Below are 69,939 nucleotides of genomic sequence, written 5' to 3' on the forward strand. Positions count from 1 at the left end.
TGAGGACAGGTCACGCTCCAACCCAAGCTGCCTCTGCTCGGCAGGGGCATGCAGGGGTCCATGAGAAGGGTCAAGGAGAGCTTTGGGCTTGCACAAGACCCCCAGGAAAACTGCCCAGGGCTCCAGATGCAGTTTGGGAACATCCTCACCCCGGCACAGACACCCTGCTGCCCTGGGGACGCTCCCAAGCACGTTCCCGAGCTGGGGAAAGGCTGAGCCCCGCTGGTGACATCCCCATTCTGAGCTGCTGTCACGGGCAGCTGCCCACCCAGAACGCCTAGCTCTGCTCTGCTTTGATGTCCCTCCCCCTTGGCAGGTCCCTGCAGCCTCACTGGGGGAGGATTGCCCTCCAGAAGGGCTGCCTGGACCTCACCCTGTGCCATCCCTGTGGCTGGGAGCAGCTGGCACCGGATGCTGGCACCGGCTCACCCCTGGGACACGGGTGGGACGGGGCAGCACCGGGCTGGGGAGAGGCTCCAGCACCCAGGAACACGAGCAGGGAGTTGGAAATGGTCCCCTCCAGCACTCAAAAGTGTGGCTGGGCTGTGGTGCACGGGTGTGGGTGGCATCGCAGGGTGTGCAGGCGTGCTCTGGGTGCCCAGCTCACCTCTGGCACGCCCTGGCAGGGTCACACATGGGGATCACCTTGTGGTGAATTCGATGTGCCCAGGGGAGCTGCTGCAAACTGAGGCCAAACACAACTCCCCCTGATTTCCAGGGAATTCCCTGAGCCTCCAAAGACAAATGCTGAGTCCAACGTGCCACCTGGGAACGGTCCTCAGTGGGCCGTGGCTCAGTGCCCACGCTGCGTCTCCTCGGTGTCCCAGAGCTGGCCGGCTCGGGATGAAGCTGTGCCAATGCCTGAGTGCACCACAGGATCACAGGCTGCTTTCCCAGCACAAACCACCTCTCCTGCTCACCCTGGAGCCTGGCACGCAGTGGGAGTTCCATTCTCCTGCTGGGGAAGCACCTCAGCGAGGCGCAGAGCTGCCCAAACCCACAGCGCGGCGGCTGAGGGAGCCTGTGTGATGTGTCACAGCTGGGAAACCGGGTGGCTGCGAGGGAATCGGCTCTCAGGCCCGAGAAACGTGCTTTTCCTTGGATTTGAGAGTGAGGCTCTCGAAGCACTGACGTGCTGTCACGTTGGCCTTGCTGAGCCCTGGTTCTCATTTAGCTGAAGCCACAAGTCCCTGCTGCTGCTGGGAGCTCAGGCACGTGCGCTCTGCAGAAAGGGAAAGGAGCCCCGAGGGCTTGGCACCCTCGCTCTCAGCTTGGCCCAGGAGACCCTGGAGGAGGTGGGATGGCAGGAAAAGCTCCGTGGCTGAGGGAAGGAGCCTCTGTAATGCCATCATCGAGCCCAGCATGGCCCGGGTCACAGGAGGGGGCTGTCCCACTCTGCTCGGTGCTGCTGAGGCCTCACCTCAAGGGCTGGGGGCAGTTTTGGACACCACAATGAAAGAAGGATTCAAAGATACTATGGAACATCCAAAGGAGGGACACGAGGATGCTGAAGGGTCAGGAGGGGCCACAGGAGGAGCAGCTGAGGGCACTTGGAGTGTCCAGCTGGAGCAGAGCACAGCGAGGGCAGAGCTCAGGGATCTGCAGCTCCCATCTCTGCTCTGGGACAGGGACAGCACCCAGGGAACGGCTGGAGCTGGGCCAGGCCAGGCTCAGGCTGGATTTAGGGCAAGGTTCTTCCCCCAGAGGTGCTGGCACTGCCCAGGCTCCCCAGGGAATGGGCACGGCCCCGAGGCTGCCAGAGCTGCAGGAGCCTTTGGCCAGCGCTCCAGGGGTGCCCAGGCTGGGGGTGCTGGGGGTCTGGGCAGGGCTGGGGTTGGGTTGGATGGTCCTGGTGGGTCCCTTGAGCTCAGGGCTGAAGCTCCAAAACGTCCAGGACCTGTGCTTGCTGTGGGCTTCTCCAAATAGAATTTCACCCACCTCCACAAGGCCCCAGCCAGGAGCTAATGCTGAACAGGATCAGCCCACAAGGAGGGAAAGGCTGAAGCTGTCTTGAGGGACCAAAACATCCCTCCCTGGCACAGGGTGGTGGCAGAGCCCCATCACTTTGTGTGTGTGTTGTTGGGGTACCGCTGGCCAGTCCCACTTGGTCGTGCCCCCAGAATCAGTTTTGACCCTGAGCAAGCGGTGCAGCCCTCATGGCCTGCAGGGATGGTGAGACAGCAGTGCCAAAGAGGTGCTGTGCCCTCCCCGTGGCTGTCAGCCTGGGCTGGAGCCCTTTCCCCCAGGACCTTGCCCCAGGCCTCAGGTGGGTGGTGGGAGCACCTCCTGTGTGCGAGAGCCGTGACTGCTCCAAACGCCAGCTCCACGCAGTCATTACAGGAGATTTATGGTCCTCATTAAACAGCAAGGGGAAGAAAGGAGCCCTGATCCGTGCAGGGAGCAGCTGATTTTGCTCGGCTGTGCGGACAGGGCCATCCCAACACAGACCCCGAGGCCCCGAGCGCTGTGTCTTTAACGGGAGTGGGAATGTTCCTGGCAGGGCTGCACAGCCCAGCAGCGGCGGGGATAAAGCACGGGCTTGTTCAGCTGACGGAGAAAATGCCTCTTTCCGTGGCTACTGACCGCCTCCGGTGTCAGGGTCCCCAGCAGGGGACAGCACGTGTCCCCCCTCGCATGGCGCCTCATGTCCGGGCACTGCCCGCCGCGCTCCGGCCTCAGCCAGGACAGCGGGGCCCAGCGGTGCCGCGGGTGGCCGAGGGCACTGGGGAAGCGCCAGGAGCAGCCCTTGGTCCCGCGGCTCACAGAAAATCCCCTCGCTTGTCTCGGCAGCCTCACGCCAGCAGCGCGCTCTGCCCTGGCCCACCGGCAGCAAGGCCTGAGGAGCCCTGAGGGTCCCTGAGGGTCCCTGAGGAGCCCCGAGGGTCCCTGAGGATCCCTGAGGAGCCCCGAGGGTCCCTGAGGGTCCCTGAGGAGTCCTGAGTGTCCCTGAGGAGCCCTGAGGAGCCCCAAGGGGTTCTGAGGGGCTCTGAGGGGCTCTGAGGAGCCCCAAGGAGATCTGAGGATCCCTGAGGAGTTCTGAGGGTCGCTGAGGAACCCCGAGGAGCCCCAAGGAGCCCTGAGGGTCCCTGAGGAGCCCCGAGGAGCCCCAAGGGGTTCTGAGGATCCCTGAGGAGTTCTGAGGGTCGCTGAGGAACCCCGAGGAGCTCTGAGATGCCCTGAGGAGCCCTGTGGATCCCCAAGGAGCCCTGAGGAGTTCTGAGGATCCCCAAAGAGCCCTGAGGAGCCCCAAGGAGCCCCGAGGATCCTCATGGAGCCCCGAGGAGCCCTGAGGAGCTCTGAGGAACCCCAAGGAGCCCTGAGGAACCCCAAGGAGCCCTGAGGGTCCCTGAGGAGCCCCAAGGAGCCCCGAGGATCCTCATGGAGCCCCGAGGAGCCCTGAGAAGCTCCGAAGAGCTCTGAGGAGCTCTGAGGATCCCTGAGGAGCCCTGAGGAGCCCTAGATGCGGCTCAGCCTCCCCCCAGGCCCTGCCGCTGGGTACCCAGTGCTGGCTGCAGCCCCCCAGCTCCACATCCTGCTCCCCCAGGGACATGGTGGCACCAGGTGCCAGGGAGTGCAGGGGACCTCCCTGTGCGGCCGTGGCGTTGGAGCTGGGGATTTGTAGCCTGGCTGCTTCCTAGCTCAGCATGGAAGACACTCTACAATTTTTAATTTGCCAAAAAAGCCCTCTTTTTAGTTTACAGGGACAGAAGGGGGACTTTTATGTGCAATCTGTACAGCTCTCCAGAAAGCACTTACATTTATGATGTTCATGAAATTTATAGCCAGTTGGCAGTGCTGCTCTCTCCTCTCCTCTCCACCAGCCACCCTGGCAGGATGGCAGACTATAATAAGCAAGCCACACATTCAAGTGGCATAAAAGGCATTTCTACAAGTTAGCCTCCTGCCCAGCCTTATAAACTCTAACAAGTCTCTAACAAGTAGGCAGGATCTCTTTATACCCAGGGAGAAAAACCCCTTTCAGCAATGGCCTTTTCACAAAGCCCACACCTTTCTTCTAATTAAGGTTAAATAGCTCCATGTTTTCTGGCCAATTTCATTCTTTCCCCTTATTCCCCTCTTAACAAGGCAGCCTTTAAAAAGACATCACTAATTGGTGTCTGCTTCTCACATACCATGCGTGCTTTGATAGTCAGTTAGAAAGCCTTCCCCATCGATCAAACTTCCACTGAAAGGCTGCTAATGTGCTCCATGTGTCTGCCACCAGACAAAGCCAAGTGGCGGGTCCCCAGCTCCCTTCTCCTGCTGTTCCCATACTCCCTCCCGGGAGCGGGGGTCCGCAGCCAGGTCTGCCCCCCGGCCCCGGCCTCCCTGGGAATAGCCCGGCATTGAGAAATGACTCCGCGATGTGTGTGGCAATTTGGAAATTAATGGGGAGTGGTTAAATGTTAAGGGTAGGATCTGAAACAGAGCAGGCGAGAGAGCAATTGTCATGCTTATGAGACTGGAGGAGGGCCAGTGAGCTTTCCTGTGAATTCCAGTCTCCCCCGGTGCTATTCCTGGGGAGGCGATCCCCTCCGGCCCCCCCGGCCCTGCGAGGGAGGGATCCTGCTGTTCCCTTTCCCGGGAATGGATGGGCACAGGCTGCCCCATCTGCAGCTCATCAGCCCTTCCCCAGCAGGTCCTGACCGCCGCGGGGCCCTGGGGGAGAAGCCACAAGAGATGGTTGTTGTTAGGAGAGCGCTGCGAGCCAGACCCCCCCATGGCCCTGCTCTCCACAGCCCGACTCGGAGACTCACAGAGCACTTTGGGTTGAAAAGGACCTTTAAATGTCAACCAGGCCAATCCCCCAGCCCTGCTCCGCCCTCCTGCTCCATCCCAAGGACGATGCTCTGGATGTCACAGCCGTGCTGTGGCTGTCACCAGGCCAGCTCCATGCCACATTCCCGGCTTAGAGCAGATCAAATCTCCAGTTCTGGGCTGCTCTGGGGAGGTCTCAAAGCACCAGAGGCTTACCTGTGGCTGCAGGAGTCACCTAACTGGGCTGCTGAGCTTGGGGACACACTGGGGTTTGTGTCTGGAACAGAACCACAGAGCAGTTTGGGGTGATGGCAGCACCGTGGGCTGGAAAGAGCCTTCACTACCTGAGCCAGTGCCCTGGTTTAGGGAGCGAGGCATTTGGGATCCCTGACACAGGATCCGGTTAGCCACCAAGGAATGATGAGAAGACCCTCACAGTCTCTGGGAACGGGTCCTTGGAAGCGTGACACCAAGATATCTGTGTGCAGACAATCTCTATATACAACAAACCCATTGGAAGACCAGAGAACGAGAGATTCAATGCTGGAGAGAAATGGCAGTGGCAGAGATTGGCTTTTTGGATAAGCTAAACACTAGGAACCCAGGCTTGGTACCGTGTACATCCGTGCAGGTTGTGCAGAGGGAGAGCTGCCAGCAAACGGCATCCCCAGAGCTCACAGGCAGGCTGGCAGGTGCTGTCCCAGACAGAGCCAGGGGGGACACGCAGAGAGCCCTGACACGGTTTTTATGGAAAGCCTCCTGCTTGCTGTGACCCTGCCCCAGAGAGCTGGGCAGGTTGGAGGATTACCCGGGGTTTTACACTTTCACCCACAGTGCAAAACAGCACAGGAGCGGGATCTTCTCCGTCCATCACTGAGCTGGCTCCTCCAGCAGGCAGCAGCTCAGCAGCCCTTCCCCAGGCTGGTATGCCAGGGCTGAGGGCATCTCCCAGCTGCCCTCCACACCCAGCTGAGCCCCGACACAGCCGCTCCCGTGGGAAGCCTGTCAGGGCAGAGACACCAGGCGTGTGTTTTGGTGCCTCCAGACAAGGGGTGAATGCCACACCTGCTCGTGCGCAGCTCCTTCAGCTTCCTCTCTCGGCAGCTCACAGGTGTGACTCGGGTGGCTGCGAGCCCACACTTTCCACTGCGCAGCGCTTCGTGCAGCTCCCGCTGCTCCCCCGGCTCCGCTCTGGCTCTACGCCCACAGATCTTCCCACAGGAGAAAGTCAAAGGCTTTCCCGCACACAGAGAGCACAGTCCCACAATCCACATGAGCCCTTCTGTGTCAGCTGGGATCTCCAGTGTGAATCTGAGTGAATCACAGAACAGCCTGGGCTGGGAGGGACCCACAAGGATCATCCAGCCCTGCACAGACAGCCCAGCAATCCCTCCCTGTGCCTCAGAGCCTTGTCCAAACACTCCCGGAGGAGCTCTGGCAGCCTCATGCCCAGGGGAGAGGGACTGGCACCTTGCTCTGTCCCCTAGAGCTGCCTCAGCAGCACCCGTGGCTCTGCCTTCACCTCCCAGCACCAGCGGGGACAGGAGCAGCCAGGTCCCACAGATGGCCCTGGATCCCTGGCAGTGCCCAAGGCCAGGCTGAGGGGGCTGGGAGCAGCCTGGGACAGTGGCAGGTGTCCCTGCCCATGGATGATCCATAAGATTCCTTCCCACCCAAACCATTCCACACCTCTCTGATGATTTTATGGTGACTTTCACCCCACCAACCCCATTTCACAGCAGTGTCTGACCCACAGGGACCCTGCAGGGCTCAGAGCCCCGGACACCGACAGTGGCCAGGGCTACCTGAGTCCTTAAGCACCTCATTACACAAGTGAACTAATCCTCCTGGATCAGATGTCCTGCCTGAACATCTGTGCCGCGAGGGGAGGTGGCCACCAGCTCTCCAGAGGCAGGAGGGAGCCTGCCAGGGGCTTGGGATCAGAGCAGCTCTCGTGTTGGGCTGTTGTAATGAAGCGCCTGGGGAGAGCTACATGAAACAGGGCCTCTCTCATCCCAGTGTCTGTGAGGGATAATTACCGTGCCTAAAGCGGGCCTGGCAGGGGAGGGGTGCAGCCCAGGCCCTGGGCAGAGGTGCCTGGTGCAATTCAAGAAGCTCTGGGGGACCTGGGACATCCCCACCGGGCTGGCAGCTGCGACACAGGATCTGCGGGAAGCCCTTCTGGCGTGGCAGATGGTGGCCAGGTGGGCTGCCCCGGGGAGCCTCAGCAGGGGACACACCTGAACACAGACACCTGATCTGCGTGTGCGAACACCCGGCCCTCCCAACCCCTGCTTTCCCACATCTGCCCCTCCGTGCCTCAGTTTCCCCATGCAGCGCCGCACCTGTGCCGGGTGTGTCCTGCCGGGAGCCCATCTGCACCCCCTGCCCCGGAGTCATCCCTCCCCTCTCTCTGCCTCCATTATCACCGTGCCTCATTTCTGAATCCGTCTCCTGCGGATCTGCCTCCAGCTGCCGGTCCTTGCTCTGTCTTTCACAGCCAGATTAAAGGGCCCTTTAGTACCTGGGATTTTATCCCCATGAAGGCACTTACACGCTGCAATCAAAACACTTCTCATCCTTCCCTCTGACGAGCCCAGCAGCCCAGGCACTGCAGCTCTCTGCAAGGCTTTGTCCTGCCCTCCCCTGCGCATCTCCTCTCCACCCCAGGATGGCTCTGCCCCAGGGGTTTGCCCTGGAGCTGTGCCTCTGCTGCCCTGCACAGCTCTGCCTCCCCGTCTCACCGCTGCTTCTTCAGCCAGGCCACGCAAAAATGCATCTTTCATCTCTGCCTGGAGCAAAAACCTCACGGGTAAAGGTGAAACGCTCCCCCCTCCCTTCCCTTGGGGCAGCCCATTGCCCACATCATGTGGATGGGGAAACTGAGGCAAAGGGCAGCCACGTTTTTGAGGTTTCTGGTGCCAGGAAGAGCCCCTGGTGCCCCAGCTCCTCTGCAGAGGCAGGGCAAGCTGCTCTCAGCACACCTTCGGAGCCTGCCAAGGTGGGAGGGGGCTCCCCCCGCGCAGGGGGAGCCCCAGGAGCTGCTGGCAGGGCGCTGTGAGCACAGCGCTGCTCCTGGCAGGGACACAGGACAGGCCGAGTGGCCAGATGGCAAACAAGAGCCCATCAAGGACAGCAAATGAAGAGGCAGAAGGATCCCCTGAAGGGCAGCACTCACACACACGCTGGGTTTGTCTTCTGGCCCCATGGGTGGCCCTCTCAGGGAAGGAGATCAGAGCACACTGTGGATGCCCCAGATGTGGTCCCCGGCTGCCCCTCCTGTGCTCTGGGGATGCAGGGGAGCTCTGGCCATGCCCCACTCGCCACTGCCTCCCCCCCACGGGCAGAGGGGACAGAGTGCTGAACCCCAGGTGCCCCCAGCCCTGCTGCTGAGCCCCCCAGAGCCCTCCCCACCCCTGCTTGGGGACACCGACGCCTTTTTGGGGCTACCTAAAACAGACAAAATCAGGGGAACAGAAAGTGGTTATATTTATTGAGAGGCCTTCAGGGACATCCCAGCTGAAGCTCCCCAGGGGCTGCACCCAAAATGGGTCACGGGTTTCACACCTTTTTCTCTCCCAGGGACAGAGGCTGGCTCTGGCTGAAGAGGGGATGCTGGCCAGGCCTGGAGTAGAGCAGCAAGTGCTGGACAGGGCTGGGAAGTGGCCACATCCCCACAGCCCAGACCTTCCCCCGGCTCCTCCTTCCCTCCCCTGGGGTGGCAGCCGTCACCCACCCTGTCACCCACCCTGTCACCCACCCTGTCACCCACCCTGTCAGATCCATCTCAGTGCCTCTGTCCCTCGGTTCCGGCACAGGGTGCCTCGCTCGGGGCCGCCTGAGTGACTCCGAACAGAAAGAGGCAAAACAACCAAAGGCCACCCATGGAAAGCCAGCTCTTGACAGCTCCCACCTCCTGCCCCCAGCTCATCTGATGTGACACTCCTCTGTCTCTGCCAGCTGGCAGGAGCCACCCCGGCGGGTCCCCAGGGAGGGGGGCAGGATGTGCCACCTCAGGAGGAGCTCACCGGGGTCCCAACCGGTCCCAACCCCGGCCAGGGACCCCTCAGGAGTGGCTGGGGATGAGCCTCCTCTGACAGACACAGGAGAGCAGGGCTGGGAGGACAGGGACTGGGGTTACCTCATCAGGAGGAAGCACAAGGTGCTGGTGGGGATCTTGTAGGGATTTTTGGGGTTCTGTGAGGCAAAGCAGTGACAGGGAAAGGGGGAAGTGGCTTCAAGATGAAAGAGTGGATTTAGATTAAAGAAAGAAATTGTTCCCTGGGAGGGTGGGGAGGGGCTGGGCTGGAATTGCCAGAGCAGCTGTGGCTGCCCCTGGATCCCTGGCAGTGCCCAAGGCCAGGCTGGGTGGGGCAGTGAGAGGTGTCCCTGCCCATGGCAGGGGGTTGGATCACCTTTAGTGTCCCCCCCAACCCAACCCACTCGGTGTGTCTCTGGTTCAGTGATGCTGGAGATGGAGGCACAGGGACAGGGAAGCAGTGGGGAGCCAGGATGTGTTCACAGAGTGGAATCTCCTGCTCCTGGGAAGAGAAATCATTTCCTTCCGATCCCTGGCTGACCTTAGCTCTGCCCCTGGGCTGTGGTGGCACAGGTGTCTGCAGGCCAGGTCACGCTCTCGGTGACAGGAGAGGTCCCTCAGGTGTCCCTGTGGTGTGACACTGCCTGCAGGGCTGTCCCCACAGCACCACAGTGTCCCCCTCCTGCTGCCATCCCTGCCTGGCTGTCACCAGGGGATGCCCCAGAGACCTCCCCAAACACCCCTTTCTCCCCCAAAGCTCCCTGGAGCAACTGGGGCTTGTGGGGTGGCTTTGGAGCAGCTGATCCTGGTCAGCCCAGGCCAGGATGAGCCCCCAGGGTCAGAGCAGGACCTGGGCAGTGTTTCAGGTGAGGAGGAGCTTCTGCAGGGACAGGGAAGACAGCCTGACCTCGTGAGTGACAGCCCTGCCCGTGGGGTTGGAATTAGATGATCTTTAATTTCGCTTCCAGCCCAAAGCGCTCGGTGATTCCATGACCTGCACCTGCCCTCTGCAGGGAGGAGGCCTTGCTTTGGCTGCAGGCTCTTCTGGGGATCATCCCTGGCCAGCCTGGGGCTCCTTGGGCTCCTCTGTGCCACAGGCAGAGGTTTGTTCTTGTCTGGAGCCCTTCGAGAGTAAACTGTAGAAATAATGGCAGAGAATTGCTGTGAGGAGGCACCTGCAGGACCTGCCAGGACCTGCCAGGACCTGAGTGCTCTGTTTGCAGCCTCAAAGAAAAACTGGGGCCAAGGCAAGCACAGCTGCACTCCGTGGTTTCAAAGAAGTCTGGATGTGCTGGAGCAGGGTCAACAGCTCCTGTCAGCGATCTTTAAGGTCCCTTCCAACCCAAACTTCTTTTGTGCATTGTGAGAGACACTTGGGACCATCTTTAGCTCATTCTGGAAAAGCAGCACAAGAATGAACCTGCAGGGAACCCACCAGGCAAGAGGGGACAGACTTTTTTGGGGTGCCCATTTGATTTTTGTCTGGAAAATTCTTGACAGATCAGCTGGAGTCTCCAGGGGATTGGAGAGGCCACAGGTTTTAGTGCCAGGAGCGCAAACCAGAGCCAGGCACCACTAGAGCTCCTCAGGATGGGATGGAAAAGGCCCATGGAAGCAGCCCCTGCCTCCTGGATCCCACCTGGGTCCTGGTCCAGCTCCTCTCTCAGTGAATGCCTGAGTTTGGAGCGAGGTCAAGAGCCAGAGGGTCAGGGCAGGGAGGAGGAATGGCCAGGACTGTGGGAGGAGGAATTTCTGAGCTGCTCTAACACAGGTGATGGTGGGAACACCCTGAGGGGCTGGTTGGCTTCAGCTGGGGGGGGTTCAGTGCTCCGTGTGCGTGCATGAAGCAAATGTCAATGCAAGCAGGCATTTAAAGCTAAAATTGGTGTTAATAATAATGATTATGATAATGCTGCCACCAAGAATAACTGTGCAAACACTGACAGAGCGAGGGCAGGGACGGCCTGGAGTCTGACAAATGTCTGTGCTTGGGGAGCTGCAACCAGTTGGGGTTTGGGAGCTGGGAAGGGGCTGGAGAATTGCTGAGGGAGCTGGGAAGGGGCTGGAGAATCCCTGAGGGAGCTGGGAAGGGGCTGGAGAATTGCTGAGGGAGCTGGGAAGGGGCTGGAGAATCCCTGAGGGAGCTGGGAAGGGGCTCAGGCTGGAGCAAAGGAGGCTCAGGGGGAATTTCTGGCTCTGCACAAGTCCCTGGCAGGAGGGGACAGCCGGGGGGGTCGGGCTCTGCTCCCAGGAACAAGGACAGGAGGAGAGGGAACGGCCTCAGGGTTGGGTATTAGGCAGAATTTCTCCATGGAAAGGGTGGTGAGGCTTTGGAAGGGCTGCCCAGGGCAGTGGTGGGGTCACCAGCACAGGAGAGGAAATGCCTGGACGTGGCACTCGGTGCTCTGGGTGGTGACAAGGTGGGGATTGCTCACAGCTTGGTCTTGGAGGGCTTTTCCAGCCTCAGTGATTCTGTGCTTTTGGGCTGGGCAGGTCTGGCCTGGGGGTTCCTGCACACACATCCCAGCCAGGCACTTTTCACAGCACTTATGCCACTCTGGAAACAGCCAGAAAAATGCACTGGTGCCTCTGGAAACCTCTGGGATTGATTTCAGGTCCTGAACAGGAAATTGTCACGAAGGCAGGTGTTGCCCTGAAAACTCAGCTTCTGAGCTTGCTAACATAGTTTTCTAAGGACTTTCCCAGGACAGTAACTGTAAACATAGATATGTGTACATTCTTTCTGTTCCACGTCTTGTGATGGGCATCTCTCATGGCCAGTGCAGTGAGAAAGTGTTATCCTGACCATCCAATCCCTGGCTGTGGTCACAAGCCTATAAATCCTGGGAGGAAAAATAAACTCTGCTCTTTCTTCACCACACCTCAACCTGTGTCGCCATGATCCATTCATCTTCAGCGGTAACAGGCAGGAGCTGTGCTCAGTCACATAAGGGACTTATTTTGGGGTCTGAGTGTGTGATGGAAAAGGGGCTCTTGGCCTGTTTCTTCTCCCAGACCCACTCTGCCCCAATCCCCACCACAGGTGATCACCCCGTGTTGCAGCTCAGAGAATCACGGACTCCCAGAACGGTTTGGGTTGGAAAGGACCTTAAAGCTCATCTCATCCCACCCCCCTTCCACGGGCAGGGACACCTTCCACCACCCCAAGCTGCTTTCATCCAGCCTGGCCTTGAACACTTCCAGGGCTGGGGGTCTGCAGTTCCCTCTCATTACTTCCCAGCGCAGGAGAAGGAGGATTTTTGCCATTGCCTCGGAGCAACTGTGCTCTTAAGTTTCTTCCAAGACTCACACCAGGGCCGCTTCTCTGCATGTGTGGTCTCTTGGACTGCGTAGAGCTCATAAATAAATAAGGAGAAAAGTTCTTAATCTTCATTCGAAAGCTCCTGGTATCACAATGCTGCTGCACAAAAGCCATCTTATTAGCCCCAAGTGCAAAATGCTGCCTTTTCTTGCAGAAGCTCATTAATTGCAGGTCACCATTCAACAAGAAAGATGAGGCACTTGAGTTCTTCAGGCTCTCATTAGCCACCGAGCTGAACAGTATGTGTGAAATTAACAGTCACCTGAGTACCTCTATAATTTCATAATTATTAGGCCTAATGGGTTAGTCTCTGCCAAATGGTTTTAACTCCTTCCTAGACAGAGCAGGGAATCACACGAGATGCCAAGGTTGGCACATTTCGCCAGTTTTATAACCATTTAACAGCTTTCTTGTGGAAATAATAATAAGGAGAGGAAGTTTCCAGGATCATGTACTGTTTGCATTTTTTAACATATGTTTAGCTTTTAATTATTCATATCCAGCGCGCCAAGGAAGCGGATAGCCTGTATCCCGGAGAGTGGGTGAAAGAGCTTTCTCTGCAAAGGGATTTTAATTGGTTTTAAAATGTGTTCTGCGTGTGTGTGTTTATATTTGCGTGTGTGTGTGTGAGAGCCGAGCCTTTGGTTTCTCTTCTCCTTGATGATTACATTACATTATTTCCCGTCTCTTACATTTTTATTTATCTTAGGCTTAAAAAGCAAAATCAGAGCTGAGATTTCTGTCTCTGCTTTTGAACTCGAGAAGCTTGGAAATGGCACTGCCTTTTAATGGGGATTTTCTCCTACTTGAATCCAGCCCAGGCGAGCAGCCCGGAGGGGAAGGCTGCCTCTCACCTCCAATCATTAATTGTTTTCCTTGTGGTTCATCTCACAGTCCGGAGCGTGGGCTTCTCATTCCAGCTGGGAACAAACACAGCATAACCCCCTCCAAAATTGGGGTGACCTGGTGGGGGGCTCTTGAACATGGGGAACAGGCTGGACAGCCCCCCTGACCCCCACCTCATGGAAAACCAGCTCCTTCCCTCCTTCCATGCATTCAGAGCCGGACACAGGCACAGGGCAGCAATTCCAGCCTGTCCCAAACACTCAGAGTCCATAGCTGTGGTTAAATTTGCTTTTAAAATCGTGTCCTCACCCCTTCCTGAATGGGGAATGCTGTGCTCTCCTCTGGGATATAAATCCCTTTCCCACTGCTTTCAGCCTCGATGAGACCCTTAGCAGCGATGAGAGGACACGGGAGCGACAGCAGCAGGCCCAGGAAGGAGGTTAATGGTTGGGCTGGGTGATCTTGGAGGGCTTTTCCACCCTGAATGATTCTGTGAGATGTCTGAAGTCCCCCTCCGAGCCCCGTTCTCAGGGGGTGACTGGTGCAGTCACTTCCTACCTGGGGATGGGGGGCAGGGATGGGGAGCAGGAATGGGGGCAGGGAGCACTTTGGCTGCTGTGGAGCTCAGGTGTGGCCTGCTCTCACCTGGACAAGCACAGCCTAGCCCCAGAGTGACAAACACATCCTCTCTTGGTGACAAAAGGTGGCCTTGGCACTGTGATGGTGGCAGCAGAGCTGTGGAGCTGTTCCAGCTCTGCCAGCCTCAGCCCACAGCCTTCAACTCCATCCCATTCACAGGTTTGGGGCTGGTTTTTTTGGCTGATGCTGTCCTGAGGTTTGTCCTCATTGTGCTCAGGAAGGGGCTGGTGGCAGCAGGCAGTGTCTGCAGGGAGAGCAGGGATGGGCTCCTCGGGACAGGAGCCAGCTGGGAGATCTGCAGGCCACTGGAAAAGATCGAGGCCAGGATGGAGGATGGATCAGGCCTGGATGGAGCCCAGAGTCAGGTCCCTGAGCCAATCCTCCGTGCTGGGGCTGCACTCCCGGCTCTGCCTGTGCTGGGAGATCAAGGCTGGGAGGAGGGAGGGTCCTCCTTCACTTTGGGTGCTGGAGAAACGTCTCCTTCGATGATATTTCACCTTAGCTCTCCTTGCCACATCTGTCAACTTCTGCTAATTACCGAGTTTGCTATCACCCTCTGCACTGATGTGAAGGGTAGGGAAAACAGAAAAAGGAGGTTAAGGGATTCTACAATTATAAATGATGTCTGGCAGGCTAAGGTACCATATAATGCATTATAAGCACTTAAAAAGCTAACCCATTCTGTCTTCTTTCTTTGGCATAAATAATGGCTTTTTTATGAATAAATCATGCAGCCAAGGTCTCTGAAAATAGCAGGAACCTGGAGCAGAATGTCTCCATCCTCATTTTTGCTAGGACAGCAGAGAAGTCAGCAATCCACTCCATCACCGCTGATAAACCGGGGTGAGTGCAACTCCCAGTAATGAAGTAGGGAGATAAAGTTTCGGGCGGGTGAGCGGGGCAGCGGGATATTTCTGCCAAAGCACCGACTGCACCCGGGCTCCAAATGAAACATAATGGACTCCGAGGAGATAAGCGTTTTTTTTTTTCCCTGCCCCATGAATAAAGCAAGACCTCATAACTCATAGACAGGCAAAGCTGCCAGCAACTTAAAAGTGCTTCCTTCTGCTTCTGGTTTGTGTTTCCTTTTAATGAAGCTGCTCCAAAGCCGAGGGGGAGCTCAGAAGTGGGGCTGGAAGCAAACCCTGCCTTTGCTCGTGTGGAGTCCGGCTGGCTGCGGGCGCTGGGGAGGGCTGGGTGGGCTGGGAGGGAGCTGGGGTGGGCTGGGGTAGGCTGGGAGGGAGCTGGGGTGGGCTGGGGTGGGCTGGGAGGGAGCTGGGGTGGGCTGGGGTGGGCTGGGAGGGAGCTGGGGTGGGCTGGGAGGGAGCTGGGGTGGGCTGGGGTGGGCTGGGAGGGAGCTGGGGTGGGCTGGGTGGGTTGGGAGGGAGGGCTGGGAGGGAGCTGGGGTGGGCTGGGTGGGTTGGGAGGGAGGGCTGGGATGGGCTGGCTGGGCTGGGGAGGGCTGGGTGGGCTGGGAGGGAGCTGGGGTGGGCTGGGAGGGAGCTGGGGTGGGCTGGGAGGGAGCTGGGGAGGGCTGGGTGGGTTGGGAGGGAGGGCTGGGAGGGAGCTGGGGAGGGCTGGGAGGGAGCTGGGGTGGGCTGGGAGGGAGCTGGGGTGGGCTGGGTGGGCTGGGGAGGGCTGGGAGGGAGCTGGGGTGGGCTGGGTGGGTTGGGAGGGAGCTGGGGTGGGCTGGGTGGGTTGGGGGGGGTTGGGAGGGAGCTGGGGAGGGCTGGGAGGGAGCTGGGGTGGGCTGGCTGGGCTGGCTGGGCGGTGGAGAAGGCTGGGAGGGCACTGGGATGCTCTGGCCCTCGCACAAAGAGCTGACTCGCAGCTGCCCGGGCAGGGAGGGAGGTCCTGGAGGTCCTGCCAGGGTGGGCTGGGGAATTGCTGGGGGCACGGGGGTTCTGCTCAGCCCTGGCAGTGTCCGCACCCGGCTTCTTCCACCAGGTGGGCACCCACCCATTCCCCTTGCCAAGGTCCTTCCCACCTCCCTGGTGCGGCACACACACACACACCAGAGAGACCCTCTGCCCAGTTATCTTGGGGGACAAGCTGGGGGAGAGCTCAGCAGAGTGGGCACAGCCCCAGAGCCCCCCTGTGCCCAGCACTGCAGCTGTGGCACACTCAGCCCCCAGCACCTGGTGCCAGAGGCTCCAGCTGGAGCTGCACTCCCTGCGAGCTCCTCCTGAGCTGGCGGCTCACCAAGGCCCTCGGGTGATGTGAAAATGATGTGAGTGCACACTCACACACAGCCACCTCCCCGGGGACCCCGGGCCGTGCACACCCCTCACACCCCCTCGCACTCGGTGCTGCACTCACAGCCTGCGGATGGAGGATCTTTCACACTTCCCCAAGTGATCTTCCCCCAGCAGATCCTTCCCTCTCTGTCTCTTTTTGCTGCAGGGAGCTGAAGGTTTCCTGGGGACAGCTCCTCCTCCTCTTCCTCCTCCTCCTCCTCCTGCTCCGGGTGTCCCCAGGGTGTGCCAGCCACTGCCGAGGGGGTGCCGGGGAGGATGAGGAGCACCCAGCTTGTCCCCCAAGATAACTGGGCAGAGGGTCTCTCTGGTGTGTGTGTGTGCACAGGGAGATGTCATTTCCCGCTCAGGGAGGTTGGCAGGATGTCCCCAGAGAACGGGGCTTGATGGGCACAGTCCCAGGTGTCCCCCAGGGGTGCAGGGCACAAGGGCTGCTCCCCCAAGGGCAGAGCCCTGGCACTGGGGGCAGCTGGGCAAAGGTGGCCCTGCACTTGGCCCTGCTCAGGACAGCCCTAACCATGGAATCAGGGAATGGGCTGGGTTGGGAGGGACCGCAAAGATGATCTTTTTCCACTCCCTGCCATGGGCAGGGCACCTCCCGCTGTCCCGGGATGCTCCAAGCCCCCTCCAACCTGGCTGCGTTGCTTCCCTGGGCTTCGTTCAGCACAAGCAGCTTGTGCTGTTTCTCCTCCTCCCTGGGGTGGGCTGCTCATTTTTGCCCCATAAGACAATGCCCTTTTTCAAAAACAAAGAAATTATAAAGTACATATGAACATATGGTAACATATATTCTGGGCTGCCTATGTGGCCAATTTTCTGTATGTTACCATATGGTGCCGCGTATTTAGCAAAAATATAACTTGACTGTTTCTCTTTCCATATGGGGATTCTTTTGCCTTAATTAATAACATTGAGCAAAAACTCTTTCTAAGGTTTCCAAGATTTCTGCAAGGGAGTATCTCGTGACAGACACATGCTCCTGAAGGCTTTCCTCCTCATTTGCCTGCACCCTTCTGTCCCTGTCTCCCTCCGCGTGCTCCAGGGGCAGCTGTGGGCACATCTGGCGCTGCTGGCAGGGGGATGCTGCACCCTTGGCTCCCGGCCCAGGGGGCTCCTGTCCCCCCCAGGGCCCGGCTGCAGCTCTGGGGATGACACGGTGCCCGTGGGCTGGATCCCTGCGGCTCATCCCGGAGAGGAATCCCTGGAACCAAGTGGGAGAGGAGAGGGAGCTGGTGCAGCACAGAGAGCCGTGGTGGCCGCGCAGGGACAGAGCTGCACACTCTGCAGCTCTGGAGCCTCTCGGGGCTATCTCCGATGGAAGGTGTGGGGGATCCTCTCGGGATGAGCCCACAGGCAGTGCCCGAGAGCTGTGTCCCCATGTCCCGGGTCACTGGGAAGGGTCAGTGGCACAGCCCCAGCCGCTCCTGCTCGCCCAGCCGGAGCCCGGCACTGAGCACAAAGCTCTCCAGAAGCGTCCCTGGGCCCTCAGGGATGCTCCTGCAGAGTGGAGCTGGCACAGGGCAGGACAGCAGGAGCAGCAGGGAGATGCTGGATCTCCGCCTCTCCCGGTTCCCTGCGTCCTGCTGAGGCTGCTGAGCCCCCCGGGCTCCTCCAGGGCTGGGACAGGGGGCACAGGCAGTGCCTGGGGGCTCAGCTTTGCTGTGGGGTGAGCCTGTTCCTCCTGCTCAGCAGCAGCAGCAGGGACTGTCCCCGAGGCACCATCATAATATATAATATATAATATATAATATATAATATATAATATATAATATATAATATATAATATATAATATATAATATATAATATATAATATATAATATATAATATAAATAATATAATATAATATATAATATATAATATATAATATAAATAATATAATATAATATATATAATATAATATATAAATCATATATATAATATACTATATATCATATTATATATATCATATATAATATATAGAATATCATATATAATAGATTATAGATCATAATATATCATATTATATATTATATATTATAGTATACAGTACATATATAGTATATAGTATTGATATATAATATAATATTCATATATTATATTATATAAATATATAATAAATAATAAATGTAATAATAGAAATAATAGAAATAATAATAGCTCTCATATATAATATTATATATATAATATATTATATATTATAAGTTATATATTATATATAACATATAATATATATTTTAAATATATAAGATATAAGATATAAGATATGATATATATAAGATAGGATATATAATATATAATATATAATATATAATATATAATATATAATATATAATATATAATATATAATATATAATATATTATATATTATATATTATATATAATATATAATATATTATATATTACATATTATATATAACATATAACATATAACATATAACATATATCGAATATATATTCAAAATATTTCAAATATTTCAAAATATATTTCAAAATATTTCATATATTTCAAATATATGTTCAAAATATTTCAAATATTTCAGGATATATTTCAAAATATTTCAGATATTTCAAATATATATTCAAAATATTTCAAAATATATTTAAAAATATTTCAGCAAATATTTCAAATATATATATAAATATTTCAAATATTTCTAATATATATTCGAAATATTTCAAGATATATTTCAACATATATTTCAATATATATTTCAAATATATATTCAAAAATATATTTCAGATTTTCAAAATACATTTCAAATATTTCAAAACTGGGTGATGGGGATCATTTCAAGTGTGTTGATCCCAGAGAAAATAGTGGAATGGCTGATCCTGAACGCAAGGAATAAAGAATCCAAAAGGGTGATATAATTACTGCCAATCAACAGGGATTTATGGAAAATAGATTTTTATCATTTTTTGTTTGTTTTGGGGGTTTTTTGGTGGGGATTTTTTTGGTTGGTTTGCCAGTTTTGGGGATTTTTTTTTTGGTTGTTTGTGGTTTTATTGGTTTGGGTATTTTTTTTTTGTTTAAAAACAGGATTACAAGAGCTCCTCTGGAGCTGGGAGAGCTGGGGGTGCTCAGCTGGAGAGGAGAAGCTCCAGGGAGAGTTCAGAGCCCCCTCCAGGGCCTGCAGGGGCTCCAGGAGAGCTGGAGAGGGACAGGAGGAGAGGGAACGGCCTCAGGTTGGGCCAGGAGAGGCCTAAAATCAAAATCAGGGTGGATTTTAGGGAAAATTTCCTGATGGAAAGGACTGTAAGTCCCAGGCTGTTCAGGGCAGCGGTGGAATCACTGGAGGGGTTTCAAAGGTGGATGTGGCACGTGGGGACATGGCTTGGTGCTGAGTTTGGAAGTGCTGGGCTGGACTCCCCGGTCTTAGAGGATTTTTCTTAATGATTCCGTGATTTTGTGACCTCCAACTATGCAAGCTCAGCTTCAGCAAACATCACATCTCCCCCCTGGTAACTCTCCCCAGCTTCCCTGGGGGGCACCATCCCCTCTCAGCCCAACCACACAAGCACTGACGGCAGCAGCAGCCCCACCTGGTAATATTTAAAACAATTTTATTCATGAAAATATGCTGTACAATGCACTATACACAGTTCTTTACATTGCCACATACACAAACTCTAATAGCACAACCAAGAAAGTTACCATTGCCTACGATAGATGCTGTGAGAGATGACGCCTCCGACCCTCCCCCCCAGTCTGTACAGCTATAAATACGAGGGAAAGGACCCAAAACCGCCGGGGGAAGCAGCCCGGGGGGGCCCTCGGGTGTCCCCCACACCGGCTCCAGGCAGGGCAGGGCGGGAGCAGAGGCAGCTCCTGGTCCCAGAGGGAAGGGGGTGATGGAGAAGGGAGGATGAAGCTGAGTGTGGTGGGACATGAGGTGGCCTTGCTGATTCCAGAGAGGGAACCTGGAGCCTCAGCCGGCGACACAAAGCCCTGGTGTCGCCCACAACCACAGTGGCAGTGGTGGCACAGCCCCAGGACCTGCCTGCCCCACACCCTCAGTCTGTCTGCACCTGACCACCGCAGCCCCACATGCCCAGGTCCTTTGGTCACCTGTCCCCACATGCCTGGGTCCTTTGGTCACCTGTCCCCATGTGCCCAGGTCCTTCGGTCACCTTGTCCCTATGGCCCTGGGTCCTTTGGTCACCTGTCCCCATAGCCCTGGGTCCTTCGGTCACCTTGTCCCCACGTGCCCAGGTCCTTCGGTCACCTGTCCCCATGGCCCTGGGTCCTTCAGTCACCTTGTCCCTATGGCCCTGGGTCCTTTGGTCACCTGTTCCCATGGCCCTGGGTCCTTCGGTCACCTGTCCCCACGTGCCCGGGTCCTTTGGTCACCTGTCCCCATGGCTCTGGGTCCTTTGGTCACCTGTCCCCACGTGCCCGGGTCCTTTGGTCACCTTGTCCCTATGGCCCTGGGTCCTTTGGTCACCTGTTCCCATGGCCCTGGGTCCTTCGGTCACCTGTCCCCACGTGCCCGGGTCCTTTGGTCACCTGTCCCCGCAGCCCCCGGGGTGCCAGCGCTCGGGGGTGCCCGTGCCTGCCCCCGCCGCCCCTCGCCCCGCACGACCACTGAACACACGACGTTACCGACACGACTGCACCGCACACACGACAACCCCACGGTCACGAACCACACGACAGCTTGGCGAGGGGCCGTGCCCACGCAGGGGCAGGGGCGCGGGGGCGGCTGCGGGACGAGGGGACGTTTTCCTCCCGCCACGGTGATAGCCGGCCCGTGGCCGTGACACCGAAGGGGGCTCGGGGAGCTCCCTGCGTGGGAGAATCCCATCTCCAAATGCCTGCCCAGCATTGGTGTGCTGCTGGATCTGTGCCTGGAAAAGCCAGGACCCCTTCCCTTTCTCCCATTCCTGGGGGGCAGAGCCCCCCATCTCCTCCAGGGCAGCCAGAGCTGCCCTCCTGCCTCTGGGTCCCTCACACCCACGTGCTGAACTGGGGGGTCAGGGATAAAATAACCACTTGCAATCGGTTTCCAAGGATTTGAAAGATGCCTGAAACGAGAGGTGATGTATAAAAGGAATGCGGTAATGATCCTGACCAAAGAATAATCCTTTTTAAAAAAGCATTCAAGAAAGATTATATATAATAGAATATATTAAATTCTGTACATGATCAAATAATGTAAACATAATTAATTAACTCGTAAGAATGTCTTTAGAGACCGTGCCTGCCGTGTGCCCCGGGTGAAGGGGAGCGGTGGCACATGGGGCTCCTCTGTCACGCTCTGCCACAGCCGCGTGGGTCAGGACAGGAGCAGGAGGTGCCACCCGTGGGTCACCCTGCCCCTGGGGCTGGCTGGGACCCAGCAGCTGCTCCGTGGCAGAGGAGCTGGTGCTGGGGCAAGGAGGGAAGAGCTGGGCTGGGGAAATGTGCTGGTTCAGTGCACTGACCCTGCTGCAAGCCAGGGCCTGGGGGTCACAGAGAGCTGCCCAGGAGAAAGGATGGCGCAGCAGAGACCCCACGGGACACAGCAGCAGCTCCCACCACCTCCTGCCAGCCCCTCCATCATCTCCAGACCAGCTGCTCCTGCTGGTCACCAGCCTGAACCCCCCCAAAACCTTGCTGCTCCTGGCAGCTGTATGGGATGGACATCCCTGGCCTGTTCCTGCCCCATGGGGCAGCGGGGTCAGTCTGGGGTCCTGACACACAGCAGGACCACATGGTCCCCATCCTCATGGAGCCCCAGCCCCTGGCAGGTGGGTGCACCCCTCTTGCTGACAGCTCCTGGATCGGCTCTCCTGGCACCCCTGGGGTGGGCAGTGAGACACTGGGACAGGCATGGTGGCACTGACCCCACAGGAGCCCCACAGCCCTGGCTGGGGACCCTGTGGCACCTCCCTGAGCAATGTGGGTCACCCGAGCTTGGAGCAGGATGGACCCCACGCTGCATCCAGAGGCCTGGCACCCACATCCCCCCCTCCCCACACACACACAGCCCCTCCTCGAGGATGACCCACATCACAGCCCCCCAGCTTTCACCCCACCATCCAAGATGAGCCACGTGATGGGGCACAGCCACCAGCACTGCCCGTGGCCTCTCTCTCTCCTCTCCCTAAGCTCGCCCCTTTCTTCCTTTCAACGCAAAAACTCAATGGCAAAAGAGTGCATGAAATCAAATAAATACGCCCCCCTCCCCGCCCCTGCGAGCTGCCCCTGAGCCTCCAGCTCAGGGGACCCTCACTCCCAGCAGGACCCCCCTGGAGCACGCCCAGCCTGCTCCGGGCAGGGGCTGCAGCCTTCCCTGGCACCCTCAGGCCCCGGGGGCTGCCGAGATGCTGCTCCCAGGGCTGCTGGCTGCTCACCATCACCACCCCCTTCTCGCTGCTGAGTAAGAAAAGCTGCCTGGAGCCACACGAGGACACCTGCAGTGGAGGTGGCCTGGGGGTGTGGGCTCAGCAGAGCTCCTGTCTCCACCAGGACTGAGGGGTCACGAGCCCCCCCTTGCCTTGGGGCAGGGTCCCCACTCCTGACACTTCTACCCAGAGGACTCAATCCCAAGGTGGCTCAGAGGAGAGTCCCCTCCCAGGGGGGATGCCCACGCGGGGAGGGTCCCACGCCACCAGCCGTCACCACTCTGTCACCCAGCCCAAGGGCAAATCAAACTGGCACCACTGCCATGGGGCACTGGGACCGTCTGGAAAGGCTTTCCCTGCCTGCTACCCCCCTGGATCTGCCTGGCTCCGGCTGCCTCTCCCACCCACCTGCCCTGTGTCCTCCAGAGGATGCTGGCAGGACCTGCAGACCGGGCACACGTGGGGCTGGGGGGGTCCTCCCCCGTCTCAATATTTGACCCTCCGGTTTGTGTTTCGTGTTCGACCTCAAGCTCAGACCGACGGCTCTCGCCCATCTTAACAAACAAAGGCAGAAGAGAAAGGAAAAAAAAAAGTTAGTCTCAATGTTCCCCTCGTGGCTTCCCGGTGGTGAGCCCGTGCCGGGGCAGGCGTCACCCGGGCACCCAGCTCTGGTTCGTGGGCTGCGGCCCCCCGGGCAGCGCGGGCACGTTCAGCCCGTTCTGCGGCGGGAGGGCCGAGTCGAAGTTGAAGTCCATCTCATCGCTGTCCATAAAGTCATTCAGGATGATGGACTCCACGTCGCACTCCAGGCTCCCGTTGAACATGTCCAGGTCCAGGTCTGCTGGGAACCTGTCTTGGCCCAACACGGGGGGGTGGACGGCCCCCGGGTAGGGGCCCTGCAGCGAATCCAGCAAGCTCATGTGTGCCCCTTGGTTATTAGCGTAGGAATGCAGGTGCCCGTGGTGCGGCACAGCCGTCATGCTGCACGAGTCACTGGGCAGGCTCATAAGGCTGACAGGATTGGCTAAGGCACTGGTGTTGACCGCAGGGTGGTGACCGGCTGGTGACGGGTGGTACAACGCGTTGCTCTTCACGAGAGAGCCCGGGTGGGGCGGGTAGGAGGACAAGCCCTGCTCCCCGCCCCCGCACAGCAGCGGGTTGTGTCTGTGGCCACGGGCCGGCACCATGGGGCTGGCCTGCGGCAGGGGCAGCTCCCCCGGGACCATGCTCTCCTTGTGCGCGTAGGAGATGGAGGAGAGCAGGTCCTGCAGCGAGGCGTTCCTGTAGGAGCTGGCGGGCGAGAAGGTGGCCTGCTTGTTCTCCTGGATGGTCTGCATGGGCAGGCGGCGCATGAGGCTCATGGCCGGCTGGCTGTAGATGGTCCCGCAGTAGGTGTTGGAGGCGGCCCCCATGCTGGAGCACTTGGAGTTGAAGGTGAAACTGGAGCTCCGCTGCCGCAGGGCGGCCGGTGGGAGCTGCTGGGAGGGGCTCATGCTGTAGCCATCCTGCAGGTCCTCCAGCATGCTCTCCCCCAGGCTCTCGTTCAGGCTGATGGTGCCGGTCAGGTCGGTCAGCCGGGGCAGCTCCACGGAGCAGCGGGCGCTGAGGGACGGAGACATGGTGCTGGAGGGGCTGGGGTACATCAGCGGGGACGAGGGGGTACCATCGTCCTCCTCCAGCTCGTCCGGCTCGTGGTTGGCCATGATGGGCGAGAGGCGCCCGCTCAGCGTGCTGGCCGTGGAGTTGGCCCGCGTCCGGAAGTCCGCCCAGGCGTCGTACTCATCGCTGGCGTGGGACGCGGGGCTCTCCGACCACTTGGCTTGCTGGGAGGACGGGCTGTCCTCCCCGCGCTCCTGCGTCACCTGCAGCTGCTTCTTCTTGCTGGCCTTGCCCTTGATGCGCAGGAACTTGCTGTTGTTGTCCATGGACACCGCCCGCCGCCGCGGCGTCTTGCCCGTCTTGCCGCCCTCGGGGTTCAGCATCCACCAGGAGCTCTTCCCGGTGCCCTCGTTCTGCACGCGGATGAAGCGGGTGTGCAGCGACAGGTTGTGCCGGATGGAGTTCTGCGGGGACAGCAAGGACAGGGACGGGGTCAGCAGCGGGGACGGCACCCCCCAAGGAAAGGGAGTCCCACGGGGATGGGGAGCACACCGTGAGACACCTGGGCTCCATCCCCTGGGGTGGCTGAGCCAGAGGGTTTGGGGCTGGGAGAGCTCAGCTGGCAGGTCTCCCCACACCCCGTGGGTCACAGCCCTTTGCTGCACCCCCAGCTCTGTCTCTGGCACAATCCCTGTCATGGCAGGGACAGGGAGTCCCCAAGGGACCTGCAGCAGCCAGGGCCAGCTCTCAGGGGACATTCCTTCCCTGGTAGGAGGGACAAGGTGAAGAGGCAACAAATGCAGTGACGGAGTCAGGACCACCCAGGCCAAGCCCACCACGTACCCAGCACAACGCACAGGATGCTCGCAGGGCCGTGGAGATCCCAGCTCGCTCTCCACAGCTCCACAGGCAGAGGGAATCCCCTTGGAGTGGACTCCAAGCCCCTTCCCCTGCCTGGCATCATTGGGGATGTGCTCCCCTCCACCCTCAGCAGCGACACACGCCTCATGCAGGGCACATCAGCACCACCACAGCCCAAAACAACCTGTTGGCACCACGTGAGACCTCGTCCCCAAATGCCTGTCACCCCCTGTCAGCAGGACTGGGGGCCCACAGGAGAGCAAGTGGCTCCCTGCATGTGTGGCTCTGGTGACAGGGACACACCTGGGAGGCTCAGGTGGGTCTGTAAACCCACTAGAACCCCCTGTGCCCACAGCAGGACTGCCTGGGGGCTGCTTCCACCCTGCACACTCGTGGCTCCCTCATCCACATCCAGCACCTCAGGGTCCTGCTCAGAGCAGCACTCGGAGCCCTGGGCTTGTGCCGGCTCTGAGGAGCTCCCTGGCTGGAGCAGGGGGCACACCCCAACATCCCCAGCTGTCCCTGCCCCACGGGGTGACAGCCTGGGGGGACCCTGGGGTGATGCACCCTCGCAGCTTTGGCCTGGGGAAGAGAGGGGGTGAGGATGTGAGCACAGAGTGGGAGAGAACCCACCGAGAGCAGCCCTGCAGAGAAGGTTCTGGTGGGCGAGAGGCTGGACAGGAACCAGCCCCTTCCTGGGCTGCAATAAAGAGAAGAGGCCAGCAGGGCAAGGGAGGGGATTCTTCCCCTTGGCTCTTGTGAGACCCCACCTGCGGAGCTGCCCCCAGCACTGCAATCCCCAGCACAGGGACCTGTTAGAGCTGGTCCAGAGGAGCCCCTGGAGCTGCTCCCAAAGCTGGAGCCCCTCTGGAGCCAGGCTGGGAGAGCTGGGGGTGCTCAGCTGGAGAGGAGAAGCTCCAGGGAGAGCTCAGAGCCCCCTCCAGGGCCTGCAGGGGCTCCAGGAGAGCTGGAGAGGGACTGGGGACAAGGCCTGCAGGGACAGGACCCAGGGAATGGCTTGAGATTGGAAAAGGGGAGATTGGGGTGGGATCTTGGGCAGGAATTGTTCCCTGGGAGGGTGGGGAGGGGCTGGGCTGGAATTGCCAGAGCAGCTGTGGCTGTCCCTGGATCCCTGGCAGTGCCCAAGGCCAGGCTGGACATTGGGGCTGGAGCAGCCTGGGACAGTGGGGGTGACCCTGGGGACAGTGGGAGGTGACCCTGGGGACAGTGGGGGTGACCCTGGGGACAGTGGGAGGTGACCCTGGGACAGTGGGGGTGACCCTGGGGACAGTGGGGGTGACCCTGGGACAGTGGGAGGTGCCATGGCTGGGATGGGATGGGGTGGGATGGGATTTGAGGTCACTCCCACCTCAAACCAGTGTGGGATTCTCTGACCTGCCTCTCCCTGCTGACATACAGCTCATGGGATGCCACCCCAGCTCCCTGTGCCTCAGTTTCCCTGGAGGCAAAAGGCAAGATGCAGAGCCCAGGGAAGAGGCTCGGTCTGCAGAGACCCTTCCCCCAGTTCTGCCCAAAGGCTCGGGGCTGGCCAGGGGCTGCTGGAGAGGGGAGGCACATCCCCAGCCCCTCCCCAGCTGCAGGAGGGGCAGAAGGACGAGGAGGAGGGGAACCCACGGTACAGGGGAGAAAGTTTGGTGCCGTTGTGGTGTACAGTGGAATACTAATGAAGAGGCAAGTGAGCTCCAGCCTCATCTATCATATTATGTAATGGCTTACTTCTCTGCACTTCATTTATTTGGAGATTGCTCCCAGGCTGGCTCCTCGCCAGCAGCCACCAAATCCAAGTCTACAGAAATCAATCTCGCACTGACTGATTAAGCCGTGTTTAGAACTAATTGCTCCTTCGTGTGTGGGGAGAATAAATTACGGGCTTTAATTTCACATCTTTAAAATGCAACTGCAGGTATGGGCCAGCCATTAACCCCTTCCTGCACAGCTGGGGAGGGGGCCCAGGGGGTGTTTGGGACACCACCAGCCCAACCAATGCTCGCCACCTTCGAGCAGAGCAAGTCAAGCCCTCCTGACAGGGAGAGTCCCCTTGACCCTTCCAGCACCTCTCCTTAAGCCACAGAATGATCCAAACTCCCACTGGCATTCAAGCAGCAGGGACAGGAGCACAGCACGTGGTTGTCACTGCCTGGCAGGCCCAGGGCCACCAGCCAGCTCAGCCCCTGGTGCCCTGCACCCACAGACTGTGGGGAGCTGGGGATGCCAAAGCTGGGCTTGCTGGAGTGATGCCCAGTCACTGCCGGGCCCCTGGCACTCGTGGGGACCCCCCCATGGCCACAGTCCCTCCCTGCCAGCTCTGCTCAGCACAGGAGGCAGGAGATGCTGCAGGGATGGAGCTGCCATGCAGAGCACGGGGAGAGGGGATGGGCCTTGGGGATGTCACAGCTGGATGGGGGTGACATTCAGCATCCTCAGAGGGAGCACAGAGCACCCTGCATCCCCAGAGGCAGGGGACGGGGCTGGCAGGGTCAGGCTGCCCGAGGGAGAAAAGGGCAGGCTGCGGCTTCTCCTGCAGCCGAGCTTCATTAAGAGCCAGAAGACAGCGGCAATTAAGCGCAAGGTGCAGCACACCCGGCTCTCTCCTCATTAGCACCCCGACACGCTCGGCTGGCCGCGGCTCGGGGCACACGGAGCAGGGCGGGGGCTGCGCTGGGGCGAGCCAGGAGCTGATTACCAGCAGGCAGGGACCTGTCCCAGCCACGGTCACCTCGGCAGCTTCGGGTACCCAGCATCCCGCAGCCCCGAGCATCCAACATCCCGCAGCCCCAAGCATCCAACATCCCGCAGCCCCGAGCATCCAACATCCCGCAGCCCCGAGCATCCAACATCCCGCAGCCCCAAGCATCCAACATCCCGCAGCCCCGGGTACCCAGCATCCCGCAGCCCCGAGCATCCAACATCCTGCAGCCCCGGGCATCAAACATCCCGCAGCCCCGGGTACCCAGCATCCCGCAGCCCCGGGTACCCAGCATCCCGCAGCTCCGGGTACCCAGCATCCCGCAGCCCCGGGCATCAAACATCCCGCAGCCCCCCTGACAGTGACGCGCAGCTGGGGACACGGGGGACAGCAGCTGCCTTGGCAGGGGGTGCCCTGGGCTCAGGCACACCTGTGACACCAGTGCAGAGCTGGCCATGCCCTGCGGCCGCGCTGTGCCTCCCTCCCGTCCCCTTTGTCCCCGTGCCACCCCTGCCTGTCCAGCCCTCTCCTGTGGCTCAGCCCCTCACTGGGAACCCGGCCCCGCAACCCCCAAACTGCACAGAGGGCATCGGTCCCCAGCTCACAGCCAGCCCGTGCCAGGGTGACACCCAGCCCATGGCAGCGGTGACACCCAGCCCGTGCCAGGGTGACACCCAGCCCATGGCAGCAGTGACACCCAGCCCATGGCAGCGGTGACACCCAGCCCATGGCAGCAGTGACACCCGCACTGCGGGCCCAGCACTCCCCCCAGCTCTGCGAGGGGACAGAGACGCTCCGGGGAGCACAGGGGTGGGCTGGAGGTGGCACCAGGGCTGCAGGTGCACCGGACCCCCTGCTCAGCCCCGGCTGGCAGCAGGGCAGGGCGAGGCTGAGCCCGTGCCAGCCGCCAGCTGCCGGAGCCTTTGCCAAGCTGGAGGACCCCAGTGCCACGCCGGTGCCCGTCTGCCGGGGGCTGAGGGGGGGCTGTGGGCACCCACAGAGCCCCTCACCCCCCCAGGAGCCCTCCTCCGGCGAGCCTCATTGTCAGGGGAACAGGCAGTGTGAAATCGGTCTGATTAGCAATTAGTCCCATTGTAAAAGGATTAGCCGGACCCATTGTTTGGGAGAGTGACTTGACTGTCAATGGGCATCTGGCAGAGATGATGATGATGATGATGATGCGGTGGGAGCCGGAAGCCATTCCCCGAGGCCGGACTCCCAAAATGAGCATCGACCCCCGAGATGAAGCTCGGACCCCGAGATGAGCCCCCCAGCCAGGTACCGACCCCCAGGACGGGCAGCGCTGCCCATGCCCACCCCAGCAGCCTCGGGGTGCCCACGAGTGTCGGGGTGCAGCAGGCTGAACTCCCTCTGCGTGCCCTGAGGAGAGTGGGCTGGGGGCAAACGGGTCCCAATCCGAGCCCTGGCCAGAGCTGGGGGGATAAACAAGGCGCTCCGTGGATCTCCCCACCCCTGTCACATCCCCTGCGCCCCCCGTGCTGTCCCCACCACTGCCCGGCACCCCTCCCTGCCCGGCACCCAGCGTTTTCCAAGCAAACCCACCGATCCCAGCTGCTCCCCACACACCCCAAGCTGACAGCCCTGCTCTCAGAGACCCCCTCGGGGCTGCCTGTCTGTCTGTCTGTCTGTCCAGGCTGCCAGGCCATCCAGCAAAGGAGCCCCTTGGTTGTTACCCCGTGGGGACTCTCACAGCGGTGACAGGAGGAAGCAGGGACAGGGACGCTAACAAGAGCTCTGCAAGCAGCACAAGGACGGCTCCAGGGGTTAATTGATGCTTATTCACTTCTTGCACATAAAAATTGCCACTGCTGGAGGAAATATTCCAGAGGGCAGAAGCTGCTGACAGCCTCAGTGGGGCTTCATCCCTGGGGATGATGCACAGAGAGGGTGCTGGCATGGGATACTCAATGGTGACACGGCCGAAGACATCATATTTCATCATATTCACCCAAAAAATGGCTCTGCCTGCGGGCACCAGCCACCTCCTGGCACCATCCCCTGGGCATGGGCAGCCCTACTCCCTGCTCTGGTGTCACCATCCTGCCCAGAACAGCCGCTGGCCGAGCACAGCCCACCAGTCCTGGCACGGCCACCCCGCGTGGGGCCCAGGCGTGTCTGGCGAGCAGGTGGCAGCTGGCACACGTGGCAGTGCTGCCCACACGCTGGGGCTGGCAGGCACCCCGGCTGCTCGTGACAGGGACAGGATGGCCCACGATGACAGGAGCAGGTCCCCATGCTGTGCCACAGCTGCACGAGACCCCACCGTGCCTGTGGGGGCATCAGCCCACCCCACATCAGCCTGACCCATATCAGCTCAATCCACACCATTCCCATCCACACCAGCCCCACGCTATCCTGACCCACACCAGCCCCACACCATCCTGACCCACACCAGCCCCACGCTATCCTGACCCACACCAGCCCCACACCATCCCCATACCATCCCCACACCATTCCCATCCACACCATCCCCACGCCATCCTGACCCACACCATCCCCACACCATTCCCATCCACACCAGCCCCACACCATTCCCATCCACACCATCCCCACGCTATCCTGACCCACACCAGCCCCACACCATCCTGACCCACACCAGCCCCACACCATTCCCATCCACACCAGCCCCACACCATTCCCATCCACACCATCCTCACACCATCCTGACCCACACCAGCCCCACACCATTCCCATCCACACCAGCCCCACACCATTCCCATCCACACCATCCTCACACCATCCTGACCCACACCAGCCCCACACCATTCCCATCCACACCATCCCCACACCATTCCCATCCACACCAGCCCCACGCCATCCTGACCCACACCATCCCCACGCCATCCTGACCCACACCAGCTCTCCCTGCACGGCTGGGTGAAGCCAGCAAGGGGAAGCCCATGGGGGCAGGCAGGGGGTGGGTGTAAATCCAGCATCTCACAGCAACACCCCTGCTTCATCAGCTCCTCGGTGCCCTGTGGCAGCCCACAGACCCACTCAATGCCCCACAAGCCCCCCAGAACCCTCAATAACCCAAAACCCTGCAGAACTTCACAATAACCCATAACCCTGCAGACCCCCACAATGCCCCATAACCCTGCAGACCCCCACAACGCCCCATAACCCTGCAGACCCCCACAATGCCCCATAACCCTGCAGACCCCCACAACGCTCAATGCCCCATAACCCTGCAGACCCCCGCAATGCCCCATAACCCTGCAGACCCCCAGAACCCTCAATAACCCATAACCCTGCAGACCCCCGCAATGCCCCATAACCCTGCAGACCCCCACAATGCCCCATAACCCTGCAGACCCCCACAATGCCCCATAACCCTGCAGACCCCCGCAACGCCCCATAACCCTGCAGACCCCCGCAATGCCCCATAACCCTGCAGACCCCCAGAACCCTCAATAACCCATAACCCTGCAGACCCCCGCAATGCCCCATACACCCCCCCAGCCTCTGGCTCTGTCTCAGACCCCACCCGCAGCTGGTGCCCAGGTCCCGTCTGCCACGTCCCCTCGGGATCCGGGGCTGTCCCCCCTCCCCGGGCCGTCCTTGCCGGGGGCTGGAGCCGGGCAGGGCGCCCCCGGTGCCTGCGGACAGGGCAGGGCAGGGGCAGGGGGAGGCACCCGGCCCCGCCGCGGGGGTCTCGGCGGCGGCGAGCGGAGGCAGCGCATTCGGGTCAGCGCTCCGGCTGAGCAGAGCGGGGCTGACGTGCTGCTAATTGAACCAAATGCCCATTAGAGGCGAGAGGGCCCGGCCGGCCCCGGCGCAGGTGGCTGACACGCGAGGAGCCCCGGGGCGGCATGGCCGGAGCATCCCCGCCTCCCCCCCGCGCTCCGAGCGCCGCCGACAGCTCATTAGGGCCCGCTAATCACCCCCGAGGTGTGAGCAGAGCCGAGGGACGGCTGGGGCTGAAGCTGCAGCCTGAATCCTCCCTGAGCATCCCCCCGAACATCCCCCCGGCCCCTCTCTGGGTCCAGCCCTGCCCCTGGGGCGCACGGCTCCACGATGCCGTGTGGCTCCACACAAGCTCCAGACTCTGGAATCCCACAGCATCGTCCCCCTGTCCATCCCGGGGCTGGGGGATGGCGTGGCCCAGACCTGCCTCTCCTGGAAGAGAAGGTCCAGGTAGGAAACCACCACCCTGACCCTCTGCGGGACTCGCCAGCCCCATCCCCACCCCCAGATCCAGACAGAGCCCGGCTGTGGCTGCCTGGGCTCCAGGCTGGTTTCAGAACCAGCACAGGTGCTGTGGAACTGGATGGGTCCCTGGGGGGATGCCCATTCCCTTCCTGACCCCCCTGACCCCCCTGGCCCATCTCCACCACACATCTTGGTGGTTCTGAGCGGGTCCGACCTCACTGAAGCCCCCAATGCACACCCTGCACCCCCTGGCACGGAGCTGCCCCTCACCCCCACTGGGGGCTTGGCAGATGCTCCAGGGCTGCCCCAGTGCCTCCCTTCCCCTGCTGACCACAAGCAGTTCCCAAACTCACCAGCGACCTGACTGACACCCATCAAACCAGCCACGGCTCCCCAGGGCCCCCAGCAGCCCCCCGTGCCCAGCCCTCGCTCCAGGGCACCCCCACACCCCCGGCCCCAGGGGAACACCCCACGGGGGTGCTCGGGTCAGCACTCGGGGGTGAGACCCCCTGCACCCCCCAGCCAGGAGGACACATGGGGACACTCCTCATGCCCAGGCTGGAACCAGAGTGCCCGTGGGTGTGGCAGAGGTGGCACACAGGGCCCAGAATCCCTCTCCCAAGCCTTGGGACTGTTGCTGTTGCCATGGCAGCCGCTTTATTTTAGCCAGCTGCCATCACTCCATGTCCCCCTCCAGAACCAGGGGAAAAGCCAGCTCGGCCACCAAGTCCCAGTGAGGTGGCTCAGGGGATGAGAACCACAGAATCTCCCAAGCTGGGAGGGACCCACCAAGATCAGCAAATCCATCTCCTGGCCTTGCACAGACACCCCAACAATCCCAACCTGTGCCTGAGAGCGCTGTCCAAACAGCTCAGGGGAAAGAGGATGGATGGATGGATGGATGGATGGATGGATGGATGGATGGATGGATGGATGGATGGATGGAGACAGAATTAGGACTGGTATTGAGTGATTTCAGTGCTGGGGGAACACCTGCATGGTCAATCCAGCTACCAGAGCCTGCACAAAGACATCCCTTGCCTTGGGCTTCTCCTGATGGGGCCAGAACAGCCCCAAACCCTGGGAACAACCCTATTCCTGGACAGGAGCCCCAGGAACAAGCCTGTTCCTGGCTGTGCTGGGGCTCTGTGTGACACCCTCTCCCCCAGCCCCAGCAGTTCCCAAGGGCAGGAGGGGGCCAGAAGAGCTGGTCCCAGCACCCCACAGTGTCTGCCCCACCACCCCAGGGTCTGTGCTGCCCACCCTTGAAGGGGTGACCTGAAGGGGTGGAGGACGAGCCCGGGGTGATGAGGAAGGCATCCTGTGCAGCTCTGCATGCAGAACCACACCTCTGCAAATCCCCCAGCACCACTCGTGCCCCAGGAGCTCCCCGAAGGGCTCATTAGATCAGAGCAGGGCTGTGCCTAACGAGCAGACACACGCTCCTGTGTGCCCCCCTCTGGGGACCCCCTGTGGGACTGGGGGATGTTTTGGGAGAGCCCAGCCTTTCCCCACTCCCTGCAAGGGGGCAGGAGCTGTAGGCACACAGGACCCAGCTGCAGCTCCCTCTGGCACCAGGTACCCCCCAGGGACACGGCCCCAGTGCCAGGGTGATGGGCTGGCCCCAAACTCTCCCTGGCTATGGGGTCACTGCCTGCAGGGACAGCCAGGAGCCCTGCCCCCCTCGTGTCCTGCATCCCTGGAATGCTGCCAGAGGGAAGGGGTTAGAGAGCAGCTGAGCTGCTGTGTTGCCCATCTCAGCTCTGTGGCCCTGGCATAGGCACCCGCTCACCCTCAGAGCTGGAAGCAGCTGAGCTGCTGCCCTGGGCAGCTGGCCAGGGGACCTTGTAGTGCCACCGGGCACAGCAGTGCCCTGGGGACCTGTGCCAGACCCAGCTCTCAGCCAGCCCCACGGGGATGCTGGGGGTGGGCTGTGGGGCAGGGGGTGCTGAGCAAGGGGGAGCACAGGGTCGGACTCTGCCCCTGCCTTTGCAGTGGGAGCTCCAGCCCCAGCAGCCCAGCTCCCCTGAGGTGCCACCACAGCCAGGGATGCTCTGCAGGGTGCCAGGGACACCAGCCCCTCGCCTTTGGGGACAAAACCCACCCTCAGCACTCCCTGCTCGCCCAGACCCCCCTCCAACAGGTGAGGCCAGGTCAGAAGCCTTGGGAAAACCCTCTCCACCAGCAGCTGCTTACCCTGCAACGCTCTAATGACACCCCAGAGTTGGCCACCAAAATAGCTGCAGTAAATCACCCGGAGCTGCCATGTCATTTTTGCATGAAATTACAGGATTTTTTTCCCCTGGGTTCAATTTCCTCCACACCAAGTTCTCACCGCAGCCAAACCATTAAAGCAGCCGCACTCCCTTTTCCTCAGGTACCACTTGATGTCCCTGCTGGCTGTCCCCCTGCTGCTGGCACTGGGGCTGCCAGTCCTGTCCTGTCTGTACCCACACTGAGAACCCAGAGCTGCTCCAAATCCGAGGCAAGGCACATCAAATCCTGCTGGGAGAGACCCCAGGGACAGCCAGCACCCACCAGGGATGCAGGAGGTGCCCCAAGCAGGATGCTGAGCCCCCGTGGGGGGTTCCAAGCCCAGCAGGCAGAGGAGATGGCTGTTCCCGTGAGGGAAGCCACCCACCTCCTCCTCCCTGCCCGCGGGAGGAAGGGGAAGCAGCAGGAGTCAGCCTGCACCATCCTGTGACCCACAGCGATGCTCAGACCCATGGGAGGCAGCTCCTCTGTGCTTTTTGCTTCTCCCATAGAGTCAGAGAATCCCAGAATGGTTTGGGGTTGGGCAGGACCTTAAAGCACATCACTTCCCACCACCTGCCATGGCAGGGACACCTTCCACTGTCCCAGGCTGCTCCAAGCCCTGACCTGGGACAATTCCAGGGATCCAGGGGCAGCCACGGCTTCTCTGGACCACTTGTTCCAGGGCCTCCACACCCTCCCAGGAAGGAATTCCTTCCTGCAAGAGATTTTATCCCACCACCAGCAAGCACAGATGGCAAGGACTTGGGAGAACTCGGGGGTCTCAGCCCTGAGGGGGAAGGGGACAAGAGGGGTGGCCAGGACAGCAGGGACATCCCTGCCACCAATGCCCTTGGCTGAGAGATTCTTCATGGAACAGTTTTATACAAAAAAATAAAAATAGAATAAAATAGAATAAAATAGAATAAAATAAAATAGAATAGAATAAACTAGGATAGAATAAAATAAAATAGAATAAAATAGAATAAAATAAAATAAAATAAAATAAAATCAAATCCCAGTTGCTCAGGCAAACATTTGTGCCAGTTTGCAGGTTTCAGGCCCAGAGGGTGGAGCAGGGGAGGGTTCAGTGATGCCTCTAAGGGAGAAAATCCTCACCACGGGGACCTGCTGTGCAGAAACATGGCAAGAAGCACTATTTAAAAAACATCCCTGAAAATAAGGAGCAGTTTCCAGCCAGTGGTGGGGTCGAGTCCATCTAGTCAAGCCCATGGCACCCCTGGCAGGCTCTGGGCTGTCCCTGCTGTCCCCAGTGTAACACACACCATGGGCTGGCTCCTGTCCCCTCCTCACTCAGCCCTGTGGGACTGCACATCCCCCAGCCCCTGACCAGGGCCAGCTGTCCCCAGCCAGCCCTAGAGTCAGAGCCCCCCATGCCAGCACACACTGAAACCCTCCAAAATCCTCCAGATCATCCCTGGAAGTGCCCAAAGCCAGGTTGGACAGGGCTTGGAGCAGCCTGGGATAGTGGAAGTGTCCCTGCCATGGCAGGGGTGGGACTGGGTGGGCTCTGAGTCCCTTCAAACCCAAACCATGATTCTGTGCAACCCCACATAACTCCATAACAAACAGCTCCATAACAAACCCCACGTAACTCCCTTTTTTAACTCCTTCACATTAATTTTTTGCCCTTGTGCACAGGAGGAGGAGGGTGGGACCCCCACGTTCCCAGCACAGCCCCCCGGCACAGGCAGGATCCGGCTGCTGCAGGGAGTGGAGACCCCCAGGGTCACCCCCTTGGCAGAGGGGCAAACACTCCCCAGCTGGAGCTGTCACCGGTGTCACCATGTCCCTGCATGGCCAGAAACAGAGTGGCAAGGAAGGAGCCTCATGGCAATGCCCCTCCTGGCCCAGGCCAGCCCAATGGTCCCGAGCCATGTGCCACAAGGGGCTGTCAGCGGAGATGCTGTCACAGCTGAGAGTGCAGCACCCTGTGCCACGGGATCTGAGGGACATCAGACACCCCAGAGCAGCCCCAGAGCTGTCCCCAGGTCCCCCAGCCTGCCAGGCCCTCACAGCCAGGGGGGCTCAGCTGCCTCACACCCGCACAGACCCTGGGGTGAGACGCGTGGGGATGGGCGCTCCCAGCAGGGCTGAGCCTTTTGTGTCTGATCTCAGTCTGTGCCCGGGGCTGCTCTGTGCATCCCCAGCCTCACACAGACCCTGCTGGGAGAGGCACTGACACACCGGGGGGGTCCAGAGACGCCACCAGCTGCAGTCACACCAGCCAAAGTCACGCAAGTGGAGCAAGGTCACCACAAGGCCCCGGGGATGGCTCTGAAGCTCCAGCCCCGTGGGAAGGAGGGATGCTGAGTTCCAACCCCCAGCCCAGGCCTGCTGCAGACACAGGAAACTGAGACAGGGAGGGGGTGCTGGCAGAGAGTGCTGCAGTGCCCTGCCATGACCACTGCAGACACCCACCCTCCCCACCCACGGAGGGGTGACAGCACCCTGGGGTGTCCCCAAGGGGGATTCTCTTAGGGCTCACTGGCACGGCAGGTGGGGTGAGGCTCACAGCTGGGGTGGCTCCTGTGTGGGGTCCAGTGGGTGAAGAGGGACGGGGAGTCCATCCTGTGCCCCAAGGAGCCCCCATTGCTGTGGCAGCCACAGCTCAGGGGTGTTCTCAGCCCCCGCTTTGGGCAGGAGCCAAAGCAAAGGTGTGGCAGGAGACATGTAAAAACCATCCCAGGGGGCTGAAAGAACAGCCCCCAGCCCTGCAGCACCACGGGTGGGTCACAGCCCTGCCTGGGATGTCCCCAGCCTGCAGTGGGGTGTCACACACTGCTCCAGTCACACCCTCATGGCACAAGGTGCACCACCCTGCACACGGGTGCCCCCCTCCCGTGTCCCCCACCATCCCCAGCCCCCCTCCTGTGTCCCCTGCCACCCCTGCTGACTCAGCTGCCCCCTTTTTGTTTCGTTTGCTCTGCACCTGCTAATGGCAGCCACTCCCCCCGCCGCCCCCGCAGCTCCGGGCTGGGGTCCCAGCAGCCTGTGCTTCCTCCCAGCACAGGGAGCCAGCAGGAGCAGGAGGGGAGGAGGAGGAGGGGAGGCTTCCCCCACGCTCAGCAGCTGCCCAAGGATGGGCTTGAGGCCCACCCTGTGTCCCAGAATGTGTGGGAGGGATAAAGTCTCGAGATTCACACACCTCGATGCCCCCCAGGCACTGCCAGTACCGAGCACAGCTCTGCCCATGACGGCTGTGGCTGAGCCCTGGTGTCACCCCACAGACCCCTGCTGTCACCTGGACTCCCAGTGTCACCCCACAGACTCCTGCTGTCACCTGGACTCCCAGTGTCACCCCACAGACCCCTGATGTCACCTGGACTCTTGGTGTCACCCCACAGACCCCTGATGTCACCAACAAGCTCATCTGTGCTTGTGGGCTTGTTCCCTGTGGGCACAGCCCCACTGATGGGTGGGAAAAGGGGGACCCCTGGGACATCCCCCCATCCCGGGGGCTCAGCAGGATGGGCTGGCTGCATCTCCTCAGTGCTGCCAAGGGGGTCTCTGCAGGAGAGGGGCTGGCTGCCTGCAGGGCTGGGGCTCCCAAAAGAACACCCCAAAGGAGCTCCCAGCTCAGCCCACGGGGCACAGCACAGGATCCACGGGGAAATCCTGGCCAGCACCGAGCTGCAGGCTCCGATTTCATCCAAACACATTCCCTGGGCAGGGCCAAGCACTGCTGCCTCAGCAAGGGAATTTCCTGGCTCTGCATCCACTGCTGGAGAAAGCACTTGGACCTGTCCATCCTGGGGGGCTCCCAACTCCCCCTGCCCTGGGATCTGAACCCTGATGCTGCAGGGCTTAGGGGGTGTCTGGTCCTGCTGAGTTGTGCCCCTGGGAATGGGACGGGCAAAGCTGTTCACAGAGCACAGGGGACACTTGCTGCCTAGTGCACTCACCCCAGCACAGGCTCATGGCATGAAAGGCATCACCCCAACTCCAGCCTGTACTGGGTTTAACCCACCTCACCAGTGCCCTCCTGCCAAGACCAGTTACCCCGAGGTGACCAGGAATGACCAGCTGTCCTGGACCCTTGCCAGCATCCCTTGGCTACTCTTCCCTTGGGAATGCTGACTGCCCACAAGCCCAGACACACTCCCCAGCCCTGTGTGCAGGCACAGGGTCCCCAAGCCTTGCTTTTCCTCCCACCCTGAGCTGCCCATAGCTCCCTACACTCAGCAGACCCACGAGGCACCTGCAGAGAGCAGAGTGAGGGCTGAGCTCTGTCATGACAGGCAGGGCTGCCTGCTCCCCCAAATCTGCCAGGCTGACACCTCATCCTTCCACCCCTGCCTTAGAAAGAGCAGCTCTGGGACTTGTCAGCCTGTCCCGACCACCCAAGGCCACCGTGGACCCCCGCAGCAGCACGGCCCTTCTGGCAGTGCTGTCAGGTGTTGAGTGGCTGGGCACAGCAGAAGGCAGCTGGGGACCCTCAGTACCTGCCTGCCAGAGCTCCCGGATGCTGGGTTACCCGGGAAACAGGGATGACATCGCAGGGGATGCAGGGAAGCTCTGCCCGAGGTGTGCGGGATGCCATCGCCGTTGCCAGGGAAACAGCGGGCGACATCCTGCAGGTAAGGTGGGTGCTGGGGTGGGGGCCTGGCAATGCAGCCCAGCTTCACCTGCCTGACATCCAACAGGGCTTCGTGCCCTGTGGCACATGCCCTGGGGGCACTGAGGTTGGCCCTCCCACTGCCACCCCCCTGGGGCACTGATGAGGCCATGAGGAGGAGACTTTCCCCTTGGGGACATTGCCACCCCACCTGGGCTGCTCTGCTGGGCTGCTGGAGCAGGGACAGAGAAGCCACTGCACCCCAGCTCTGGCTGAGTGCTGTGCTCCCTGCCACATCGCTCCTGGGTCTCCACAAAACACCACCCAGGGACACATTCCCCTGCCTGCAGCTCCCACCATCAGGCCATGGGCAGGGGCTGGCAGCGAGCCCACCCCATGGAGGGGGAGCTTTGCATCCCTGTGCCACCTCCAGCTCAATCACAGCCTCTGCCTTTCCCCCTCGAGAGCTCAAGATGCTTCCCAGCATCCCAAACTCTAGCACCATTACCCTGGGCAGGGTGTCCCCCCTCTCTGAGAGCTGTTTGATCACACAGGGTGGGAGGAAAGCCACTGCAGTGGTCCCTGGGCTGCACCTGCACCGGCTGAGGCAGGACAGAGGGATTGTGGCAGGAATGCTGCCAGACCAGGCACAAACCCAGCAGGAGCAGGGGTGACAACACACCAGGGGGCTGCTGGGGCACGGGAATTGGTGGTGCAGCCTCTGCCCCCCAAGCACGGCTCTGGGAAGGACTCAGCCAGCACAGACAGCCCGAGGAGAAGGAGGAGGAGGAGGAGGAGGGGAAGCAGGCAGCGCCCTGGGGAGGCAGCGGGATCCCTGTAGGCTGCTGCAAAGCAACAGGAACACAACAACCCCCTCCTGCCTGCCTTAGGGGAGTTTGCCGCCCGAGGCAGAGCAGTTTTACCTGTAATGGCAAAAATTACATCAGCCAGAGCTGCCGAGGCAGCCAGTCCTGGTGCCGCTGGAGGGAGGATCCGGATCCACCCCACACTGCCACAGCCCCACAGGGCCACTCAGTTCCCGAGCAATGGGACCAGCTGCCCTCCTGCAGCGAGGAGGAAGTGGAGATGCTCCAGCCAGGCCCTGCAGCACTCTCAGGACTGTTTTTTATTGCAGATGGGTCTCCCTGGAGCAAGAGCCCCCAGTAACCTGTCCCCTCCAGACTGGCAGCGATGCCTTGGGCTGTGGGATCAGCCACCTCCATGGCAGGAGCACATGGCCCCAGGACCTTCCCCAGCACCACACTGCCAGTGGGGGTTTGTATGTCAGTCAGAGGAATCGCACCCTTGGAAATAAAACTACCAAAAAAAGGTGTCTGGGCAGGAGGGGGTCACAAAATGCCCAAAAACAGAACAGGCAGAAGGAACCAGTGCTCAGAGCACCAGAACAAACCAGCTCTGGACTGCAGTGACAGCGCCCTGGACCCGGACCCAGGGGTTTGAACCCATCCGCAGCCCCCTGGATGTTGATTTTAGGCTGTTCCAGGGAGGTGTGGGTTGCAGCAGGGCTGGGGACAGAGGATGACAAGGCACAGGGAGGAAGCAACGGGAAGTCACACATCCCTGCAGGAGAGCAGCTTCTCACGACTCTGGAAACCCATCCTCAGGGGTCTGAACACCCGGGGCTAGCGTGGTGCTGTGAGCACCTGCCTGTGGTGCCAGTCTGGGCACAATGCCCTGCCCGAGGGTCTCCCCGAAGAGCCGGGGCCGACAGGACACCCCCATGCCGCCGGTGTCGGGGGGAACCAGGCGGCCCTTCAGAGCCACCCCTGCCTGCGGGGCCCCCGGCCGCCGGGCCCCGGCTTCGTGACACGGAGCTGTAATTGAATTAGCCTGAATTAGCCGCTGCTGCCCGGGCAGCGCCGCCTGCAAACCATCCTCGAATTCCTGGGCACGGCGCCCGCTCTCTGTCTGCGGCCCGGCCCCCGCCCAGCGCCTCTCCCGGCCAGGCCCGGCCCGGCCCGGCCCGGCCCGGCCCGCTGGGCCCGGTACCGCGGCCGGCCCGAGCCGGGCCCGGGGCCGGGGCAGCGCCGCTGGGAGCCCCCCGGGGCTGTCCCCGAGCCAGCCCGTCCTGCGCCAGCTTCCTCCGCTACAGAATGTACCGAGGCCCCTGGCCACGGCCAGGGACACGATGTGCTGCTCCCCGCTCCAGGCCCTGTTTTTCCTGGCCGGGCTCCGGCTCCGCTGGCGGCCGGGCTGTGTCACTCAATGCGGCTTTTGTTCGCTCCTCGCTCGGCTCCCTTCACACCTCCATCCCACCCCTGCAGCCCTCCTCTGGACCCCGCCGTGACCGTCCCCAGCCCTGGCTGTCCCCGGCCGTGACCGTCCCCTGGCCTCTCCTGAGCCTCCAGGGCATTTTCCCCTCCCCACCAGAGAGGCCATGGCTGCTGGCAGCGCCTTGCTAAGGCAGCTCCCACTGCCAACCCCCAGCAGGGAGGAGGTCCCTGTCCCCCTTGTCCTGCCCACAGGGTCCCTGTCCCCCTCAGTCCTGCCCACAGGGTCACTGTCCACCTTGTCCTGCCCACAGGGTCACTGTCCCCCTTGTCCTGCCCACAGGGTCCCTGTCCCCCTCAATCCTGCCCACAGGGTCCCTGTCCCCCTCAATCCTGCCCACAGGGTCACTGTCCACCTTGTCCTGCCCACAGGTTCCCTGTCCCCCTTGTCCTGCCCACAGGGTCACTGTCCACCTCACCCTGCCCACAGGGTCCCTGTCCCCCTCAATCCTGCCCACAGGGTCCCTGTCCCCCTCAATCCTGCCCACAGGGTCACTGTCCCTCTTGTCCTGCCCACAGGGTCACTGTCCCCCTTGTCCTGCCCACAGGGTCACTGTCCCCCTCAATCCTGCCCACAGGGTCCCTGTCCACCTCATCCTGCCCACAGGGTCCCTGTCCCCCTTGTCCTGCCCACCGGGTCCCTGTCCCCCTCAATCCTGCCCACAGGGTCCCTGTCCCCCTCACAGTGCCCACAGGGTCACTGTCCCCCTTGTCCTGCCCACCGGGTCCCTGTCCCCCTCAATCCTGCCCACAGGGTCACTGTCCCCCTTGTCCTGCCCACAGGGTCCCTGTCCACCTCACAGTGCCCACAGGGTCACTGTCCCCCTTGTCCTGCCCACAGGGTCAGTGTCCCCCTCACCCTGCCCACAGGGTCCCTGTCCCCCTCACAGTGCCCACAGGGTCCCTGTCCCCCTCAATCCTGCCCACAGGGTCAGTGTCCCTCTCATCCTGCCCACAGGGTCCCTGTCCCCCTCACAGTGCCCACAGGGTCACTGTCCCCCTCACCCTGCCCACAGGGTCCCTGTCCCCCTCACCCTGCCCACAGGGTCCCTGTCCCCCTTGTCCTGCCCACAGGGTCCCTGTCCCCCTCACCCTGTCCACAGGGTCCCTGTCCCCCTTGTCCTGCCCACAGGGTCCCTGTCCACCTCACAGTGCCCACAGGGTCCCTGTCCCCCTTGTCCTGCCCACAGGGTCACTGTCCCTCTTGTTCTGCCCACAGTGTCCCAGTCCCCTGACCCTGCCCTCAGCCCCAGCCTGCTGTGGGCACAGAAGAGCCTGTGGTGATGGTCCATCTGTAACTCGCCCATGGGTGCTATGTGGGTGCAGGGGGGATGTCCCACACTGCCCTGCCAGGACCCACAGGGACCCACAGCCACAGGGTGACACCCATCCACAGTGGGGATCAGGGGAGGGAGGGAGATGGAGCTGCCCACGCGGGAGAGCTGAGCACAACCTTCCATCCTAACACCCGCTGGAAAATGGGAATTTTCCACTTAACTGCCAGAGGGATAGATGGGATAATGGGAAGAAATTCCTCCCTGTGAGGGTGGGGAGGCCCTGGCACAGGGTGCCCAGAGAAGCTGTGGCTGCCCCTGGATCCCTGGCAGTGCCCAAAGCCAGGTTGGACAGGGCTTGCAGCAGCCTGGGACAGTGGAAGGTGCCACTGCCCATGGCAAGGGATGGGATGGAAGGAGCTTTAAGATTCCTTCCAACCCAAACCAGTCTAGGATTCTGTGATTTGAGGTCCAGTACAGGAGATGATTTCAGCTTCCCAATCTTTAAATATTTCCTACGGTAAAAGCAAAAGAGCCCCTGTGACCCAAATTGCCAGTATCCCATTTAACCCACTGGAATTGCCTCCTGCCTGCCCTTCTCCTGCCTTCCCCTTTCAGCCACTTTACCACCTGAGCTGACCCAGCAGGATCTGCCCACTGAGCACTGGGGCAGTCGGTCTTGGGGCTGGCACCCCCAAGATCAGCAGTCCTGGGGAGACACCAACGATGCAAACCCTCCCCGCAACACCACCATCATCCCCCCCAAACCCTCCACCCCTACCCACAGCCTGAAAACAGCCAAACCTCCTCCATCCCTGAATCCCTTCACTCTCTGTGCCCCCAACCCTCTATCCTCCATCCCTCCCCACAGCCCAGGAAAAGCCAAACCCACTCTCTGCACCTCATGGATTAAGCCTGGTGGCATCACTCCCGTGTCCCCAAGCCCCTCTATTTTTGTCCCCCCTCATTTCTTTGCGGCTGCTCTCTTCCCTGGCAGCGGGAGGGGGGTCTCCCCTGCATCCGTCTGGCAGCTCAGCCCCTGTCGCCATGGGGGCATTAGCACCAGAGCTGCAGGGAGCTCCCCGGGGAGAAGTAAGTGGATCAAAGGGTTTTAGCAGCAGACGGCTCCCAGACAAATCTGGATCGTCTTCAAGGCAGCCACTTGCGGCTACAAATGCACTTTCTGCCTGCAGCTCCCCAGCCAAAAGTTTCACACCGGCTTTAGTGCGTTTAACCCCTCGCTGCTCCCGGCCCCGCAGCCAGATCCCGGCTGGATGGGGGGGCTTGACCCGCCCAGGAGCAAATCCAGCCCTGCAGGAAGAGCTGCACTTGTGCAGAGACCCCCGTCAAAAATGTGGTGTCCTGAGCCAGGCAGCGAAACCAGCTCAGTTCCCCATCCCTGGCACAGTGACAAGGGGGACACTGAGGCACGGGGGTGGGGGAGCAGCAGGTCCTGGGGGTACCTGCCCCTCCATCCCCTGCCCGCTCCACCCCTGACCCCTGGCAGCGGATTTCAGGTGACAACCCCCCCTCTGTCCCACCGCACTGCCCTGGCCAGCCCATGCCCCCACTCACACCCGGGCGGTGCTGGGGGGCAGCAGGGCAGGGAGAGGCACTGCTGGAGTCTGCTGCCATGAATTATTCAGGGAACGAGGTTAATTGTTCGAGGTTCTGCTCACTCTCCACACGCAGGAGCAGGATTTGGGCTGTGGTGAGAGCTGGGGACAGGGAGGGGGGTGCCAGGGACCACTGCTGGCCCTGTCTCCCCAGTGTCACCATGGGGGTGCCTCAGTGAGGCAGGAGGGGACCCCAGGCATCTGCCCCCGGCTGAGGAGCCACCTCAGCATCTTGGCTGGGAGTGTCCTGCCCCAGACCCCTGCAGTTGGGTACCTTGCTGGTTTAACTTTGGGGAGCCAGACTGGCCCCCCTGCAAGCAGCCACTTCCCAGCCCTTCCCCCCAGCCTTCCCACAGTCCTGCACCACACACCTCCCAACCTCTCTGCCCCATCCCCAGCTGTGGGGTCACCCTGAGACCCACATGGGCAGAGAGAGGTGCCCCTGCCCTCAGCAACAGGCACAGAGGTACCTGCCCAGACCCCACCCTGCATCCTGCTGGTAACCCCATGTCCCCCCACACTGGGTCCCCACCTCAAAGCCCCCCAGTCAGTGACAGTCTCACCACTGGCACGGGGGCCAGGCAGGAGCCTGCTGTTCCTTGGCTGGTGCACTCAGGCTCCAGAACAGAGGGAAAACAAGAAAACAGCCAAAAAATCTGTGCAGGGGGTGAGCAGACCCTGCCAGGATCCCAGAATCACCTGGCTCTGGAATGGGCAGCAGGAAATCTCAGCCAGGAAGTCCTGGCACGTGGGAGGACACCTGAGAACATGTTGCTGGGAATCCGGGAATCCGGGAATCCTCACTCCACTGCAGCAAGGAACAGCACTGCACCCCCAGAGCCATCTGGGATCCATCCCAACTACTGCTGCTGGTGTGCCATGGGCCAGGGGGGACACCCCATAACCCACAGAGCACAGAGGGGCTGGGAGGCAGGGCCAAGCCCATCAGGGCATGTGGGCATTGGCACAGAGGTTTCCTCTGTGTGTGGGTTCAGGGTATGGGGTGTGCAGGATGGCTGGAAGTGCGTGTGGGAGGGAATCCCGGTGGGTGGGGTGCAGGCTGCAGGGTTTGGGGGGCAGGATGCAGGGTAGAGCGCACAGGTTTTGGGGAGCAGGGAGCAGAGATGGAGGAGCACAGTGCATGCTGAAGGGAGGAGAGTGCAGCTCTGGGGTGCAAGAGTGCAGGCTTTGGGGAGCAGAGTGTGGGGTGCAAGGGGCATGGGGAGCAGGTGCAGGATAGTGTGTGCAAACTTTGGGGAGCAGAGTGAGGGGTCCCAGGTGCAGTTTTTGGGCTGCAGGCTGGTGGCCTGGCACAGCACAGCCCTGCAGGGAAATTCACACTAACAATGCGGCGTGCCTGGGGCCGACATTCCTGACGCTCCCAGCTATGCCCCACACACCCCACACCCCACCCTCCCGCTCCCCCGGTGCTGCAGGGCCATGGGTGCCCAGGCCTGCCCTGCCGTGCCCAGGCAGGCTGTGGTGCCCTGCCAGCTCTGCTGCTGCGTGCCAAGCCTGGCACAGCTCCCCACTGCTGCTGCGCCCGCCCCAGGCACGTCTCCAGCTGCCTGGCACTGTGTCCCCAGCTCCATCCCACCTGCCTGGCACTGTGTCCCCAGCCCCTGCCCCATCCCACCTGCCTGGCACCGTGTCCCCAGCCCCTGCCCAATCCTACCTGCCTGGCACTGTGTCCCCAGCTCCATCCCACCTGCCTGGCACTGTGTCCCCAGCTCCATCCCACCTGCCTGGCACCGTGTCCCCAGCCCCTGCCCAATCCCACCTGCCTGGCACCGTGTCCCCAGCCCAATCCCACCTGCCTGGCACTGTGTCCCCAGCTCAATCCCACCTGCCTGGCCCTGCTCCCCAGGGCTGCCCGTGGGGCTCTGCCCAGCGCTGCTGCAGGCGGCTGCTGGATGGGCACAACCACGAGGACACGGAGGGTCCCAGGGCTTGGGTGGGCACTGGGTGATCCCCATGGATGCCCATGCCACACATGGTCAGAGGGTTTAGCATCTCCAGACAACGGGCAGCACAGGGAAGAACTCAGCATCCTCCATCCCTCTGCCTGGTACCCACAGGACACATCAGCCGGGAGCTGCCGTCCTGCTTCTCCTATTTTCCTTAAAAACATGAAATCCAGCGGGAAGTGGAGGTACCCCCCAGTCCCACAGTCAGCTCCTGCCTTCCACCTGTGACTCCACTGCCACACACCCGGCACCAAGCCAACAGGACCAGAAATTAATCCCTGCGACAGAACAGAGCCAATTTTAACAACCAGCGCCATCACTGCGTTACACCTCAGCAAGGGTGTGAGCAGAAGCCCTGAAAAAGAGACTCCTTGTCTTGGCTTTTTTGTTTTCCCTCCAGCTTACAGGTAATATCCAGGAATGGGCAAACCCTCTTTTAATGGACTCTTAATAATGCTGTAATTTCCCTTTGCACGGAAAGTTTTCCAAACAGTCAAAGATTCAAAACAAAGCAATGATTGTTCCTATTAGCATTAAATTCTACTCTGGGAGAGAGAATAAATCAAGCAAGGGGATTCAATTCAAAACAGAACTATAAAAAATCCAATAATGATTTTTTAATATTAATAAGAAAAATATATTGTTATGCACCCTTAGCATTTAAACTTCTAATCCAATCAGCGCAAAGTGCAGAGATAAATCACAGCCACAGAGGAGAAGGGAACAACCATCAAGCAGGCAGCAATAAAATGCTGTCTTACATCCCTGGGACAGGCATAGGTTTGACAGTCTCGAAAAAAAAAGCCAAAATTTATAAGTCTGTCGCTCCACGAGGTTGTGAATCCCTCCCCTGCATCCTGCACACCCATTGCACCCGGGGCAGGGAGGAGATGATGTGTCCTGGCTGCCCACCTGGTGGTGTGGCTGGGCAGAGATGGGTACTTGCCCATTTTCATCCTGCTGGAACTCACTGCCAGCAGCCACCAGAACTCCAGCTGGCTGTGCCGTGGGATGGGATGGGGTACGGGATATGGGGTATGGGATATGGGGTATGGGGTATGGGGTATGGGGTATGGGGTATGGGATATGGGATATGGGATATGGGATATGGGATATGGGGTATGGGGTATGGGATATGGGATATGGGGTACGGGATATGGGATGGCTCCCAGTGCCCTGCAACCACCACAGGGTGGTCCTAAGCAGGGTCCTAGGCACAGTCACAGTCTCAGTCTCCTTGGCAGCTCGCACTGGATGTTCCCAACCCTGCACTATCAAACACATCCAACAGCCCGGGCAGGCTCTGGGGACGCTCCAAACCTCATGGTGTGCCATGGTGTGGTGCCCACTCCCCCAGCACTCACAGATGCCAGGATGGAGCCAGTGGTGTCCCCACACCCCCCATTCCCCATCCCTGTGCTGGGACATGCCGGGCAGCCCTTCCCATCTCCTGGCACTGCACTAAAAGCGCGTGGCCGTGTGCTGGGAGATGCTCCCGGCTGTGCCAGGGTCACAGTCCAGGGATGACCCGATGGCAGCTCCTGCCGTGCCATCCCCCCAAACTCGTTATGGATAACACGGCTCACCCCAGCTCCGGGGCCAGCAGGGAGCTGTGATGAGCAGAGAAATGCCACAAAAGGCGTTCAGAAAGCCTCAGCTCCCCCTGGATTCCCCCAAAGCCGAGCCGGCAGCGGGAAGCAACGCGGCACCTGCAGCTGGCGGCCCCAGCCATGCGACAGCCGAGGACAAAAGCCATCTCAGCCATGCAGGGAGTTCCCAACCGTCTGGCAAACTGCTGACGCCACCAACCCGGGCGAGAGGGCGTTTGGGGACAGGGGCTGGACACGCTGCTCCTGCTCGGGAGCACCCCGGGGCCTCGTTCCTGCCAGCTCCCAGCTGCTGAGCTCCTGGGAGAGCCTGGGGAGGGGGGAAGGATTAATCACGGCTGTTACAGGTCCAAACCTGACACATTTTGGGGCGTTTCTGCTGCACTTTTCCTTCAGATGGTTTGGGCAGAGGGTTGGGGAGCAGGTGCCAGGCTCATCTCCAGGCTCCCCATGGGTCCCAGTGACACCCTGTCCCAAATGCCCTCCTGGCACTGTGCAATGTATTTTAAGGAAAAAACAAAAAACCAGGGCTGAGGTGGCCACACCTCAGTGTAGCCCAATAAATGGCACTGAGAGCATCGGGCTCATGGGCTGCTCCAGCCTGACAGGTGACCTGCAGGCTCAACCCTCCTGTGGGACACCCGGTGAGGCTGAGGAAGGGGGAACCCACGTCCTACCACCCCCACATTGCCCTGTCAGCCCTGCGAGTCTGCCAGCCATCCCTGGGGCAGCACAGCCACCAGTGCGTGTGGCCAGGACTGCAAAGTGCTTGGGGACCAGGAAAGTGGGCAGTGAGACAGTGCAAGGCTTTCCCATCGGGCTCCCAAGCAGGACCTGGCACCCATCCCCTGCGCATTCCTTGGGGGCCTCAGCAGCGCCAGGGCTGGGCACGGAGCTGGCACAGCCCCACAAATGCCCGTCTCCACACACCCCAGGGCTGGCCTGGCTGCAGCCTCCTCCCAGCCCCGCAGGAGATGAGCCAGGCTCCCCGGGAGGAGGGCGAGGGCGCGGGCAGCGCCAGGCTGCGCTTCCCAGGGCTCACTCACAGCCTGACCAGAGGTACCCCCATGGCGCAAGCGAGCAAAGGGGGTTTTTGGGGAGAAGGAGGGGGTGAACTTTTGAACCCACAGGCAGGAGATCAGTGCATTACCTTAACGCGAGTTAAAAATAACCGTCTCGTCTCTCGAAATGAGCCTGTCTGCAATTACAGCTTGGCATGTCTGCTCCGGAGCGTCCCCGCGCTGGCACCGCGCCAGGCGCCTGCGAACAACCCTTGCCTTTCTTCTCCTCCGTGCCATTGCCTCTTTCATTTTTTGGGGGGCAGGGGGGTGGTTTTGTGCGGTTTTGAATTGGTGGGGCTTGTTTTTTCCCCGTCCCGAGGAAATCAAAGGCAGCTGCTCAGTGCCCCAGCTTGGGCTACCCCCACCCACCCAGCCACAGCCTTTGAAACCAAAAAAAAACCAAACTGTGCCCCAAAGCACAGTCACCTGGTGTCCCCCCAAGGTCCCCGAGGACAGGGGGACACTGTCATCAGCCCAGGCTCCCAGGAGAGAAGTGCAGTGGTCAGTAGGAGCCAGCCCGAGGTGTTTGAGGGTCCTTCCCGACGCGCATCCTCCCGCAAGGCATGGGCTGAGCGCGTGTGGGGAGCCCGGCACGCCCAGGCACAGGAACACACGAGGGAACACACGAGGGAACACACGAGGGAACACACGAGGGAACACACGAGGGAACACACGAGGGAACACGTGCCCACAGAGACTGCAGGTGCCCGGCAGCATCGCTGCCTGCACCCCCTGGGATCTGCCCAGCCCCACAGTCTGTCAGCACCAGGGGATCCGGGTGGAGCCATCCCACTGCCAGCATCCTGCGCTGTTTGGAACTCTCCTCAGCCCTACAGGCCCCAGGGAGCAGGAGCTGGGCTGAATCGCTGCTGCTCAGTGCGTACAAAGTGCCACCAAGCCCAGTGGAAAAGCCCGAGAGCCTCCCCGCTCCAAGGCCCTGCTGGGCCTGGAGGGATGCACGGGGGTCCTGGGGAGGGGAAGAATGAGTCCCTTGCTGACAGAGTGGACACACAGACCCCAATATCACCCCATCCTGCTGCTGAGCCCCACCCCACAGGACAGCAGCAGTCCCAGGGGTGGACATCTCCTGGTGTCCCTGTCCATGGCAAGGGGTTGGAACAAGATGATCTTCAAGCACAAACCAGTCTGATTGTGATTCTACGACACCTCACAGCAGGCAGCAGCTCGGGATGCCCTGGGATGATGGAGCATCCCTGCTGGGAGGGAAGGAACCAGCCTGCCTTGGGGGTCCCCGGGCTCCCCGCCCAGCGCCTCCTCCTCCTCCTCCTCCTCCTCCCCGCAGCGGGTGAAAGCGAGCTTTGTGCCGGGGCTTTCAGTTCTCCTGGCTGGCACCCAGCCAAGGCACCACATAATAATGAACAGATGCTGTCCAAAATGAGCCTCAGCGGCAGACAGGCGAGCCTCCGCGTGTCCTTCCGTAACCCAAAGTGCCTTTCACCCCGGCACTAAGCAGGCACCTTCGCTGGGAGCCGGCGGGAAGCGTCAGGATAATTAAAAGTAACGTGAGCTGGGAGCAGGGAGCCCACCGTGGTGGGTGCAGGGTACAGGGGGGTGTCAGGGCGAGGGCAGACCCAGCTCCAGAGCATCCCCATGGGAGACCCAAGGACACGGTGGCTGTGAGGCCTGGGATGAACCCCAGAGATGGAGGAGGCAGCCTGGGGATGGGGGTCCAACCATGCTCAGACCCTGCTGATGCATGGGGAGGGGACATTCGTCCCTTTTCTGTAAATTCCCTGCCAGGACCCAGAGGTGACAGGTGTTCAGCACCACTCCTTAAGCCCCAAGGGCCTCCCACTGCCAGCAGGATCCCAGTGAGGGTCCCAAGGAGCCGCAGCTCACTCCTGGCCCGACCCACAGCCTCCTTAAAAAATATTTCCAAGGTTTTTTTAATTACAAAATCCATTTCCTAGCCCAGGACGCTGGTCCTCCTCCCATCCCAGCACCAGGACACAGAGGGAAGGAAGCACAAGGGGAAGGACAGTGAGAATGCCAGGCTGCAAGCACTCTTCTAGTCCACAGGATCTTAACTGTAGTTTATATTCCAGTGGTTATTAAAAATAAAGGGGGAAGTGGGGGAGGAAGCTAAGAGCAGAGCAAGCTGTTCATTTGGAGCCTTTCCCTGGGGTTTAATAAAGCCCCACTCGCTTCTGTAGTATCATTTTTATGCTATCATAAAGCCGGACCATTTAGCAGGTTTGTGTTACTTCAGCAGTTAGCGCTGCATGAGAAGCGATTCCAGAGGAAGGGAGAGAAGGGAAAAATAAAAAAAAAATAAAAAAAATTTGAAGATGAAAACCTCCAAAAGGAGAGAGCAAAATGAGGTGGGAAGGAGGAAAGGGGATTCCTCACAGCCACACCGACAGCAGCACTGCAGCACATCAGGGGGATGTGAACAGGTGGGGAGACCCCTGCTCCAGCCCCGGGATGATGGAGGGTCAGAGACCCCAGCCCAGCATCCAGAGGGACCCTGCCTGTGCTGGGGGGGTCCCCATTTCACAAGGGATCCCGGGGGTGCTGCGGGGACAGGAGAGCCAGGGTGGCTTATCCAGGAGCTGAAGAGGGTGAAGGAGCCCAGCTCCCCCCAGCCCTGCAAGCTCCTCGGGCTGACCGGGCTCTCCTGACCCCTGGAGCTCCCGGCCCAGCTCCCAGCTCTCTCTCCGGGAGCATCGGGCTCTCCCAGCTGCTGGAAAAATCTCCATATATGGCGTGGATGGGATATGTGAGCGAGCCGAGCCGAGCCGAGCCGAGCCGAGCCAAGCCGAGCCGCCCCAAGGGGAGCCCTGAGCAGCCAGCCCGCACTCAGCCGGCTCCTGGAGCCCCCCAGCCCGCTGCTCCCCACACTGCCAAACCCAGCACAAACGGGAGCGAGCCTGATGTGCACCCCAGGGCCGGGTCACCATCCTCCCCTGAGTGTCCCTTCAGTGCTGCGCCACCCCAGGGGCAGCACCCACGCCCTCAGTGGGGAGAGTCATTGCCATCGGTCCCAGGCGCTGCCTGCAGCCTCTCCAGCCACACTGGGCACGGCTCCAGAGGCACTGGCCCCATCCAAGAGGGGAAGAGCCGGAGGTGGCACCAGGGAGAGAGCCACAGAGCCAGGAGCTGCTCCCTGGAAGGGTCCTCTCCCCTTTAGCCACAGCTCAGAGGTCCACAGAGCAGACTGGAACCCCAAACCCTGGAGCAGCAATGAGAGCTCTGACCACGCTCCCACTCCCACACCGTTTCCACACCTTCTTCTCCCTAATTCATTTCCTTCCTGCCCCGCAGGAGGACGGTGGCACTTGGCAGGGGGGTGTCTCTGCACGGCAGCCCCGGCCCCCATGGCAGGCACAGCCGCCACGCTACCGACCCGGCAATAGAAAGGAGGAGGAGGTGGAGGGAGGGCTGGGAAATTAAGGTTTTCAGCGCTGTCAGAGCCGCATCAAACAGGCATCCACCAGCTGATGGCTTGATTGTTATATTTTGGATGTCAAACCGGAGCAAGCAGAACCCTTTAAAATGCATCAGTGCCGCTGCCTTTCTGACGGAGGGTGTTGGTTTCCCATTAACAAGAGGAAAGCGTGAGCTGGAGCAGAAAACTTCAAGCGCTTTGGAATTGATAAAATAACAACTCCCTAATTAAGCAGAACTGTCAGTCAGCGGGAGCCCGCTGCCCTGCATCGGGAAGCAGCAGCAGCAGCAGCTCCTGGTGCACAATCCCGACAGCTCAGCCCGTGGGGGGATGCACTTCCCGAGGATCAGCAGCCAGAGCATCCCCACTGTGATCTCCATCTGACCCAGACAGGTCCTGGTCCTGGTCCCAAGGCTGGGCACGGCTGAGGTGTTTGGGTTCTGTCCCTCAGTTTACCTCACCGTGAATGATGAGGCTGCTCCGTCCCTGGAAGGGACCAAGGACGGGGCTTGGAGCAACCTGGGATAGTGGAAGGTGTCCCTGGCTGTGGCAGGGGGTGGAATGAGATGAGCTTTAGGGTCCCTTCCAACCCAAACCATTCCAAGATTCTAGGATTTTATGGCACCATGCAATGCAGTGCGCAGCCTGGTGGGGAAGGAGAGGCCTGACCCCAAAATGCAACCCCTGCCAACAGCCTTCCCTTTCAGGAGACAACCACCAGCCTGGGGCACACATTCCTGACAGACACATCCGACACCACAGCCAGGTGCACGTTCAGCACCCCCTGTGCCAGCTGGATGCAGGAAGGAGTCCGACTGTGAAGGTCCCTCCAGTGCTGGAGCAAGGCAGAGAGGGTTTGGAGAAGTCAAGAGTGGGATTTGAAGTGTTCAAAGCCAAGCTGATCACAGCTCTGGGCAACCTGCTCCAGTGGCAGGGGGTGGGATGAGATGGCCTTTAAGGTCCTTTCCAAGCCAAAGCATTCCATGATCCTACAGAGCCTACAGCAGCACAGCCAGTGCCCGTGGGGACGCTGGGCCCTCAGACCCCACCATCCTGCTCTGGCCAGCACAAAGAGGCTGTGAAGGAACCAAGCAAAGAAGCAGCCGGGACCTCGCTGCGACTCTGCCGTGCTGGGCAGTGAAAAGCTGGAGCCCTGCCTGCTTCTCCCAGGCAGGCAACAGCAAATTCCCACAGCCCTGGGGGCTCCCTCAGCACCCAGGGAGGGGACACCTGGGGGGTTTGGGGCAGGGGACAGCCGGGAGGGACCATGGGTTGTGGGGAAGGTGTTTAACCCCTGACATGCTGGTGTCTGATGAAACCACCACGCAAAGGGGGTCTCTGTTTGTCACCCTGGGCTGTTGCCAGCCCCAGCTGGGCACTTGCAGCGCCGGGAGAGGCTCCAGGGCACCCTGCTCTGCCCAGCCCGGAGTGCAGGGCACTTCACAGGGCAGTCCTCAGCCCAGCTGCAGGGTTCAAATCCCAGTGAAACCAGGGCGAGGGAATCAGCCCCAGCAGTGCAGCAGAGCCACGGCAGAGGAGCTCCAAGCCAGAGATTGGCCAGGAAAGGGGACAGCATCCCATGAAGGGGTGCACACAGGGGAGCCCACCTGAGCACGCAGCCCCTGAAAATAACCCTGGTGCTCAACAGCAGCTGGATTCTGAGCCTGTCCTCCCTCCTTGCACACCATGCATCATGAAGGCCCCAATGACACGTGTGCCTGCCTGGGAATCCCTGCACTCCTCATCCCAGTCCCTGCTCCAGAGCCCTGGCACATCTCCAGACCCCATCAGTGCATATCCCCTGCTGTCCCCATGGTGGGAGACCCTTCACCTGCCCGGGGCTGTGCAGGTCTCACCCCGGGCAGAGGTTTGAGCGGCCCCACACAGACACCACCTCCACAGCCCCGACACCCTCCCCTCACCGGGGGGACACCAGCTGCCCTCAGCCCTCATCAGGAATGGGTGCCCATCCTCTTGCACAACAGCTGCTCCCACAGCCTGGATACAGGTGCCCTATTGCCCAGCCTTCCTGCCCCAAAAGAACCCCGTTTGCACCCAGGAAGGACCCCCCGAGGTGGGCTGGCCCCAAAGGAGCCAGGACACGCGTGCCAGGGCCATTAGGCTGGTGTGGGAGCCCCCGGAGCCTGGTAACACACTAATCACACTGGAGGTGACAGGGCTTAGGGGAGGACTTAAGAGAAACTGGCTCCTTTTTACTGACACCATCTGGACACAGCCGATCTCTTCCCCCTTTTCAGCGCAGAGCCCAGCCAGAGGGGCAGGGGCCGGGCTGAGCCAGCCCCAGCACCCTCCGTGCCCTCAGCGGGGCTGGGGTGGCCGGTGCCGACCCCCAGCTCGCAGCGCCAGAGAGGGAAACACCGCCTGCTCCGGGGAATCCTAAGGAGCCCAGGGCGGCAGGCGAGCAGAGAGCCGGGGAATGCCAGCTTGGAGCCGCGGGGAGCGGGCGCTGCCTGCCTGGCCCCCGGGGAAGGCGGGGGCTCCGCCAGCGGGAATGCACCGGCTAAAAGCCGGTCTGGAGACAGCAGTGTGGGAACAGCCCTCTGCCCGGCTGTCCTGCCACCGGCACACGGGGTCCTGCCCCGGCCGGGGTCCCCCAGGGCACGGCCAGGAGAGCGCTGGTACCGGGCTTATCGCTCGCTGTAGCCCCGTACTTGGGGCTGGCACTCCCGGTAGCCCAGGGCTGGCTCACCGGGGAGAGCCGCCTGTCGCCATCCCTCGCCCCGAGCTGCCGGGGGACGGCGGCACCGCTCCGAGCCTCAGCCCGGCGGGTGGCACCGGGACAAGCTCACCCCGCTTCCAAAACACAACACCACCGGACACCGGCTCTCCCCAAAACTTGACCGGGCCCTTATCTCCCCAGCTGCGAGGATCCCCCAGACCTCCCCACCGGGACCGAGCTCCGGCTGCCCCGGGAGAAACCTCCAAGCTCCGGCACACCTTCGGGAGAGAGGGCAAAGTTGCGCTGGGGTTGGGGTCAGGGGGTCAGGTACCTTCCAGCCGGCGGAGCTGTTGCTGTCTCCTTTATCCTTAAAGTAGGGGACGTATCGCACCATCCAGTCGTAGATCTGGGAGAGGGTGAGGCGCTTCTCCGGCGAGCTCTCGATGGCTTTGGTGATGAGGTCGGCGTAGGAGAGGTTGCCCCAGGCGTTGCGCCGGGAGGTCTTGGCCTTGCGGAGCTGCCCCACATCCGCGCCGGGGGGCGGCGGGGGAACGGCGGCGACTCTGCGCTCCACCGGGGCCGCCGCGTTCTCGGCTCCGTCCCCGCCGGCCGCCAGCGCCGGGGTTCCCCCCGCGCCCCCATCTTCCTCCTCCGCCGCCAAGTCGGGGTGGGGGAGAGGCCAAGTGCAGGAGCGGGGACGGCTCTGCGGCTCGAAATCCGGGTCGATCTCCACCTGATGCGCCTGGAGCTTTTCTTCCATGGTCGCCTCCCCGCTGCCACCCCACAGCCCCCCCCGGAGTTACGGGCGGTTTCCACCCAAAAAAAAATAAAAAAAAAATAAACCCAAACACACAACAAAAACCCCAAAATCTCGAGAGGGAGAGGAGTGCGAAGGCGGGCTCCCTGCCCAGCTGGAGGGGAGAAGGGAAGGAGGAGCCGCTCGATGCGCGGGTCCTGGCGGGGGGAGCCCCGGTCCGGGGGAGCCCCGGGTCCGGCGGCTCTAGGAGGCGGCTGTGCCGGGAGCGCCGAGCCGGGGGACACGCTGCATGGTCCTCGGCCGCCTCTCCAGTCCGGGCCGAAGCAGGGGGGTGTTTTTTGGTTCGGATTTGGTTTTGGTTTGGTTTTTACCAGCCGCGGAGCTCCGGAGCGGTTCCCGGCTCGGTAGCCAGCGGGGCGGCTGCGGGCGGGCAGGGCGCGGGGGCGGCCGCATCCATCGGGCTGGCGGCGCGGTCAGGCAGCAACAGATGAACCGGAGCGAGCGGCGGCGGGCGGCATCCTCGGCCGGGGACCGGCGGGCTCCGGGGCCGAGCGGCGGGGCACCTAAGCGGGGAGAAGCGGGACGGAGATAGTGGGAGCCCTCGGCGCGGCGGGCGCAGTCTCCCGCGGGCTGCCCGGCGCTAGGTCCGGCGGCGCGGCGGAGCCATGCTGGCGGGCGGCACGCACCTGACAGCGCCGGCGAGGGCGGCGGCGGGCGGCTCCCGCCCCTACGCCCCCCCGCTCCGCTTCAGCGGCCGCGCACCTGCCCGCCGCCGCCGCCGCCGCCGCGCTGCCGCCACGGCGCGGGCGGGCCACATGCTGGGGCGGCCGCGGCTCGCTCGCTCCCTCCTTCCCTCCCTCCGCCGTGCCCGTTCCCGAATGCGGGCGCCGCCGTGACACAGGGGGAGGGCCCGGAGGGGCGGGGGGAGGGCGGGGGAGGGGAGTGCCCCCGCGCCTCGCGGGGCAGCGGCGGGGCGGGACGGAGCGGAGCGGAGAGCCCCGGCACCGCGCCCCGGCACCGCGCTCCCCCCGCCCGGCCCGGGCCGCGACCCCCGCCCGGCCCCGCCGCGGCCCCACGTGCGCCCCGGGCGCCCCCCATTGTTGCCCCGGGCCGCGGCCGCCGCCTGATTGGCTGGAGGGGTCCGGCGGCCACGCCCCCCGCGCTCGCTGATTGGATGGGCGCCGGCGGGACGCTCCGCGAGCGGGGGGGATGAATGGGGGGCGCGGCCCCGCCCCGCGGGTGACGTCACGGGTGCCGGCTGCATCCGCGCGTCACCCCGGGCAACGCGGCCGCGCGGAGGGACACGCCCCTTTACTACGGGACACGCCCCCAGCGCCTCGGCCACGCCCCCGCAGCGCCGTCGGGGAGACCCCGAGCGGGCCCCGCCCACCGGGGCATAGCCACGCCCCCCCGTTTAGGACACGCCCCCTTTCCACGCTGGGGGAGATCCCGACCCCGATCCTGACCCCCACCCCCATCCCGACCCCCGTCCCCTCGGGGCCCGTCCCGCCCGCAGCTCCCCGGGTCCATCAGCCCACAGCTGATGTCCCCTGTGGGCGTGCGCTGACCGTGGGGTCGGAGCCGCGCAGCCCGCCTGTCCCGGCGGGGCAGCAGTTCCCCTGCCCAGCCGCGCACAGCCCGGCAGCCTCGAGGGTGCAAACCCCTCCTCGTGCACCCGCCTGCAGCTCTCACCCACTGGGTGAGATCCCTGATCCCTGCCCCCTGCATCCCCCTCCTCACGCACCCCCTGGGGACACACCCCTGGCACTGCACGCCCTGGGGACAGAGGTGTCTGCGGCAGCAGCTCTGTGTCCCCCACCTTCATCCCCTCCCCAGCACCCCAGGGACGCTCCTGCCTCACGCTGCCCACCGCAGCCCCGTCCCTGCCCAGCAGCCATGCCTGGGGAACGCTGGCACCGAGTTCCCTGCATCCTTGTGCTGTTTGTCACCCGTGGTGCCACCAGTTGTTCCTGTAACAGCGTCTTTCATGCCACGGTCACGCGGCAATCCTGTTCCTGCAGCCCCATTCCTGCTCCAAAGGGATGGCCTGAGGTTACCCGAGCAACTGAGGAGCTGATGGTTCCAGCCTGGAAGTGCTCGGCCTGACAGCTCTAATAATATAATGAAGTACAATATAATCTAATAGATACAATATAATATAATAAATATAATACAATATACAGGCGGGACTTGACAAGTGCTCTGTTTCACAACCCACAGCGACAGTGATGGCTGCAGAGGCTCCAGCTGTCCCTGGAGGCACATCCCAGCAGCTGGGGGTGTGTTCCCTGACCCCTGGCAGGCAGTTGGGGACCTGCTGGCCAAGCCACACATCTCTCCTGGTGGCACTGCTCCGGGGAGGCTCAGCCAGGCTGGCACCTGAGCACCCTCAGAAGCCGGACCCCAAAATCCCCTGACCCTGAGTGGTGCCAGCCCCCACATCTCCCTGGGCCTCCGTCCTCCCCCGAGCATTTCTCCAGGGATTTATCCCAAATTTCCCTGGCTGTGGTTTACACCCATGACCTCCGTCCTCTGCCCAAGGGCCCGCCGTTCCCTCCTCTCTCTGCAGCCTTTTGCCCACTTGGAGCCCAGCGATGTTTTTTCCCTCAGTCTTGCCTTTCTTAGTCAAAACCCTCCCACATTTCTCACCCTCTCTCCCAGCCTTATTTTTCCAGCCCAGCTCCCCAGGGCCGAGCCAAGCAGAGGGTCCCAGCCTGGGCAGCCCTTCCTCCGTGGGTGCCTCTCTCTCCTGGTGCCTCTCCGTTCCTCCCTCTGCTGCAGCAGGTGCCTCTCCCTGCCCTCACCCTCGGCCACCTCAGCCCTTGGGGATGGCACTCAGAGCTCCCTGCCCACACTGCCAGGTCACCCTGGCGCTGTAGCAGCTCCCGATGCTGCAGAAACACGCTGGGCTCGCTCACCTGCTGCCTCAGTTTCCCCACTTGGAGGCCAGCCCCTCCAGGCAGGCATGCTGGTGGGGAAGGTGACAGGTTGGACAGCTTTGTGGCTCCTCGCAACCAAAGCTGCTCCCATCCCACGGTGCTCCCACCCCTGGCTTGCCCACGGCTCATCCCTGACCTCCTCACTCATCCCCGCGGATGCAGAGCAGCACATTCCTGGGTGCAGGTGTCCCCATTCCTGGCTGCAAGGCACACACGGGGCTGCCATTCACTAGAGGGGGGGTGGTGAATCCTCTGCCCCCAGCAGAAACACGGGGCTGGCTCATTCCCCTGCTTCCCAAGCACCTGGATAATTATCACTCAACCTCCTGGCACCAGCAGGCTCCGTGCAGGAGCAGCTCCATCAGCCAGCTGCACACTGCCAGCGGCCCCTTGGAGCTGCAGCCCCTCTGCTCAGCCATCACCCCGTGGGGACAGACAGGCCAGGGGGCAGAGCTGGGGACACCAAGCTGTCCCCCAGAGCCCAGGGTCCCCCTGCTCCCAGATGCCAGGTGCCCACTGGGGAAGCTGGGGCTCTGTGGGGTAAGACCTGGAATTTCAGAGATCTTTCTGAGTCAATGCCCTCCTACACCTCTCAGCTGCTGCTCCAGCCCTGCTTTTCCAGAGGCTGGGATGAGCACAGAGGGCCAGGGGGAAGAGCAGAGCAGAGCTGGCTGGGTCTGGGTACACAAAACTCCAACATTTTGGGAATGGTCACACTCCCAGGCCTGACAGAGTTCAAACATTACGTGAACAACGCTCTCAGGCACAGGGTGGGATTGTTGAGGTGTCCTGTGCAAGGCCAGGAGTTGGACTCAATGATCCTGGTGGGTTCCCTGTCCATAACTCAGGATATTCTGGGATTCTGTGATCCTTCCCATGCCAGCGCAGCCCTTGCCTGATGCAGCTCCCTGCAGCTTTCCCTGGTGGCTTCCAGCAGCACCTGGACAAAGGTGTCCACTGGAATGGAATGTTGAGGTGTCCACTGGAAGCTGTGCTTGCCCCTCTCTGCCCACCTGGCCAGGAAATGGGGCTCCTCTGCCCCCCAGCTCTGGGGCATGAACCAGTTTGCTCCTGATGGTGATGAAGCTGTTCAACACTTTGGTTTATTGCGTGAAGTTCACAATTCAGGAGAGGGAGGGAAGGAGTGACAGGGATGTGCCCAACCTCGGTCAGGTGCCCAGCACCTCCGTGGTGGGAAGAATGAGGCTGAAAGGGAAAACAGGAGCTCAGAGGGGATGAAGTGGGCAGATCCAACACATCCATGGCAGTGAGGGGGGCTGGACCTGCCCTGTCTGTACCCCCAGACAGCACTGGAGCCATGTCCACCAGCAGCACATGCACAGACTGCTGGATGCTCCAATGCTCCAGAGCCTGAGGGCTGGTGGATGCTTCAGTACCTTGGCTGCTGCAAAACTGGTCTGGATGGTCTCAGAATGGTGTGAACGGGAGGACTTCCAGCTCCTCAGCATCTGCCAGCCAGTGTTGGGTGAGGGGCAGCTGGAAGAGCAGGGTCTGGGCAGAGCTGGGGGATCACACCACCACCCTGCCTGAAGGGAGAGGTTTGTGCAGTGAGGAGGAGCCAGAGGAACGGCAGGAGGAGAGGTGGACCTCTGGGATCTCACAGATCAGATGCCAGGAGGGCAGTGCAGACTGAGCCCCCCCTCCCTCAGCCCCTTTGGGCAGAGCCAAGGCTTGGTGTCCTCGGCTGGTGCTGGTGTCAGCTCCCACCCCACCCCACCAGGCCAGCAGGATCTCCATCTGACCGATTCCCACAACATCCCGTGCACCCTCTATCCTTCCCAGCCCCCTAGACTGACACCTGAGGGCTGTCCTGAAGCCCCCATCCCCTTCACCTTCCTGGCAGCTCCAGGATCCAGGACAGAACCCCAATGGGAAGCATTTTTTGGGTGCCTGCAGAGGGCTGGGAGGGGAGGAAGCACCAAGACAGCCCCGGCAGCACACGAGGCGCCTGCTCTGCTTTGCGAGGCAGAGCCACACGTGCAGCACGTCCTGTGAAATGAAAATTCCCCCAAATGCTAATTCAGGCCTCGGAAACGCCACGTGTGACGCTCCCGCGTCGCTTCCTCCCCGGGATGCCGTGGCGCGAGGAGATCTCAAGCGGCGCCTATTAAAAAGTACTTTCACGGAACATAAAGTGGAAGTTAAGTGAAGGAAATGATAAAGTCAAAATGAAATATTTTTACTTTCCTGAAATGAACTTCGTGTTTTGACATGATCGGAATAAACATTTTGACACTGCTGAAACGAGAAAGTCAAAGTGATTCTGCGAGGCTTCTTCCCGGGAAAATGGCAGCGAGATCGACAAGTTCCCTGAGAAAGATTTGATTCCAATAAACCCCTGGCTTCTGATGGAAAACCATTCCAGGGAGTCCCTCAGCTTTGTGCAGAGAACAGGTTTCCAGGTGAGACCAGCACCTGAGTCGCTCCCCAGAACAGTAACAGGGAAGGCAATCTACCTTTATCCTGCTGGGAAAGGGAGGGATGGATTCTCCACCATCACATAAAGACTGATGCTGAACCCCCAGTCCATGCACAGGTGTCCAACAGCAGCAGGGTTTGTCCCCATGTTTGCCATGGACATGCTCAAGGTCACATCGTGTCAAACCGAGGGTGGCACAGTGGGATTAAATTTTCATACTTTTATCTGGGGAAATTTCAAGAGTTATTTTTTTCTTTTTAGTTGAAAAACCAAATCATTGCATTTTGAAGGGCTGGAGTTTTGCTGAAAGACAGACAGATACTTTAGGAATAGTCTCATGTAGCTGATGGCTTCATTTTCCATGTGATCCCAACTGGGTGGGAAATTGCTGACCAACCTTTGGCAGAAAATTTCCGATCAACCTTTGCTGCACAATCATACACTGGATTTTGCTCCAGAACAACATTTTAGGGGGAAATCTGTTCTTTAATAATAGCAATGCTAATAATAGTCTTCAATGCTAATTCTTGGCAGCAATTCCATGTGGTTAAACATACCTTTGCTGCATAGAAAATGGCGCATGTCGTGCAACAACTTCATTCACTCTCTAATCTCCCCTTCTGGCACAGCCACCACGGCCAAGCACGAGGGCAGGGAAATCTGCAGCCCAGCACACCATTCCCTGTCTCCACACCACCAGGCTGCAGCAGCTCCTCTGGGCTCAGCATCACCCTGACAGCTCACAGGACTTGTCACAGCCCCCCAGTAGCCAAGGGAGGACCTCCTGGGCAAGAGACCTTCGGGGATATGGCTGATTCCTCGCACTGGTGAAGGCATGAAACCCTTGCCAGAGGTTCAGGTCACCAGCAGGGCCATGGCAATCCTGTTGGGAAGCATTTATGGGCAGCTGAGCTCCTTCAGGACCCCCCTGCACTCCCCAGGTCCCAGCGCTGCCCCATGTTCCTGGTGCTGCTGACCTGGAGGCACCAGCATCATCCACCTCTCGCTGGGGACCAAGGACACACAAGGGAGGTGAGTGGTGAGAGACTGGGGATGTGCTGCTGGTGGTGCTGGAGAGGTTGCTGCTCTTGGTCACCAGTGTGGGGGTGTGACAAAGGGCCCTCAGCCCCAGCACCCCTCCAGGCACTGCACCCCACATCCCCGCAGGATGGCATCCGTGCTGGAGGCTTGGTCAGCCCCAGATCTGGGAGATGGATCCCTCAGTCACAGCTTCTGCAACAGCTTCAGCCTCCCTTTGCATGTAGAGGCAGAGCACTCGTCTCCAGATTGCATGCTAATGAAGCATCCTGGAATCCCTGCGTGGTCGCTTCCTAGTTAGGCTCATCTGCCTGAGTGAACTGAAAACTGTTAAACACATTGAGTGTGTCAGACCAGATATTATCAGAAATAAGACTACCTTTCACTGGCACCCACAGCTCCCAGACACACAGCAAAAAGATATTTAAATCTTTTCCAGCTGTCTCCCATGTTTCCAGAGAGGCTCAGCTCTTACAGGTCTTTTTAACCCTTCCCTTCCCTTCCCTTCCCTTCCCTTCCCTTCCCTTCCCTTCCCTTCCCTTCCCTTCCCTTCCCTTCCCTTCCCTTCCCTTCCCTTCCCTTCCCTTCCCTTCCCTTCCCTTCCCTTCCCTTCCCTTCCCTTCCCTTCCCTTCCCTTCCCTTCCCTTCCCTTCCCTTCCCTTCCCTTCCCGTCCCTTCCCTGGCTGTATTTTGGTTTTCTCTTTCCTCTCCTGGGCTCCAGGAGTCCCCGCTGGCCTGTCCCCATCCCCTGCCACCCTGTCACTCCTGTGGGCTCATTCCCCACCAGCCCCAGAGGTGTCCTCCAGCACCCTCCACCATCCCCATCCATCCCACCCCCTCTCCCCTCCACTTTGGGATCCCTCACACTTAACTCTGGGCTCCACAATTCAATTACCACCCGAAGGCTCCGGGCTGCCAGCGCTGTCCCTGCCCAGCCCGGCCTGGCACGGCCCCAGCGCCTCCTCTTCGGCACGGGGCGGTGTGGCTGCCTTCCCAGAGCACAGACTGAACGCGCCGTTTCACGAGGCTGCCTTGGAGCAGGATCCAGGAGTAAAACCCCGTTTGCACGGCCAGCGTGTTTGAGAAGGGCCATCTGGCCGGGCTCGCCGTCCAAGCCCAATTTGCTGGATGGTTTTGAAGGTCACTGAGCAGGGACTGAAGGCGCTTCCATATTTTCTCATCTAAAAAACGGCATTTCCAAGGGAGAGAGCGGGAGCACATGCTGGTAGGAAGGATCTGGAGGTTAATCTCACCCTCCCTGCCCAGAGGGGAGGAGAGCAGGACACAGGAGCACGGGCACAGACACAAGTGTAACACACACACACACACACAGAGGCTTGCTGACACCCACAGACGTGTGCCCACACTCCTGCACACACACACGGTGCTCCATGCAAGCACTCACACACACCTGCACCCAGGACAGGGCTCTCCCAGCTGGGACAGGCTCCATCCCCCAGCCAGGACATCCTGCTTGTTGATCCCTGCTCTGACAGCAGAGCTGGATTCCCTCTGGAAGCACATTCAGGCTCCCTCTGGAAGCAGAGCCCTCCTGTCCTTGGGCTCCAAGAGATCACCTTGTGCCCCACAGCAGCCAGGAGCAGGACAGGAACGTCACAAATCCTGCAAGATCCCCAAAAACCCCTCGTTCCAAACCTTGCCGTGCCTTCCCACAGCCCTCCAGCCTTGTCCTACTCTGCACAAGCTGGGCTGCAGCACCCAGCACCCAGCCACGGTGCTCAGGACCTTCACCCAGGCACCCTGAGCACCCCGAGGGACAGCCAGCCCTGTGGCCACTCACACAGGACCAAGGCTCCATGTTGCTTCCCTGGAGAGCCCTGGAGGAGCCCTGCCTTCTGCTGCTCAGCACTGGCCAGGTGCCACATGGTGCCAGCCACAGCCCGGCCACCATCTCCCTGTGCCCCTCGGAGAGCGCGGCTCCGGGCAGGGATGAAGCACCTGCAGAAGGCAGAGCTGCCACTTTCCCTGGGGGTGATGTCCCTGTGTGTGGGGTGAGGGGTGGGGACGATGTGAGCGTGGTCAGGTGGGGCATTTCCCGCTGTGACCAGGTGACACTGCAAGGAGCAGGTCACTGCCACCAGAGGCTCCAACCTGGCTCCTGCAGTGCCCGAGGGAGCCTGGCCCAAGCACAGCAGCTGGGTGTGACAGCCCTGAGAGCTGACAGCATCCCTGCACCAGCATCCCAGGAACCCAGAGGGGAGCACAGCAGCTGGGTGTGACAGCCCTGAGAGCTGACAGCATCCCTGCACCAGCATCCCAGGAACCCAGAGGGGAGCTTGGCCAGGGCCCCTGCACCGCTGGGACCCTGCTCTGGCTTTGTGCCCACGGCCACAGGAGGCTCTGGCAGGACAGGCTGTGGATGGGGGAGTCCTTCCAGAGGCAAAGATGCAGTCAGAGGCCCCAGGACAGTGCAGTGGGGACAGGCCTGAGCTGGGGGCACAGAGGAGAGGGCTGGGGGCTTCCCAGTGCCTCAGGACCCCTCTGGGAAGCGAGGGCTGGGTTCCATGGCAGGGACAGCCCTTCCCATCGAGCTGGGATGTGCAGCTCATGCCTGCTGTATGTTCACAGAGAGGGGATTCTCCCCCTGGGGCTGCCTGCAGCCCCATCAACAGAGCTGAGTGCTGTGCCCGGTGCCCAGCTGGGCACGGGAGCTCCCTGCCCTCCCTGGGCAGGACATGCCCACATTGGGAATTTCTCCTCCCCAGCTCCCAGTGCCGTGAAACCCCTCCAGGGCTGTGGCAGCAGCGCTCCCTGCTCCCTCAGCAGCACAGCTGGGCTCGGGGCTCAGCCCGGGGAGCATCCCTCACCTGCCACAGCCGCAGCCTGGGCTCAGGGATGCTCCCACCTTTCCCAGGGGACCCAGGTGCTCCCTGCAGCCGGCTGGGAGCGGGCAGAGGAGCACGGGGAGCTGCCCCGAGCCGGAGCCGGCAGCGGGGCGAGGCTCAGCCGGCTGCCAGAGCCTGCCGGGAAGCCTCGGGCGGCTGCTCCCATCTCCGGAGCCTCGCCCCGCTGGGCAGGACCAGCCCAGCTCCAGCCAAGGCACCGCCACGGGGGCTGCGACCCCCACGGTGCTGGGCCACCAAAGGCTGCGGCTCAGCTCTGTGGAAAATTACAGATTTTTTTGGTTGGTTTTGTTTTTTTTTTTTAATAAGGGTGAGGTGGGTTTGTTTTTTCCCCTTGTTTGTGCAGGTATTTGTCAGAGGATATTTTTAAGCCAGCTGAAGTCAAGAAGGGCTCCAGCATTCCTGTGGCTCGGGCCAGCCGGGACCTGCTGACCCTGCCGGAGAGGTCGGCCAGAGAGGACGTGCCGTTCCCGGCCTCTGCCCACGGGGGAGGAGAAAACCCTGTCCAAGAGTGCCGGAGGAGAGCTCAGCTCCCCGGACGCTCCCTGCAGCATCCTCTGCTCCTCCCGAGCGAGCCTGGCCCCCGCCCCGCGGAGCCCTGCTCAGCCCCAGCTCCAACCACAGGTCCCCCTGTGTGACATCACCAACCCCAGCTCCAACCCTGTGTGACATCACCAACCCACAGCTCCCCCTGTGTGACATCACCAACCCCAGCTCCAACCCTGTGTGACATCACCAACCCACAGCTCCAACCCTGTGTGACATCTCCAACCCACAGCTCCAACCCTGTGTGACATCTCCAACCCCAGCTCCCCCTGTGTGACATCTCCAACCCACAGCTCCAACCCTGTGTGACATCACCAACCCACAGCTCCCCCTGTGTGACATCACCAACCCCAGCTCCAACCCTGTGTGACATCACCAACCCACAGCTCCCACCGTGTGACATCTCCAACCCACAGCTCCCACTGTGTGACATCTCCAACCCCAGCTCCCCCTGTGTGACATCTCCAACCCACAGCTCCAACCCTGTGTGACATCACCAACCCACAGCTCCCCCTGTGTGACATCACCAACCCACAGCTCCTCCTGTGTGACATCACCAACCCACAGCTCCCCCTGTGTGACATCACCAACCCCAGCTCCCCCTGTGTGACATCTCCAACCCACAGCTCCCCCTGTGTGACATCACCAACCCACAGCTCCCCCTGTGTGACATCACCAACCCACAGCTCCAACCCTGTGTGACATCACCAACCCCAGCTCCAACCCTGTGTGACATCACCAACCCACAGCTCCCCCTGTGTGACATCTCCAACCACAGCTCCCCCTGTGTGACATCTCCAACCACAGCTCCCCCTGTGTGACATCACCAAACACAGCTCCCCCTGTGTGACATCTCCAACCCCAGCTCCCACCCTGTGTGACATCACCAACCCCAGCTCCCCCTGTGTGACATCACCAACCCACAGCTCCCCCTGTGTGACATCTCCAACCCACAGCTCCCCCTGTGTGACATCACCAACCCACAGCTCCAACCCTGTGTGACATCACCAACCCACAGCTCCAACCCTGTGTGACATCTCCAACCCACAGCTCCCACCCTGTGTGACATCACCAACCCACAGCTCCCCCTGTGTGACATCTCCAACCCCAGCTCCAACCCTGTGTGACATCTCCAACCCCAGCTCCAACCCTGTGTGACATCTCCAACCCCAGCTCCCCCTGTGTGACATCTCCAACCCACAGCTCCCACCCTGTGTGACATCACCAACCCACAGCTCCCCCTGTGTGACATCACCAACCCCAGCTCCCCCTGTGTGACATCTCCAACCCACAGCTCTCCCTGTGTGACATCACCAACCCCAGCTCCAACCCTGTGTGACATCACCAACCCACAGCTCCCCCTGTGTGACATCACCAACCCCAGCTCCCCCTGTGTGACATCTCCAACCCCAGCTCCCCCTGTGTGACATCTCCAACCCACAGCTCCCCCTGTGTGACATCACCAACCCACAGCTCCCCCTGTGTGACATCACCAACCCACAGCTCCAACCCTGTGTGACATCACCAACCACAGCTCCAACCCTGTGTGACATCTCCAACCCACAGCTCCAACCCTGTGTGACATCACCAACCCACAGCTCCAACCCTGTGTGACATCTCCAACCCCAGCTCAACCCTGTGTGACATCACCAACCCACAGCTCCCCCTGTGTGACATCTCCAACCCCAGCTCCAACCCTGTGTGACATCTCCAACCCACAGCTCCCCCTGTGTGACATCTCCAACCCCAGCTCCCACCCTGTGTGACATCACCAACCCCAGCTCCAACCCTGTGTGACATCTCCAACCCACAGCTCCCACCCTGTGTGACATCACCAACCCCAGCTCCCCCTGTGTGACATCTCCAACCCACAGCTCCAACCCTGTGTGACATCACCAACCCCAGCTCCAACCCTGTGTGACATCACCAACCCACAGCTCCCCCTGTGTGACATCTCCAACCCCAGCTCCAACCCTGTGTGACATCTCCAACCCCAGCTCCCACTGTGTGACATCACCAACCCACTGCTCCCCCTGTGTGACATCACCAACCCACAGCTCTCCCTGTGTGACATCACCAACCCACTGCTCCCCCTGTGTGACATCACCAACCCACAGCTCCCCCTGTGTGACATCACCAACCCACAGCTCCCCCTGTGTGACATCTCCAACCCCAGCTCCAACCCTGTGTGACATCTCCAACCCCAGCTCCCACTGTGTGACATCACCAACCCACAGCTCCCCCTGTGTGACATCTCCAACCCACAGCTCCCACCCTGTGTGACATCACCAACCCACAGCTCCCCCTGTGTGACATCACCAACCCCAGCTCCAACCCTGTGTGACATCTCCAACCCACAGCTCCAACCCTGTGTGACATCTCCAACCCCAGCTCCAACCCTGTGTGACATCACCAACCCACAGCTCCCACCCTGTGTGACATCTCCAACCCACAGCTCCCCCTGTGTGACATCACCAACCCCAGCTCCCCCTGTGTGACATCACCAACCCACAGCTCCAACCCTGTGTGACATCACCAACCCCAGCTCCCCCTGTGTGACATCTCCAACCCACAGCTCCAACCCTGTGTGACATCACCAACCCCAGCTCCAACCCTGTGTGACATCACCAACCCACAGCTCCCCCTGTGTGACATCTCCAACCCACAGCTCCAACCCTGTGTGACATCACCAACCCACAGCTCCTCCTGTGTGACATCACCAACCCACAGCTCCCACCGTGTGACATCTCCAACCCACAGCTCCCACCCTGCCCCAGAGGGACCCCGTGGATGTGGTCACGTCCCACCCTGCCCCAGAGGGACCCCGTGGATGTGGTCACGTCCCACCCTGCCCCAGAGGGACCCCGTGGATGTGGTCACCTGCTCCCTGACAGCCAGGGAGGTTCCTGCTATTTAACAGTAAAATGTATATGTAATAATATGTAATAAAATGAATTATAAAATGTGTGTATAAAAGCTATTCCTTGCCTTTTGCTTCCAGCAATTCGGCTCTTCTGCCATCCCCAGCCCCTCCTTTCCTGCCTGCCTCAGTTTCCCCTAAGCCTGGTGTAGTGTGCAAGGGAGTGCAGGGGGCCATGGTAAGAGGTCATCTTTGTAAATTAACCTCATCAGTGGTGCAGCACAGATGTCTGTGGATCCCGAATGAAATCCACACATTAAAGACAGCAGACACCAGCTTTTCACCTGCTCGTGTATTTGCAGGCACAGGATAAAAAGATGAGAGGACTGGGAGAGACAAAACCATCTCTAGAAAGGCTCTGCTCTGCTCACAGATGACCAGTTGCCTTCTGAAGATCCTTTAAACACCTCACAGACCACAAAACCATCTTGTGCAGCTGTGGGGTGAGGAGGAGCTCCGGGGCTCCTGCACAAGGGGCTCCCCTGTCACCCCTCTGTGCCCCAGCAGAGCCCACCTTGCCACGCAATCCCCTGGTGGGTCCCTGGAGCTGAGGCACGTGGAGATGTACCCTGAGCATCTCACAGCCCAGAGAAGGGTCAGGAGGACCCAGGATTGCTGACCCAACCTCTGGGAAGCGCCGCCTCCAGCCAGACTCGGATGGAATCCTTCTTGTTGGACTTGAGCCCGTGTTTCTCTCTCCACCCGCCCTTCTCCCACGCAGAGGGCTGGGGGCCAGGTATTTCTGGGGTTATGGGCCCCAGCCAAGGGCCAGGAAATGTGGGTGCCGTGGTCACCATGTCCTGCCCTGTCTGGGCTCTTTCCAGGGGTGTAGCCGTGGGGAAATCCTTCCTGGTTTGGAAGGGTGTTGGAATCACTGCCCTGCTGAGGTGGTCACGATCATCCTGGTGTGACAGGACAGAGGGGAATGGCTTCCAGCTGACAGAGAGCAGGTTTAGATGGGATCTTGGGAAGAAATTCTTTATTCTGAGGCTGGGCAGGCCCTGGCACAGGTTACCCAGAGAAGCTGTGGCTGCCCCTGGATCCCTGGAAGTGTCCAAGGCCAGGCTGGACAGGGTTTGGAGCACCCTGATTTATTGGAAGGTGTCTCTGCCCATGGCAGGGGCCTGGAGGTCTCTTTCAACCCAAACAGGTCTGAGATTCTGTGATTCAATGAGCTCTTTAAGCACCAGCGAGTGTAGGATGAACTGTTTCTAGGCCAGGTAAATCTGGATTTAAACACTGCAGCACCACTGCCCCAGGATAAAGAGGGAGGAACTGGCCTGCTGTGGACAAACTGGTTCAGCAGCTGAGATGGGAAGCTGGCAGGGAAGGCACATGCCAGAACCCCTGCCCCAGCATCCCCCTCAGCCCTTCCTGCCCTCTCCAGCACCTGGGCCAGCAGCACTGAGCCCCTGCTCAGCAGGTGAACGTGCCCTGGACCAAGCAGGGCAATATCCCCACTCCTACTCTCGACTGAACCATTGCCCCACCTCCCGTGCCTCCACCCCAACTCCCCCGTGCTCCCTCGTTTGTGCCAGACGAGTTCAGGATGGGAATCCGCAGGAAAATCCCTCTCTGAGAACAGGGCTGCTGTGAACTGTGTCCTCACTCAGGGGAAACAGGGCTCAGGCTGAGAGGTCACTCATCCTGCCAGGGGAGAAACACAGAACCATTAGGGTTGGAAAAGACCTCCAAGACCATCAGGTCCATCCTTCAACCAAATCCCAAAGTGCCACATCTGCTGGTTTCTTGAACTCTTCCAGGGACGGTGACTCCACCCTCATGGCTCTTTCAGTGGAGAAACTTTTCCTGCTATCCAACCTGAACATCCTCTGGCACAGCCTGAGAACTGCCACGTTTCTCTCACAAAAGGAAAAACCCACCCATTTCCCTGTTTCTCACAACGGGGTGGATCTGACAGTATTTAGTGTTATTGATTTATTACTGATATTATTACTGATATAATTATGTTACTCCACAGCCGAGGAGGAACCCCACACCACCACACTGTCCTCTTCCCCTGCAATCCATTTCACACCCATCTGACGTCCCTGCACAGCAGGACCTGCCCCACTCCCAGGAGATGGTGGCCAGCTGATGGCTCCAAATGGCGAGCACTGGGACCAGGAGGCCCTGCAGATCATCTGCTTCATCCCGTGAGGGACACAGAGGGTTCTGAAGGAGAGCAGGGG

At 60.4% G+C, this 69,939-nt stretch overlaps 1 protein-coding gene and 1 long non-coding RNA gene across 2 annotated transcripts in view; both read right to left on the reverse strand.

Moving 5' to 3' along the window:
• The window catches only part of LOC147649251 (uncharacterized), a 4,710-nt gene extending 1,444 nt beyond the window's left edge, over nt 1–3,266 (reverse strand). Inside the window, exons 1-2 of the long non-coding RNA XR_015279349.1 lie at nt 3,056–3,266; nt 1–2,886 (exon numbers count right to left, since the gene is read on the reverse strand). The exon at nt 1–2,886 is cut by the window's left edge and continues 1,444 nt beyond it. This is a non-coding gene — a long non-coding RNA (uncharacterized LOC147649251). The remainder of the gene's footprint in view (nt 2,887–3,055) is intronic.
• A 16,120-nt stretch (nt 3,267–19,386) lies between these two features.
• FOXO6 (forkhead box O6) lies at nt 19,387–55,664 on the reverse strand. The gene is made up of 2 exons (XM_023941027.2): nt 54,575–55,664; nt 19,387–24,229 (listed from the first exon to the last, which is right to left on the reverse strand). The coding sequence occupies exons 1-2, from the start codon at nt 55,001–55,003 to the stop codon at nt 22,817–22,819; spliced, it is 1,842 nt and encodes a 613-aa protein (XP_023796795.2). The 5' UTR covers nt 55,004–55,664; the 3' UTR covers nt 19,387–22,816.
• Nucleotides 55,665–69,939: the final 14,275 nt, after the last annotated feature.

The sequence above is a fragment of the Cyanistes caeruleus genome, chromosome 26, assembly GCF_971803275.1.
Source record: "Cyanistes caeruleus chromosome 26, bCyaCae1.hap1.1, whole genome shotgun sequence".
Lineage (NCBI taxonomy): Eukaryota > Metazoa > Chordata > Aves > Passeriformes > Paridae > Cyanistes > Cyanistes caeruleus.

Excerpts from the sequence above, each read along its gene's own strand:
- FOXO6 (XM_023941027.2), bottom strand. The coding sequence starts at position 55,003 with ATGGAAGAAAAGCTCCAGGCGCATCAGGTGGAGATCGACCCGGATTTC. Across the intron at positions 24,230-54,574 it reads ACAGCTCCGCCGGCTGGAAG|AACTCCATCCGGCACAACCT; the intron begins GTACCTGACCCC and ends CTGTCCCCGCAG.